The 68,604-nt window shown below is 44.9% G+C and overlaps 1 protein-coding gene and 1 long non-coding RNA gene across 4 annotated transcripts; one reads left to right on the top strand and one right to left on the bottom strand.

The window, feature by feature from the left end:
* The first annotated feature begins 9,702 nt into the window (after nt 1–9,702).
* On the top strand, nt 9,703–46,243 carry CDS1 (CDP-diacylglycerol synthase 1). Of its 2 annotated transcripts, none has more exons than XM_035325338.1 (13): nt 9,703–9,861; nt 17,270–17,397; nt 18,174–18,270; nt 20,718–20,815; nt 30,361–30,500; nt 31,907–31,965; nt 33,985–34,067; nt 35,865–35,952; nt 36,791–36,859; nt 37,637–37,789; nt 40,185–40,304; nt 42,075–42,178; nt 43,347–46,243. In XM_035325338.1, exons 1-13 carry the CDS (start codon nt 9,718–9,720, stop codon nt 43,474–43,476), a joined length of 1,413 nt encoding a protein of 470 aa, XP_035181229.1. In that variant the 5' UTR covers nt 9,703–9,717; the 3' UTR covers nt 43,477–46,243. The 2 variants fall into 2 exon arrangements, with proteins under 2 accessions (XP_035181229.1, XP_035181230.1); XM_035325339.1 differs by lacking the exon at nt 9,703–9,861 and adding an exon at nt 10,592–10,730.
* Nucleotides 37,851–45,642, bottom strand: LOC118166430. Of its 2 annotated transcripts, none has more exons than XR_004750497.1 (3): nt 43,560–43,640; nt 39,602–42,634; nt 37,851–38,067 (listed from the first exon to the last, which is right to left on the bottom strand). It is a non-coding gene; the product is annotated as an uncharacterized LOC118166430 (long non-coding RNA). The 2 variants fall into 2 exon arrangements; XR_004750496.1 differs by lacking the exon at nt 37,851–38,067 and adding an exon at nt 45,542–45,642 and having other exon boundaries at nt 40,388–42,634; nt 43,560–43,606.
* Nucleotides 46,244–68,604: the final 22,361 nt, after the last annotated feature.

The following is a 68,604-nucleotide window of genomic DNA, read 5'->3' as shown; positions in this document are numbered from 1 at the left end:
ACGGGATGGGCGCCGCCGTGCGCTCCGCCCTGACAGCCCGCAGCGGCTCGGCCGGCCCTGCTGTTCCTCCTCCTCTCTGCTCTGCTCTGCTCTCCTCTCCTCTCCTCTTCCTTTTATTTCTTTTTCATTCTTTTCTTTTCCTCTTCCTTCTTTTCGTTTTTTGTTCTTTTATTTTCCTTTCCCTTTCCCTTTTACTTTTCCTTTTCGTTTTATTTTGCCTTCTATTTTTTCCTTTTCGTTTTCTTTTTTCTTTTAATTTTATTTTTCTTTTTCATTTTCTTATCCTTTTCCCATTTTCCTTTTATTTTTTCCTTCCCCTTTTTTATTCCTTTGCCTTTTTTATTTTTTACTTTTTCTTTTCATTTTTTCATTTAATTTTCGTTATTTTTTTCCGTTTTCTTTTCGCTTTCCTTTTATTTTCCCTTTTCCTTTTCTTTTTTTCTTTTTTTCATTTTTTCCTATTATTTTGTCTTTCTTTTTCTTTTTACTTTTTCATTTTCTTTCGTTTTCCTTTTCGTTTTCGTTTCTCTTTCCGTTTTTCTTTTTACTTTTTCCTTCCTTTCCCTTTTTTCTTTTTCTTGGGCTTTCTCTGTTCTCTACGTTTTTCTTTCTCTTTCCTTTACACTTTTCATTTTCTACTTGTCTTTGTCTGTTTCCTTGTCTTTTTTTCGTTTCTTTCTGGTTTTACTTTTTCCTTCCTTTTTTTTTTTCCCTCTTCTTCTTGCCTTTACGTTTTTCTTTCTCTTTTGAAATCCTTTCCTTTGCCTTCTTCAGATTTCTCCCTGGTGTTTTCGTTTCTACCCCCGTGCCCGGCCACGGCCACTCGGAGCGGGGCCGGAGCGGCGGCCGCCTTCTGCCCGCGGCGTAGCCTCTCCTCGGCGGGGCCTCCCTCCCGCTGCCTCCAGCCCCTGGGGCCTGCTGAGAGACAGGGCAGGGGCAGGGGCGGTGAACGGAGTGGGGCAAGGCGGCGGCAGGGAGAGGGAGGCAAAGGGGAGGACGGAGGCGCCGCGGCTGGAGCAGCGGCCGTCCCGCCGGGCAGGGACCCCTCTTTCGTCTCGGCACGGCACGGCTGGGCTCGTTCATTTGCTTTTTTCCTGCAGTGCCGATCGCGGGTGCAGGTGCCTGAGGGGTGCCGTGAGGGAGCGGATCCTGCGCGGAGCCGTTGCTTTGTTTAGCGGATGAAGTACTCCGCCGGTACCGTGTGTGCCCAGCTACGAGCGAGCGGCCGGCTACTTTCTGCAAGTGATGGATGGGGATTTAGACGCCGTTTTGTTGTAGCAGCGCTGAAAAGGCGCCGAGTCGTTTGCTGTCCGCCCTAGGCTGGGGAGAGGAGCTGAGCCAGGAAATCCTAATGTTCTTCTGGGTGCTAATTCCAACTCTTAATCAAGATCTGATTACCAAAAAGGAAGGCAGAGCGTAAAAATGCTAAAAAGATTGAAAATTGTTCACTCTCGCCCATAATTCACGCTGCAAATGTGTCCGTTATGACATCCACTAGAGCAGCAGAATTGTGATGTTGTTGCAAGATTCTCTGCAGCGGACTCCTGCCAATTCTGGCGAATAACTTGGGTCCGTGGGCTAGCTCTGTGACACGGGGGTACTCTCGTTCTGTTTCTGCCTCCTCAGAAACACGCGATAGTTGAGGAACAGTAAAAACTAATTAAAAATAGTTAATAGGTCAATCACACTCGGTCTTATATTTATCTAATGCGGAACAGTTATTCTTTAGTGAAGTAGCTTTGAGGTATTATCGGAGCCAAGAAAATGAATCAGACGTTTAATGGAGATGTGGAAACGGAAATTTCTTGTAAGACTACAAAACTGTAAGCCAATAATACGCTAAAATATAATAAAATTATCATTAAAATTCCACGCACGAAACGCCACCCTCTGTCCTCTCTCAGTGGGCAACAAAACCGAGGCTAAGCCGGCCAGAAAACGTTTCGGGAGCCGGCACTTTCGGTACCGCTCAGCGGCTCGTCTGCAGCCTTGCCCCGGCGCGCCCGGCTCCGGCGGCAGCCCAAGAGAAAGGCGTCGCTGCGTGGTGACCCGGCTGCGGACTCCCGCAGTGAAATGTCCCCGGGGGCTGCTCCGGCACCCCCAGGAGACCTTCTCCTTTGCCTCTTTTGGCCTGAACGGCCCCCCGAGGGCTGGCCGTGGGAGCTGGTAGGGGGCTCAGGAGGCGATGCGTCGGCGGTGCCGCACAGCTCGGGAGGCGCCGTGCTCGGGTGCAGACCTCCTAGGAGTACCGTACGCTGCACGGATACCCCCGTTTCTTTCTTACCACGGGGGCAGCAAGCGTTTGGGCTTCCCGAAGGACAGCCCTCCCTGCCCCCCCTCCGTGCCGAGGACAGCCGGGGGGGTTGGTGGAGACGCCGGCCTCAGAGCGACACCGCTCTGCGTTACTCGCCCAGCCCGACCGTGCCGGGGTCGGTTCTGTGGGCAGCACCCTCACGCTGCCAGCCGGGGACAGATCCTGAGACCTGTGCCCTCCCCGTGGCACCGCGTCACTCCTGAGGACGCGTCGCTGTCGCTTTGCTGTTGTGGCGCCGTGCTCCCCGCATCGCGGCCGGAGCAGTGCTCCCATTTGTGCTGAAGCGCATCGAGAATAACCGAGGCAGGAATCTGCACCGGAGGCCGAGGTTTTGGTGAAACCGAGAGGAAGCGGAACCTGCTCCTTGCCATTTGCGACGAGCGTGCAAGGAGCAGCGCATCCCGGGGGATTCCTCCATGGCCGCCGCTGCCTCAGCGTTTCTTTTCTTAAACGCTGTGCAGAAATATTTTCCATATCCTGAGTCGGGCAAAATGTTTTTCTCCTTTCTGGAGCGTGGAAAATGTTTGGCGCTGCAGCAGAATAGTTACTTTTACTTTTTGTTTGTTATCGTTGGTCCAGACTGACCCCTGCTGGGAGAAAGCCAGGAAGCTAGGATGAGAAGAGGAGCCGTGTCCTCAGTCAGCAGTGTATGAAGGGTTTCTCGGCACTCTCCTGTTTGTGTGCTCCTGCCCGGTGCCACTGGGCAGCGCCGCTAGCACCTGGGTGCCCAGGCGCTGCGGGGTACACAGAAAACTCCTTCCCCTTGGCGGGCTTGCAGGTGCCGTGGCCCGTCATCGCTGTTCACTGAAAGAAGAGAGCACAGCCAGGGGCTACTGCTGGCTGTGCCTACATTGGCCCATGGCATGGTCACATCGGAGTGACCCGCTCTTCGTCCAGGTGGCACTGGGGACCCTAACGGGGATGGGGTGCACGCAGAGGGTTAGACCCAGACACTGGGGCTTGGCTGGAGCAGTGCTCTGGATTGGTGATTGTGCCTGGTCCTTGTTTATCATCTGCCCCCCTAAAAGCAAGCCAAAGTGGGAGCGAAGCCTCATTACAAAGAATGGTTTTGTAAATTTATTATGAAAAAGTTATGTATTAACAAAAAAGTAAATAAATACTGTATTGGTACCAGCCTAGGAAACCACTGCAGAAACCTGCAGGTAGCAGTCATGCAGACTCATGCATCGTGGGCTATGTTTATAAGAGCCCTGGTATTCGATCTCTGCTGTTTCTCTTTCTCCAGGTGCTGTGTTCCCAAATTAACTTTGGTCACTTTGCACTGCAGTTCATTGTGCAGAGCGTCCAGTCACACAGCAAGCATGTATGCAGGGCACAGGTAGAGGATGGAGGCACGAACACAGGCCCTGCAGGAGGCACCGGCTGTCCCCCCATGGGCCAGCCACCCCAGAGGCATGTTCCCCACCACCACTCCCCACAGGTCTGGATACAGCTCCGGAGTTCATGTGTGTGCTGCCTCCATGCAGATTACCAGGTGTGCATCAGGGTGAAAACTAATGTCTGACTGTACTTTGGATTCATGTTAACAACAAAACTATATGGAAATTTATCTGGCATTGTTTGAGCTTTTGTGCAGTTTTTTTTCACTCTGTGAGGAAAACGAGCGTACAGTAGGCTATCTCTATCGAGATAGCATCGATCTTTACATAGCCCCCATGGAAGTCAGTGGAGAGAGCTCTGCTTAGAAATTGTTGGCACAGGGTGGGCCGGTGTCAGGGAACTGGAAATCGTTACACTGATGATCTAAATTGGGATGTGGATGGGGGACGGGGGGAGAAAGCGGCGGCAGTGGCTATCATTATGTGAATATTTTTATTATTTTTAGAAAATCATATTTCAGCATTTTCCATCACATCAAAGGCTGATGGGGCTGCACTGATTAGTACATTCAAACTAAATCAAAAAGAAAATAACTCGCAGCAGCACACTCTGTAACGTTACTCTTGCATGTGTTGTTTTTTGTTGTATTTTAAGAAAAGATTGTGCTTCCTTCGTTAAGCAGCACCAGATGCTTCCAGTGGCGGGAGTTCACTCCCCGGCTCCATGGGGACGGTGGGGCTGCGGGGCTGCTGCCCCGTCCTTGTTCTCGCAGCTCCACCTAGCGAGCTGTCACCAGCCACTCTGCTCTTGGCTCGTGTGCTTCCGTCTCTGGTTTTCCAAGTTCAGAGTCCTGCGTTTTCACTGCCTTTAATGTGTGCTGCGCACGGACTGCTCTGGTAAAGCTTTTACTTCCCCCTCGGTGTTATAAATCATCTCTGGTCTGGAGGTGAGCTGTGAGAGCCGGCTCCGGCCAGCTTGTGGTCGTTAGAGGTCCCAGGGTGCTTTTTGCAACAATTACATAGTTAATTCTTCTTCCTGGCCACCCTCCAGCTCCGGCACCCCCCTGCCTCTCTTCCCACCCTGTTCGGCTCCCATCGGGCCACATCTTTACTGGAGTGCAGCAATTTTACCCCAGAAAGGCTACTGTAAAGGGGATATGTTACATCACGGGATGTTATACACAGTGCATCGTGTGGGCATCTACTACTATCTCTGTACTCTGCACACAAGGGAGGATTTAAGGGAGGATGCAGCCCCACTGGTGTAACCCTACATAAGGTGGTTCTCCTGCCCTGTGCCAGCAGGAGCTGCTGTGCCACAAGGCAAGGGGCAAGAGCTCTTGCTCCTGGCCAGGGCAGGGGCAGCAGGGGTGCAGCATCACTTCCCCAAGCCTTGCTGGAGTTGCAGGAGGCAGCTACTGCCCTCATCCCTGTGACATGGTGTACCATCCAGCCCTGCAGACCCCGGGGCACCATATCAGCCCGGACCCGTGCTGCAGAGGTGTGATGGGGAAGGCAGAGAGAACACTGGGGAGCTTGGGAGCTGCCAAGGGAGGCAGGGAGATGGATGTTCTGATTGCTATATGAGACAGATCTTAGCAGAGAAGGGTTGTTCCATGTTTTGGGTTTTCTCCTGTTCTCTCTCGCCTGTTCTCTGTAGGCGTCAGTCATGTTCTGCAGATGGCATGAGCTGCTCATGGTGCTCAGGAGAGGTCAGCAGGGAATGCTGTGGCTGGAATACCATACCCGAGGTACCTGCACAAAGGTTATCGATGCCTTCCTGTTGTGAGTTAGCTTCTGCCACTGACAGCTGTGGTTAGCTGTCATGGTGGCGTGAGGGATGCCATACAGAAAGCACCTTCTGAGTAGGTAGGTACAGCAGCTGGCTGAAAAGAGAGTCTTCTCATGCTGGCAAATGGTAGGTCTCAGGTGGTGCCTTTACTTTGCAATTGCACGGAAATAACCCTGCATCGGAGAGTTCATGAGCTGGAAAGTACCGTTCTGGACTCCTTCTCTTGTCTGGGCTCTGCAATGCAGGCTGCAGGTATGTGGGCAGCTGTCCTGCATGACACCAGAAGTGGTAGGAAGCCATTTGGCATGGCGGCCCTCCATCCACATCCAGCTCTCACTCTTCCTGCCTGAGGACCAGCTGTTTTCACCAGGGCCCCTGGGGGAGCTGGAAAAGTTTGGGGGCAGAGTCAGTGTTGCCCCAGGGCAGCCTGAACCCATCCTTTGGAGGGGGCCCACTCCTCCTCCCCCCTCAGTTCGGAGAAAGGCCTGATTGGTGCCTGCTTCCCCAGGCCGCTTTGTAGGTGGAGCACACTGCAGAAGCTGTGTTCAGGATGGAGCGCTTTCCCACAAATGCCTCCCCAGAAGGTAAGGCAAAGAGGCAGAAAGCTTGCAGCCAGTTATCCCTGTGTGCTGGTGAATTGCAGGGCATAGAAGTGAGGTCAGGAGTAGGAGTGCTGTGGTGTAATGACATGAGTCATTAGTCAGGATTTGCTGAGGGGCTTTCTAACCCAGTCCTGGCAACTTAACACAGAAGAGCCCTCAGGTCTCTGTCTTTGTAGCTTGCATTCTGTTTTCATGGCTGTTTGGGGCAAGGAGCTTCTCTCAGGCCGTACCCTCCTAGTAAACAGCTCAGGGTCCTATATAGTGTGGTTCCATTTCACAGGGTGTGGTGGTTTTACCTTGCTAGGCAGTTGAACACCACAGCCACTCTCTCACTCCCCCTCCTCAGATGACGAGGGGAAGAAGTAAAGGAAAGAACAACTCATGGGTTGAGATAAGGATGATTTAATTAAAGAGAAAAATATATATATATATATTATTAAGGAAATATTATTATTAATTAAACAATTCAACTAAAGGGAAAGGGGAAGAGGGAGGGGGAAAGGGAATAACTAAACAAAACAAGTAAAGGCTATGTGGAAGTGCAGAGGAAAGAAATTACTCTACTTCCCACAAATGAGCGATGCTTGACCATGTCCTTGAAGCAGGGCCTCAACGCACGTAGCCGGTGTTCGGGAGGAGGACAGACGTTTTCGCAATGAGAGCCCACCCCTCCCCTCTTCTTCCTTTTTCCACCTTTTATTGCTGAGTGTGACATCATATGGTATGGAATATCCCTTTGGTTGGTTTAGGTCAGCTGCCCTGGTGATGTTTCTTTCTCACTTTTTTGCCCACCCCCTAGGAGGGTTAGAGAGAGTCCTGATGCTGTGCCAGCACTTCTCAGCAGCAGACACAACACCAGTGTGATACCACTGCTGTTCTAGCTACAAGTGCAGAGCACAGCACTGTATGGGCTGCTGCAGGGAAAGTTAACATCCCAGCCAGACCCAGTATGCAGGGTCTGGAGAAAGGTGACAAAGATAGCAAAGGCGTAACTGGTTAATAATTGCTGGTGTCTTTTTATGACCATGCCAGTGGAAGATTACTGCCAGGAAACTCCCAGAAGTGCATGTGTAGGAGCACTGTTGTAAAGCAAAGAATGTGCATAGATCTGAGGACTGCCACAGCAAAATGACAGCAAACCAGGACTTTATAGGACCGCCTTTCCAGATAAGGAGTTTTTGTCATTTTTTATCATTTGCCTTAGTTGCATCCTGCCAACTGCTTGCCACTTATAATACACTCTGAGCATGCCATAAGGCTCTCTCTGTCCCTTGAGATAAGGTAGTAAGATGATATTGCTGGCAAAAGAGGGTGATATTTCACAAACTGCTGAAAAGGAATGCTGATACGCCTCCTCATACCCTGCAGCAACCTTCCCTATGAACTGAAAAGTAATAGGGTGGGCAGTACTGAAGTTCAAATAAATGAGATGGTGTAAAGCTTTGGGAAAAAAGGATGAGAAGGACAGGACAAAATCAAGTGCCAGAGGGCACAGACAAGTGTGAGCTGTGCTTGGTGCTCCACAAATCCAGCAAACAGTTACCAGTTCATGTGGAAGTGCCGTGCTAGCCAGAGGGTGGGAGAAGCTGCTGCCAAAACTGTAGAACTGCTTTTTCCTTGGTGTAAGGAAGAGGCAAAACACTGCTGGAACCAGCGCCTGGGCTGCTACCCAGCATGGGAGGAAGCACGTCTGCTGCAACCAGAAGTGGTGCCGGATGCTCACCGCATGCTGAGAGAGGCTGTGTCCCCATTGCTTGGCTACATTAAGAGAAGCTGCGTGCCTGAGCAGAGGCTGAAAAGATGAAGCTGGCCTACCAAGAGTGGTAGGCTTCTCCATCAAGAGTGAACTTTCTCCAAAGGCTTTATGCCAAACTCAGCAGCAAACAGCTCTTTCCATCCATGCTACATTTCATGGGCCAGCTCCTCTGGCAAGTATTTGTGGGCTGTGCCCCGAGTCCCTTCCCGACCAGCCCAGGACTGCCCCTGATGGCCTCCTCAGTCTCCACTTGGCTGCAGCTCCTTCACTCTGCTCCCCATCACCTCACTCCTGTCTTTCCTCTTCTCTGTTTGCAGGAGGCAGCCCTGCCAGCAGTACAGCGAGCCCAGGGCAGCGTTCCCAGCTGGTAAATTATGGTATTCCAGACAGATGTTTGCATTAAAAGACCAAATCCACATGGATCATGCAGCCTGCAGTGCACATGATGTCACACAGGAAGGGAATGTTGCAAACACGTGGCGTGTTCAGGTAACCGCAGCAAGCAAGCAAGCAAGCATTAATCTCATATGAAAACAGCAGCAGCTTGCCAGACACCCACCATGTCTGAAGAATTGTTTAGTAGCAAGAAATAGCATCCCAGGGATTATGGTATGGAGAAGAGATCAAGAATACCCATGTAATTGTGCAGTGCTCCACCATCAAACAGAAGGCCACAGCAGCCTCAGGTAAAGGTGTGAGCAGATTTTGCATGGTGGTCAATAGGTAGTGTTTCTCAGACTGTGATGCTTAATTTGGAAATATTGTGGCCAGTTTATTCCGTTCTGTTATGTTTTTTTTTGTTGTTGTTGTTTGTTTGGCATACATGTGTCCTACTTTATAAAGTTCAAGTGTGCAAGCACCAAGCAAGTAATTCAGTCACAAATACTGGGAACTATGATGCTTTTATGTTACACCTAGCGAATGTAAAGAGGTTACTAGGCATGTTAGCTAAACCCAATGTGGTGCTGTCAGTGGATTTAAATTACTCAAATATGGACAATTCTATTCAGGAGGCCTTGGCAAAGTGTTGCTGTCTGTCGACAAACATTCACACCTGCAAGACAGCATTAGAGCTCATACTGCATTAATTCAGAGGAAAGAAAAAGACTCTTGTTTTGTGTTGGTTTTGGAGGAGGTGGATTCACCTGAGAGGTTGTATAACAGCCAGATTCTGACCTGGAATTCGGCTTCCAGCACTTCCTGAACACCCCAGCGCAGGTGCAGCACTCCCACCTGCGATCCCCAGCCCCACCGTTTGGTCCTTGGTCGCATCAGGGGACTGCGTGGCAGTAGTGGCTGTGGCCTTGTGGTTCAGAGATCAAAGGCTCAGCAGAATAAGAGGCTGGTGTGTGAAACACTGCTCTCCACGTTTCTCTAGCTTAAGGGTATCTCTCTGTAATGATCTAGGAATAGGGCAAGATTGTAAACTGATTAAATGCAGCATCTTACAGTACTGTTCATAATTGCTGTGACCTGGGGGGATACCGTGCTGTTTGCCAACATCGTCTGACATGGCTGTCGATGCTGTATCAACATTTTCCATGTGTCCCGTGTTCTGTGCATAAGTAGGAATGTATCTCAAAAAGACAAAAGCTGCAAACAATTTCCATTTCCAACACTGCCAGCGATAGGGCTCCCCTGTGTGAAGCATGCAGATGCATAGATGTTAAAAGCAGGCACTCTGAGCCCAGTGACTTCTGTTCCTCAGCCTCACTGCCAGCTGGGGATGGGTTTGCTCAGGCTGCTTTTGCTGCAGCAGGAAGGGAGCTGATCTGCTCCACTTCTCTCCTGCAACAGGGGCTCGCTGATGGCGTGCAGAGGATACAACAGCCCCGTGCCAGCTTTGCTTTCTGCTGGGTGCCCAAGCACAGCTTACACACGTGTTTCAGCACAGGGCTTATGTAAGTGTTTTGATGCAGGGACTTGAGCGTTGTGCCTGCCTGCAGAGAACTCCCTTGCGCGCACAGGTCGAGCGGTGGGGAGCCGCATGCTATGGGCGAGCAGGGCAGGCGTGGCCCACGAAGGGCCTAAACATTTGGGAGACATTCACATTCCAGGTAAAGCAGGTAATTACCCCAGGGTGTTGCTGGGTGCTTCCCACCCGACCAGTCCAACCAGCTGTGAATCAGAGCACCCAAGGGCTCCAGGAATGTACACAGGGCAGCAGGAGAGGCTCTGCTCCCAGCCTGCTTTCACAACCCCAGCGCCACGGGGCTCCTGGGGCCCAAGGCTGTGCCATGGTATAGCCTGACAGCCTCGACAGTGCTCCCTGAGCCCTGCACACCAGGCACTCCATGGGTGAAAGTGTATGGCACCTGCATGGGCACCCGGCTCAGAAGCAAGTGGGACCAGGCTCTGCCTGCTCCATGCAGCACCCGCTCTGTGACCCTAATTCCCCGTCCCGTCGTGGCCTTGCCCATGGGACTGCTCACGCCCTCGCCTCACCAGTTGCTCAGGTGCTCCCTTTCTTCCTTCTCCCAAAGCGCCCTGACTCATCTCACCCTTGCGCTGACAGACTGAGTGCCTGGCCTTCTCTCTCTCGGGGTCCACCTCTTGGCGCTGCTTTCCCTCGCTATTCCAGCTTCTGCTCCGCCGGTCCTTTCCCTGCCACTCAGGGCCGAGGGGGACACCGCCATCTCCCCGGGTGCCACCCACAGGACGATCGCTGCTCGGCCGCAGGGAGGCGCGCCCCCGCTGAGAGGCCCTGCGCGTTGCTCGGTGCCGCGCCCCGCTGCGTCCCGCTCCGCCCAGCGGCGGGGCCGCGCCGGGCCGGGCGCACCTGGGTGAGGCCGCGGGACGCGACCGGTGCCGGACGGGGTCCCCGCGCCGGGCCTCCCCGCTCCCCGAGATGGCGGCCCGGCGGCGGCGGTGGCGGGCGGTCCCCGAAGAGGACGGCGAGGAGGAGAAGGAGGAAGGCAGCGACCAGGTGAGGGCGCGGCGGGGCCGTTGGGGCCGGCCCGTGCCATGGTAACGGCCGCCGGGCCGGGGGAGCGCAGGCAGCAGCCAGGTGCCGGGGCTGGTGTGTCCCTCAGGGCCCTGGCGCTGCTCGGCCACCTCGGCGGAAGCCGTGCCTCGGCCATTCCAGAGACAGCCCCCAAAAAAGGGCTCTGCTGCTGTATCGGAAGCCAGAATACTTGTTAAACACCAACGAAATCGCTCGCCAATGTGTGCATGCTGAAGGCACCGCTAGTGCTGTTGGACACGGACAGCCCCTTCCAGGACAGGAGGCTCTTGGTGCGTCGGTCGGGCACCCTCTGGGTGTCTGCTTGAGATGTTGCACAGAGCCGCGACGGCCACGGCCTCGGGGCAGCATGGCTCGTGGGCGACAGTACAGATTTATTTTCTGAATTAAGCTGTCTGTAGTGCCTTTGGCCGGCTGAAAAGATAAGCCAGCTTATTATCATTCCATAGGTCACAGTTTGGGTCTCTTTTACATAAGAGGACTGGGGTAAAGTGTACAGTAGGGGGATCTGATGGGAAGTATTTGGACATCAGGATTCACAGATGCCTCACTATACATATCCATAGATTCTTATATGTCTGTTCTGCCTCTCACGTCTTTCTGACATGTGAATAGTGAGTTTTCCTTTGGCTGTGTGCAGATCACCTGTGTTGCATGGCGATTGCATGTTTGGGCCTGAAACTCGCACCTTCCTCTACAGGTGCTCAGGATAGCTGCAATGCAGTGCATTTCCACCGGTTCCTACCTCACAGCTGAGAAACATGATCCTTTCCCACACTTAAAACAGAGAAGAAAACTTGGATGTCTCCTTCCTCATGGAAACTGCTCAGTACTTATGCAACTGTTGCTGACCTGATTCATTCAGTATTCCAGATAGGTAAAAGGGACGTTCTTGAAAGCACCTTGTTTGCCAAGGTAGAGAAGTGCTCTGTGTTTATGCAAGAGCTCCAAGAACTCTGAGTATGTTGGGAGGTTTTTATCTCTTGGACTTTTAGTTGCTGTTTTCAGTAAGCTGATACTGTTCTTGTTATGCTTACTAGGTCAAGAGATACTCATTTCCTCATGAATTTAAGTAAAGTTGTTTTTTTCCCCCTCTCCCATCAGTTCTTTTTCTTAGTAGTACACAGAAAAGATCAGTATCCACTTCTACTTCCTTACTTTCAAGCAAAAGGCAACTTCTTTGGTTTCACATGAACATGGTGTGCCCTTTGTGAAGCTTCTTCCTGATGCCCCAAGCTCCACATGACTGTGTCCTCAGCTGCTCACAACCCTGCCAAGCTGATGGCTGCAGAATTCCTGTTGGCCTGCCTTTGCCCTGTGGACCTTGGCGATTTCATGAGTTTGTTGTTGCTTTGTGTTGTGATATAGTGTGCAGGAAAGATCTCGACGTCTTTCCTATCCTGTTTGCTGCCACGTGCCTGGCATGCTTTTACTAACAATGTCAACATACCTTCATGAGTACTCTGCTGCCCAGAGACATGACTTGCTGTTAAAATACTTGGAGTTGCATGAAAATCTTGATGGCAGTGTTTGTTAGAGTGGAACATTAGAGTCTGTCACAAATAACTTCAGTTTGTTTGGCAGTGTTGGAAGAACCAGAAAAATTTACCTGTTACTTTCACAGATAACCAAAGGGCTGAATATTTCGAAAACTGTAGCTTTGTGGAAGTGGTGGTGAATGAGAACTGCTGTAGGTAGAAAAGGATGCGAAGGTTTAAGTCTGTGATTACATGTGAAAAATTCTGAAGCCTTTTTCATTTATTTATTTCTTTGTTTATTTATTTGGGGGGGAGGGGGGTACATTTTTTAACAGCTTGGAAAACAAGGTTTTGTCATTCAGGATCTTCTGATACTTTGATAGCCCGACTTCAGAGGAAGGTATCAAGGTACATCTCATTAAATATGCTCCAAGGTGCTCTCGCTGAACTATTGACTTCAATGTAACACGTGGGGTAGAGACTGCAGAAAGGTCAGTGCTGGAAAAGAAAACTGAAGTAACTCTTATACTGGTAAAATGCCAATAACTGAATTATTTTGTTTTAACATTTTTTTCCCCCCACGTAAGTTGTTGGAAAATGTCTGTCTTGATTTCCTCTTAACATAGGTGATGCTGTATTGTCTGAGGAAAGCATATTAGCAGTCTACCTGTGTGTTTGTTACTGTATCCTGGAAAAAATCCAGTGCTAACAGAATATTGCAAGTGCCTTAGTAAGAAGAACAATTTTTGTGCATGGTTTGCTCAGCACGTGATAATTGCAGTGAAGAATGTTTGCTATGGAATGGCAATTAAAATATATTCTTGTAGAGGATGATAGGCTGACAGATCCGGCTTTTTTATGCATGACACATGGCTGTATTTTTGTAGGTGCTGGAAAGCAAGCAGAAATCCATGTGGAAGCTTAACTCCTGGTCAGACCTCCTGCTGGGGAGGCACAGTCTCCTGACTGTTTGAGGCCCTCCTTTTTAAGGCCAACTATTTGTAATATTGTTTAGACAAATTAGCTTAAGGATGGAAGGCTTGCCTTTTTTTAGGAACATGACATCAAAACAAACCCCTACAACTAAACACACTTTAATTTTACGTGCTGAGCTTGTGGTAGCAACCAAGGAACTGTCAGGTTTGCCGTCTTCCCTGTACTCATCAGGCCTGCATCATCTCAGCCTTGTTGGACTTGTCCTTTTTGAGCTGATCAGATAGGTTCTTTGGAAGGAGCGTGAGCCTTCAAATGAAGAGAAGTGTAAGGTGTCTTAGTCATTAACAGAGTGCCACTTGGGCTGGTTTTGCTTAACCCTGGCAAAATGTGCAAATGGGTACCCACAACATGAAAACCATAGCTTTTCAGCCTGTCATCCCTCACACATAGAGGCTGTTACAGTGTGTTCTGCTTGGCCTAATCCCAGACCTAGTGAATGGAAGGAAGGAGTGCTGGGTTTTATACCAAGCTCCAAAACTGCATCTACAAGGTCAAACTGAAATTGCAAGACTGACGTAGATATTTTTTTCTTCTTCTTCTTTTTTTCCTTTGTGAGGGCTTTTGTAGTGATCAAGTTGGCATTTACTGCTGCAGTGATTGTTGTTATTCCTGGCTATAAACTGGAATGTTTATAATTGATCATATAACTAAGAAAACAAATAAGAAGAGCTTGTTCACCAGTGATGGGGTTATTACAGGACTTTTTATGCTAGAGATGACAATTAGTTAGCTTTTAGTCCACAGCTTCCTCTTTGGCCTCTGACTTGGCAAATTAAAAACCTTATTCAGGAAATGTTTGTGGCTATTATAGCATTAAATGGAAAATCAAGTGCTCAAGGTCATTGTTGAGGTAAGGTGCAGAGGTAAGTTTAAGATACAGTTCATGGTTTATCCCCACTAGTTGTTTTAGCAAATGAAAGCTAAAAAAAGGGCAAACAGATGCAGCCATATAAAACTTGAAGTCTGCATCAGCCCAAGTCCTTGTAGCAGCAGCAAACTATTGCAAAATACATCTCAGGTGAACACAGGAAGACTCCTTCTTTAAGGGGTTCATGTGCTCCGAGAAGTGCCACAAACGAGGTGCTAGAATTGGGAAGTCTAAAAAATTGGTTTTCATTAGGAGCATAAGTGAAAATTGTATTACATGTTAGAGGAACAGAACTAAGCATATATATTTTGACTGTTTAAACAGCAATGGAGTATGGGACCATGTGCAGCAATACTGAAAGCCCAACATGCATCAAAAGACTTGGGGTTTTCCTTAGTTCTACATGCTTAATGGAGAGAACACCTCTGCTATGCACAAGCAAGGATTAACATTAAAGACTCTAAGTCGTGGTCTTAGGGCCAGGATTACTGCCCATTATCTGCAGTCAAGTATTGTCCTCTAGTTCTGTACAAATAGCTTTTTGTACTCAGGTGTAGATTGTAGTAGTTGGAATGTGACTTTGCAAAAGGCCTGTGGCTTTTTTTTTCTTTCTTTCTTTTTTTTTCTTTTTCTCATTATAATGTCTGTAGTTGATTTCCTAAGGAATAGTACTACAGCACTGGAAGAAAATGTCTGAATACTAAGGCTGCAAGCACATGAATCCCTGTTTGGTTACTTGCATTTTCGACAGCCTCCCTGAGGCCTGGGCCACACTTGCAGTACAGTGATGCCCATTAATTACAGGCCAAGTCCAGTGCTGGGCTTGCAGGGTAGGCCAGGGCCAGGCCTGCAGCACCCTGGCCAGCTCCTGCCACCACCCAGCAATGGGCCAGGCCCCTGAGCCCTCTAGGCCCCTGACCCAAACCTCTCCTGGTTCAACCTGCTGCTGGGCAAACTTTGGGGCACGGCCTTGGTCGTGGACACTGGGGCTTGGCAGGCCTTGTCTTTTTGGTGTAGGTCACTCCCAGAGGTCATCAGCTGTTGAGGCTGTGATTACATTCAAGCCCAGCTTCCCAAAGGCCATCAGATTAAGAGGAAAGGCTGAAGGCTATAAAAAGAGTAACCCTGTGATGGCTTGGACTGTAGGCCTTATTAGTTTTGTGGTGTTTTAATGCAGGGTTGGAGGTATGTCTGCTCTCTTCCAAAATGCCAAAAATATTCAAAACTTGGGAAGAAAATAATAGTATTAAGGACAAGTTGGAAACAAGCTGATCTGTTTGTGGAAATAGGTTGAAAATAAACAAGCAAAGAAAACAGCCCACAGGGATCTGAGATGAGGAGGCTGGAAAGAGAGGAAGTGTTAGAAACTGCAGTACAGCACTAGTGGAAAAGGTTTTGAGTACAGGCCATAGAATCACAGAATATCCCGAGTTGGAAAGGACCCATCAGGATAATTGAATCCAACCTCTGGCTCCATCCAGGTCTACCCAAAAATTCAGACCGTATGACTAAGCGCACAGTCCAAACACTTCTTGAACTCCAACAGGCTTGGTGCCGTGACTACATCCCTGGGGAGACATCCCACAGTGATGTCAGCCAGCTCTCTAAGCACCCTGGGATGAATCCCATCCGGACCCATAGACTTGTATGGATCCAGATGGAGCAGCAAATCCCCCACACATTCAGGGTTGGTTTGGGAGTTTATCATTCCCACCATCATGGTCCTCCAGCTTAGGGCACCCAGGGTCCTGAAGCGCATCATCAGCACTGAAGACGGAGGCAAAGAAGGCATTAAACATCTCTGCTTTGCCTAAGACCTTGTCTGTGAGATGACCTTCCCCATCAAGTAGCAGACCTGTGTTTTCTCTGGTCCTCCTTTTTCTATTCACATATTTAAAAGATCACTTTTTATTGTCTCCCACAGACCTGGCCAGCTTCAACTCTAGTTGGGCTTTGGCTGCACAATTTTTCTCCCTACAAACACGAACAGCATCCCTGTATTCCTTCCACGTTTTCTGACCCTACTTCCAGCAGCTGTACACTTTCTTTTTCTGCCTAAGCTGCAGAAGAAGATCCATAGTCAGCCAAGTTACTTCATGGTCCCCAGAGCTGTTAGGAGCTGATGAAGCTGGGTCTATAGGATGGGCTGGAGGCTGTTTTGGGATGGTGAGGCAAGCCCAGGGGGCCATGAGGAAGCCCAGCCCTTGCCAAAGCCAGATGCAGAGTCAGAGACAGCTCTGCTGCTCCCTGCTGTGCTACAGCTGAGCAGCCTTCCAACTGCTTAGAGTTAAACATTTGGTCACATAAGGATGAAGTAAATTAGCACGTTTAGTGTTAGCTTCTACTGAGGGGAGAAAAAAAAAATGTTGCCAGTTCACTCTCATTGTTGGTGAGAATTTGTACACTAGACTGCCTATTTTGCTCTTTACTATGCTGAAAGTTCTGTCTAGGTGTGTTCCTGAGTGGTCATGAGTGAATGGTGAAGAAACAATGCCATTCTGGGGTCATACCAAGAGATTATTCTGAATAATGCTGTGTCCATAGCATATCTGGTTACTTTATAGTTTGTTCTTGGATCATGTATTTTCAATCTGGAGGGATCAAGTACCTCACATAGATATATATGAGACTGTGACAGCAACTGCTTCTTGCTCTGGAATGGGACTTTTTTCGTCAGGTACTCCATTTAGTTTCTTTGTGCAACACAACCAGAAGGGCCTTGACCTTCTTCCATAGAAGATGAGTTGAAATGAAGGTGAGAGAGTATGTTAGAGAGTTGGGGATTTTTGTTAAACCCATGTTTTATGTCACTTGTAGTATTTCTGAGAACATAGATCCCTATGCTTAAGTATGTGGGTAGAAAGAGTGCTGAGGGTGTGAAGTGCCCTTGAACAGGGCAGGTCATGTTACAGCATCTAAATATTGGCCTTAGAAGACATGTCAATACAGTATTTATGTGTCATATTTGCATGTCAATACAGTGTTACTGCAGTATTTACAGTTTGAGTACTACATCGTAGTTGTCTTGACTTGAGGAACTGATAATTCCTGCATCACCTTATAAGACATAAGCTTGTGACTGAATACTATTTTATGAAATAACTAATATTTTTGCATGTTGAGTTTGTTTAGTTTGTTTTGCCTTTTTTTTTTTGTCATAGGAAGCAGATTTGATTGAAAGACTTGATGATTTGGATCTCAGAAACGATTTAGATGTTCCGGATGTTCCTCCATCAGTAGACAGCACTCCAGAAATCCTCAGAAGGGCTTTGTCAGGCTTGTCTGCCAGGTATAGTAAAACAAACAAGCTCTCATATTTGAGAGCTGCTGACTAAAATTATTACCAATTGTATGGAGGTTTTAATTTTTGTTTGATCTACATGAAAATTAAAGGCTAAATTTTTATTTGATATCATGATTGATGTTTATGCTTCAGCCCGTTTAGTGTAATTTTTTTTTTTTTGCGTAGGACCTGAAGATTGCCCACATGAGCATTTCTAAATGAATTGCCACAGTGTTTAGCTACAGTTTAGATAAACATTTGTGGTGGTTCAGTCTATGTATCAACAGATAACAAGATCAACAGATATTCCTTTACCTGGCAAAACAGCAGCTTTGCTAACACAGGCAGTCAGCAATCCCCTGGTTTATTCTGCCAGTCCTCAGAGACTTCTACGCTTTTTTTCCTGGCAGCCTTTCTTTCATGGGGAAGCCTTTACGTGGCTGGTTCCCCGTGGCCTCCTGCTGTGAAACGCTCCCTGGGGATCATGATGTATTTTCACAGCACCTTTAAGGATGGGCTGATGCATTAGATGGCAAATGAGGGCATTTTGTGGGGAGGAGAGGGATGGGGGAAGAGGAAAGATGGCTCACTTGGCTTTCTTTATTGTGTCCCCTTGTGAGGTGGCTGGCTGCTTGTTTCAGTGTTTCTTGCTATGTGTCTTACTAAGCAAGATGCCTGGTCTTCCTGCTGGTTCCCATCTACTTGAGTCTTTTGTTAGGAAATGAAGTGGCCATTATATTCAATTCTAACTGGTTGCTTTTTATTCTCTTTGTTCTTGACAGATGGAAGAACTGGTGGATTCGTGGGATTCTAACTCTAGCTATGATTTCTTTTTTTTTTCTGATAATATACATGGGATCTTTCATGCTAATGCTTCTGGTAAGTTTGTTTTAAAATCTGCTATTGTGCAAGAGTTACTTCATCTCCTTGTCATGCATAAGTAATAGGTGGAAGTCAAGTGCAGACATTACAGAAAGAGCATTTTGTCTCTTAATTCGGTAAACACAGGTATTCTTGAAAAATTGGAAGAATTCTCAATTAGACCTTGTGGATGAAGGCCTTCTCAGCTACTTAAATTAGGTAGGAATTAAACAAGTAGAACAGTTCTTTACATTGAAGCTTATGAGATAACGTCATCCATTTGCTTGGCTCGTTCCCACTACCTTCTCATACCCTCTTTAAGACTTATTATAGACTTATAAATACACAGAAGGAGAGTTCCATTTTTCAGGCTGAGTAAAGCAGGCTGCTCTTGTCTGCTGGCAGTGCCTGGCTCTAAAAGACTTTGCTCATTCATGCTCTGTTAATTCCCTGCTTCTCTCCAGGGCTCTCTAGGGTTTATCCATAGAATGGAGATAGGTGCCTGTCCAAGGTGCAGAGATAAAATGTTTTTTTAGGTCATGAATTGAACAAATACCATCATAACATTCATACACACTGAATACTACCTCTTTCCATCATTTTTATGGCTGGTATTCTTAGTGAGTAATGGTTTAACTATTTTTTCCAGTCATGACAAGCAACAAGCAGGGATGTGGCTTCTAAAACACTGAAATTAATGCTCGTGAGTAGCTGCTTTGATTTTTCACTAAATTTGCAAAATAGTCTAAATCTTATTTTTCTTTTTTTTTTTTTTTTTTTCCATGCCTTCTCTGAAACACTCTTGGACGGTAATGTCTTGAGATACTGGAGTGCTTGTTCACCAGTATTATGGCCTGTATTCGAGTCCCTGTCTGAATGAGTCTAGTTTGTTTTTCCTGTTGTCAGGCGAATGACACAACAAGCTTGTAATTCACAGTTTCATTGGTGGATGATGTTTTTGAGTGTATGAAGAAACAACAAAACAAAGCTTCATTACAGTGTAGGTCATTATGGAGGCATTTTTTTCACATCCTTTTCTAGTATAACACTTCTAGAATGAGAACTGAAGCACAAAGGAACTAATCAATTTGCAGTTCAATTTGGTGTATTCATAGTATGCTCCAAGATTGCAGTCATGGGCAAAGCTGCCGGGAGATGAACCAAAAACCTATTATAGAATTAATATAGAACTCTTCCTTTTGACTATAAAACAAAACTCAGGATGATTCTCTAATATAGTAAACTGTTTCTCAATTTGACATTTGTTACCATGTAAAAAGGAATGGAGAAATAAAACAGTTCTGCTCGTGAATGATTTTATTTCACTGGAATCACATAACTTAAATTGTCACAACTTTTGTTGTGCCAAAACCAAATCTTAATACTGGGATGGAAAATGTTTGGAGACTTGTAGGAAGAGAAGTCCAGCTAAGATGGGAAGAGAAGCCATAAGACTTCTCTCAGAGGTTGGGAACATAGTTTACATTTGTCTGGAGGTAACAAGCCCAAGTTTCCATGCCTTCATCCCCAAATGTCCTTTTCCACTTTAAGGCACAATCCTTTACTGTTGCTGTTGTGTGTAGCATTTGTGTTTATAATGTAGACAAAGCAGAAGAGAGAGCATGAGATGAACAAACGTCAAAGTTAACTCGCTAAGGTGGTGTAATACCCTATAGACTGCGGTTACGTGTTGAGCAAGGTGAAATGTGTTCGTGAGCACATGTGCTAAGAGAAATCCTGCAAAGCCTGGTGTGATGACGTGCATAGTTGGTGTAGGTAGGTTCATCCTCCAACCTCTGCACAGGATTACTGCTGACCCATGTTTGGAAATACGTGGTATCGGGGTAAGGTGATCTCCTTGGTGACTACAGCTTAGGTGAACTGGTCGAGACCTTCAGAGCCCAACAGCTCACAGGACACACTTACAGACTTGCACAGACAAGCACAGCACTGGTGAGATGACAAACAACATGGAGTCTGAGCAGGGTGTGACATTTGGACCTGCGCTAGGTGAGCAGTGCCTCTTCTCGTCAGTGCTAATTAGCAGCACATGCTTACCCTTAATGAGGCTCTTGCAAATGGAAGACCTGGCTGTCCAAGTTGTGTTGCAGAGTCCTTTTTTTTTTTCCACTGGACTTTGAAAATTTTGCTTAAATTGAAAAATAAAATGTAACCAAAAGTAGTAGAAGAGCCTACTCTTTACAGGAAACGATTTTTACTTGCTGCTGCCAAAGTGCTTTGGTGAGGAAGTCAGGAGCTTTCCCTTATTTCTGGAGGGATTTCTTGCAGCTAGCCCAGTGTGCCTTTTCTCAACAACTGTACTTTTCTGTGTTCTTGCTGCCTCCTTTGTGCATGGAATTTGAATTCAGAATATTTTTTTCCCCTTAACGCAGGTTGCAGTACTCCTCACAGCCTTCAAGAAACAACTACTGTGTATGTACATAGCTTTTTTCTTTTCATTTTAGGTCTTGAGCATCCAAGTGAAGTGTTTCCATGAGATCATTACTATAGGTTACAGAGTCTATCACTCCTATGATTTACCATGGTTTAGATCCCTCAGCTGGTGAGTAGCAAACAAGACCATCAATAAGTAGAGATTTGAAATTTAAGTTTTTCCGTTCTTTCTATCCTGTCGTGGTACAAGGATAACTTTTTAGATTGTATGCACATGGAAAACTTGACATCTGTTTCTACTACAGGATTCTTTAACTGTGTGCTTGTATGTATACTTGAAGTCAGAACTGAGCATCTGAAAGCTACATAAAAATGTGCATAGCCAAATAATCACCTGATCGGTATTATCTGAACAGCTTTGACTTTTTTTTTTTTTTTTTTTGCATTTACCTTTGTGTAAGAAAATAACCAAATAGGTACTTTGAAGTGCTCCTTTTCACACATGTAACTAAAATCATCATGTACAAGTTGTAAATCCTCACTCATTTTGCATTTAATCGCAATCACAGGAGTGAATAAATAAAGAGGTGTCGAGGGGTCTTTTGATAGCCAGAAGATATAATTAATGTTACTGGCAAATCCCAGATAGTTGTGACAATGCCCTGCTTATGCAGGGCTCTGTAGGGCTAGGGAAATTATCTCTACTTCTCAGTTCTGGGAGGAGAGATGAAGGCTTTTGATCAGAGGGAGCATTATGGGAAGATATTGGGCACATGGTGTCTCTAAGGTGCTTGAGGACATGATTGTTCAGACCTGACCTATTTTTTTTTTTTCGTTTGTTCAATTAATTGAAGTGATCCAAGGTACTCTCTGCCTCTTGTCACAGTGCTTCTTCCCTTTCAGAAGCAATTTTACTGTGAAATATCAATTTGTTCTGTCAGTTCTCTGTACAAGCTAGTTGATTCCCTTTGCTTAGTCCTGGATTATCAGCAGGACTCGTCTATTGTCTATATTATTCTGTGGCTTCTGGATGTACTGCTGCAGCAGAATCAGGTATGATGACTGCGGTCCTGCCAAAATTCTTAGAGGATGTGCACTGTACCGCTTTGGCATTTAACCACAGTCACCAGCATACATGGAGCTCAAAATCAACTTCTCTGTTGCCATGCTAGCTAAATCCAAGTTCTGTTCAGTTTAACATTTTGCTGCTGAGACTACATATTAGGCCATTTCAATGAGGTAAGAGAATCTCGTTATTAATTGTAACTTCAACTGTCAGGCATAGAGATGTGAAGCCTTGCAGTTAGATTGAACATCAATGTGGGGGAGAAAATGAGTACTGATTTCCATAAACACATGCAGAGATCCAGCACATCTTGAATCACAAGTTTTTAGTTTCTCTGGCTGACTTCAATAAAAAGCTGAAGAGTGCGATGCCTGACAGGGTGCATCTCATATGGTTTTGGATTTCCTATTTATCAGGGTTTTTTTTGGAATGCTGCCTTCACGTTTGAGGATCCTCTCATGGCTTACCTCTAGCAAGCTAAGTAACTGGAGTCATATTAAAACTTGTTTTAAAGAATTATTTGCATGCTAGCTGTCATGATTGAAAAGAACCTTTCTTCTTTTGAAAAATCTTTCAAAAAGAGTTATCTGAAGGTGACATTTCACCTCTGTCAAACTGGGGGTTTGGATATACTCCCTCCAGTTAGCTTTGAAAAAGTTCTAGAATAGCTGCATTAGTAGTTTGTCAATAGAATTTAACCCCATAAGATTATTGTTTGGTGAAGAAAGCCAAAAGGTGAAGGGCTGTTGTGGTTTAACCCGGCTGGCAGCTAAACACCACACAGCCGATCGCTCACCCTCCCCCCTCCCTCTCTGGGATGGGGGAGAGAAACGGGAAAGTGAAGCCTGTGAGTCGAGATAAAGACAGTTTATTAAGATAGAAAATAATAATGATAATAATAATAATATGTACAAACAAGTGATGCACAATGCAATTGCTCACCACCCACTGACCGATGCCCAGCCCAACCCCGAGCAGCCGGCCCCCCCACCCCGGATAGCCACCCCTATATATTGTTCAGCATGACGTCAGATGGTATGGAATACCCCTTTGGCCAGTTTGGGTCAGCTGTCCTGGGTCTGTCCCCTCCCAGCTCTTGCTGCACCCCCAGCCTGCCCGCTGGTAGGACAGAGTGAGAAGCTGAAAAGTCCTTGGCTTAGTATAAGCAGTGCTCTGCAGCAATTAAAACATCAGCATGTTATCAGCACTCTTCTCATCCTAATCCAAAACATAGCACCCTACCAGCTACTAGGAGGGAAAATAACTGTCCTAACTGAAACCAGGACATATATCCACCCCTTATTCCATACCATTTATGTCATGCTCAGGTTACACTTTTTCCAATACGTTCTAGTTAATCACTGTTTTCATCTATGGTAATGATGACACACAGTGTTAATAATAATTAACATAATACAACTCAACTCATGGGCTATTCTCACCCAGTATTAAATCCCCTTGAGGTACACACCGGACCTCCCCATTCTTTTGCATTACCCACCAAGAGCATCCAGGTCCTTGAGCAAAAGCAATCCCACGAATGGGTTTGCCTTTTCCTGAGGCAGGAGTAGCCCAGACTGTTTTACCTAGCATATTTCTTACATGCACTACAGGAACTTTATCCCCTTCTACTGTACGTAGCAGGTTTGATTGGGCAGGTCCAGCTCGGTTGGCAGATCCCCTAGTATTGACTAACCAGGTGGCCTTTGCCAAATGTGCATCCCAATTTCTGAATGTCCCAGCACCCATTGCTTTCAGTGTAGCCTTTAACAGTCCATTGTATCGCTCAACTTTACCGGAGGCTGGTGCGTGATAGGGGATGTGATATACCCACTCAATACCATGTTCTTTGGCCCAAGTATCTATAAGGTTGTTTTGGAAATGAGTCCCATTGTCTGACTCAATTCTTTCTGGGGTGCCATGTCGCCATAGCACTTGCTTTTCAAGGCCCAGGATAGTGTTTTGGGCAGTGGCATGGGGCACAGGATATGTTTCCAGCCATCCGGTGGTTGCTTCCACCATTGTAAGTACGTGGCGCTTACCATTGCGGGTTGGAGGGAGTGTGATGTAATCAATCTGCCAGGCCTCTCCATATTTATATTTCAGCCATCGTCCCCCGTACCAAAGAGGCTTTGACCGTTTGGCTTGCTTGATTGCAGCACATGTTTCACAATCATGAATAACCTGTGCTATAGTGTCCATGGTCAGGTCCACCCCTCGATCACGAGCCCATCTGTATGTTGCATCTCTGCCTTGATGGCCTGAGGTTTCATGGGCCCATCGGGCTATAAATAGTTCACCGTTATGTTGCCAGTCCAGGTCCACCTGAGCCACTTCAATCTTGGCAGCCTGATCCACCTGCTGGTTGTTTTGATGTTCTTCAGTAGCCCGATTCTTGGGCACATGAGCATCTACATGGTGTACCTTTACAACCAGGTTCTCTACCCGGGCAGCAATATCTTGCCATAATGCAGCAGCCCAAATGGGTTTGCCCCTGTGCTGCCAGTTGTTCTGTTTCCATTGCTGTAACCACCCCCAAAGGGCATTTGCTACCATCCATGAATCAGTGTATAGGTAGAGAACTGGCCACTTTTCTCGTTCAGCAATATCTAAAGCCAGCTGGATGGCTTTCACTTCTGCAAATTGACTCGATTCACCTTCTCCCTCAGCAGCTTCTGCAACTCGTCATGTAGGACTCCATACAGCAGCTTTCCATCTCCGATGCTTTCCCACAATGCGACAGGACCCATCAGTGAATAGGGCATATCTCTTCTCATTTTCTGGTAGCTTGTTGTACAGTGGGGCTTCTTCAGCACGGACCACCTCCTCCTCTGATGACATCCCAAAGTATTTGCCTTCTGGCCAGTCCATAATCACTTCCAAGATGCCCGGACGACTGGGGTTTCCTATTCGAGCCCGCTGAGTAATCAGTGCAACCCACTTGCTCCATGTAGTGTCAGTTGCATGATGTGTAGAAGGGACCCTTCCGTTGAACATCCAGCCCAGTACTGGCAGTCGGGGTGCCAGGAGGAGCTGTGCTTCAGTACCGACCACTTCTGAAGCAGATCGAACTCCTTCATATGCCGCCAATATCTCCTTTTCGGTTGGAGTGTAGCGGGCCTCAGATCCTCTGTATCCCCGACTCCAAAAGCCTAGGGGTCGACCTCGAGTTTCCCCAGGTTCTTTCTGCCAGAGGCTCCAGGTGGGGCCATTCTCCCCGGCTGTGGTGTAGAGCACATTCTTTACATCTGGTCCCGTTCGGACTGGCCCAAGGGCTACTGCATGAACTATTTCCTGCTTAATTTGTTCAAAAGCTTGTCGTTGCTCAGGGCCCCATTCAAAATCATTCTTCTTACGGGTTACTTGGTAGAGCGGGTTTACAATCAGACTGTAATTTGGAATGTGCATTCTCCAAAACCCCACGACACCTAGGAAAGTTTGTGTTTCCTTTTTGCTAGTTGGTGGAGACATAGCTGTTATTTTGTTGATCACATCCATTGGGATTTGACGACGTCCATCTTGCCATTTTATTCCTAAAAACTGGATCTCTCGTGCAGGTCCTTTAACTTTATTTTGTTTTATGGCAAAACCGGCCTTCAGAAGGATTTGGATTATTTTCTTCCCTTTCTCAAAAACTTCCTTTGCTGTGTCACCCCACACAATGATGTCATCGATGTACTGCAGGTGTTCAGGAGCTTCCCCCTGCTCCAGCGCAGACTGGATCAGTCCATGGCAAATTGTAGGGCTATGTTTCCACCCCTGGGGCAGCCGATTCCAAGTATATTGGACTCCCCTCCAAGTAAAAGCAAACTGTGGCCTGCACTCTGCTGCTAGAGGGATGGAGAAAAATGCATTAGCGATATCAATTGTGGTGTACCACTTGGCTGCCTTTGATTCCAGTTCGTACTGGAGTTCTAGCATGTCCGGCACTGCAGCACTCAGTGGTGGTGTGACCTCATTCAGGCCACGATAGTCCACGGTTAGTCTCCACTCCCCATGAGACTTTCGCACTGGCCATATGGGACTATTAAAAGGTGAATGAGTCTTGCTGATCACTCCTTGGCTCTCCAGTTGACGAATTAGCTCATGGATGGGAATCAGGGAGTCTCGGTCGGTGCGCTATTGCCGCCGGTGCACAGTTGTAGTAGCAATTGGCACTTGCTGTTCTTCGACCCTCAGCAACCCCACAACAAAAGGGTCCTCTGAGAGACCAGGCAAGGTAGACAATTGTTCAATGCCCTCTGTCTCTAAGGCAGCTATGCCAAAAGCCCACCGGAACCCTTTTGGGTCCTTGAAATATCCTCTTCTAAGATAGTCTATGCCAAGGATGCATGGAGCATCCGGGCCAGTCACAATACGGTGTTTTTGCCACTCATTCCCAGTTAGACTCAGTTCAGCTTCCAATACAGTTAATTGCTGGGATCCCCCCGTCACTCCATAAATACTGATGGGCTCTGGCCCTGTATAGCTTGATGGCATTAGAGTACATTGTGCACGGGTGTCTACTAAAGCCTTATACTTCTGTGCGTCTGATGTGCCAGGCCATCGAATCCACACAGTCCAATAAACTCGATTGTCCCTTTCCTCCCCCTGGCTGGAGGCAGGGCCCCTCTAATCCTCATCAGAATCTTCATTCCTGTGTTTAAAGGACTGCCTGCTGGAAGTTGGAGCAGCAAATTTTTCAGAGACCCCCTTTTTCCCAATTGTTTTCTTTTGCAACTCACGTACCCGTGCCTCTAGGGTCGCGGTGGATTTTCCATCCCATTTTCTCATGTCTTCTCCATGGTCACATAGGTAAAACCACAGGATGGCACGAGGTGTGTATCCACCATATCGTCTTCCTTGCACGGATGAGCGCTTACCCCTAATAGCAGAGACATTGGTTTGTACAGGAGGGGAGGAAAATAAACTCTCTTTAAGTTGCTGGACCTCTTCAGAGAGTTTCTCCAAAGTATTCTCTTTTAGTTGGTGAACCCTGGTTCGTTCAGGTGGGGAGGAAAATAATCTCTCTTCAAGGTGGTGGACCTTTTCAGAAAGTTTCTCCAAAGTATTCTCTTTTAGTTGATGGACGCTTTCAGAAAGTTTCTCCACAGCCGAGACGCAGGCCTGTAGGGAAGAGGAGAGGCTTTCTTCGTACTGCCGGAGTTGTTTAGCCACATCACCCACTGTGGGTTCCTCATCCTCTTTCCAGGCCATTATTGCCAATGAGCTGGCATATGATGATGGTGTACTCCGTACAAACTTCCGCCACATGGGTCGAGTACACCTGACTTCATCTGGATCTGTGAGTACTTGTCCATTGTCTGGGTCCTCATAAATCACCTCCCGTACGGCTAATTCCCTCAGGTACTGGATTCCCTTCTCCATAGTGGTCCACTTGCCTGGCAGACATACAAGTTCTTCCTTGTAGGGAAACCTTTCCCTTACAGCATACAGGAGACGCCTCCAGAGGCTGTGAGATCGTGCTCCATCTGCAATTGCTTTGTCAATGCCTGCATCTCTAGCAAGGGATCCCAGCCGCCTGGCTTCCTTGCCCTCTAATTCCACACAATTGGCTCCGGTATCCCAGCACCGGAGCAGCCAGGTGACAAGCTGCTCACCTATGCAGCGACCAAAATCTTTTCGCACATCTCGTAGCTCACGCTGGTATAGGTTTCGGGTAACTACTGTTGATTTTTCAACATCCCCATCTTCATCCTCCTGCACCTCTGATGGCCCAGCCTCGTCTTCTCCATACCTACACCTAGCAGAAGACTCTCTGCGTTCTAAACGACCTGAGTCTCTATACCATTTTTTCACCTTGTCTACAGGGGCAACTTGTACTGCTACAGCTCTTCTCTCTGGCTCAGCCACAGGGTCTGCCACAGGGGTGGGAACACCCCCTGCAGGGGCAACTTGCACTGCTACAGATCGTTTCTCTGGCCCAGCCACAGGAGCTGGAGCGGCTGCAGGAGCTGGAGCTGGAGCGGCTGCAGGGGCTGGAGCAGCTGCAGGGGCTGGAGCGGCTGCAGGGGCTGGAGCTGGAGCGGCTGTAGGAGCTGGGGATGGAACAGCTACAGGGGCAGGAGCTGGAGCGGCTGCAGGAGCTGGAGCTGCAGGAGCTGGAGCGGCTGCAGGAGCAGGAGCTGGGGCGGCTGCAGGGGCAGGAGCTGGGGCGGCTGCAGGAGCAGGAGCTGCAGGAGCTGGAGCGGCTGCAGGAGCAGGAGCTGGGGCAGCTGCAGGAGCAGGAGCTGCAGGAGCTGGAGCGGCTGCAGGAGCAGGAGCTGGGGCGGCTGCAGGAGCAGGAGCTGGAGCGGCTGCAGGAGCTGGAGCTGCAGGAGCTAGAGCGGCTGCAGGAGCTGGAGCTGGGGCGGCTGCAGGAGCAAGAGCTGGGGTGGCTGCAGGGGCAGGAGCTGGGGCGGCTGCAGGAGCAGGAGCTGGAGCAGGAGCTGGAGCGGCTGCAGGAGCAGGAGCTGGGGCAGCTGCAGGAGCAGGAGCTGCAGGAGCTGGAGCGGCTGCAGGAGCAGGAGCTGGGGCGGCTGCAGGAGCAGGAGCTGCAGGAGCTGGAGCGGCTGCAGGAGCTGGAGCTGCAGGAGCTGGGGCGGCTGCAGGAGCAAGAGCTGGGGCGGCTGCAGGAGCAAGAGCTGGGGTGGCTGCAGGAGCAGGAGCTGGGGCGGCTGCAGGAGCAGGAGCTGGAGCAGGAGCTGGGGCGGCTGCAGGAGCAGGAGCTGGAGCGGCTGCAGGGTCTGTCACTCGGTTCATAGTAGCATCAATTGCAGCTCGATAGGCATAGGCCAGGCCCCAACATGCTACAGTGAGTTGTGTCACTTTGGAACTGCCAGAGTCATGACACTCTTTTTGCAAGCATTCTACCAGTTTTTTAGGATTTTGCAGTTGTTCAGGGGTGAATCTACAAAACATCGGAGGTGCCCACTGCTCTAGCCACCTGCCCATATCCTCCCACACTCCCTGCCACTCACAATTATCCCGCCTCAGGACAGATCTCTGCATGAGATTCCTAAGTAGTTGTTTAACCTTGAACAAAACCTGAAGCGCATTCAAGAGACATAACAACAAGAACATGCTGGTCTGAGTATCCCAAGGACATTCAACATCTTGGAGAGCTATCGTAACTAGCTCGGGGGATAAGAGGGTGCTGAAGGAGAAAGGGAGAATGAACAAGTAAGGAAAAATATCTTTCCCTGTCCCCTTCGCAGACTGGCTCCCTGATGAAAAAAGGCAGGAGGTGTAATTGTTAATAGTTTCCGAGAGATAGTTTCCAAAGTACAGAGTCGATGACAGTGCTGAGTACAAATACCAAGTTAGAGTCATGGCCAGATACTTCATCATATCGTAAGCTATTGTTACACAGCACAGTACCATAACAATCTTAAACCAGGGCCCGGAAAGGATAAACAGCACGACAGGGATCACATACAGCAAGTAATGTGCTATAAAACTCAGTTTGGAATACAGGCACAGCAGACTTGATATTAAAGCAATCAACATTCTGATTGGATCTGTCATTATCTCAACCCTTCGTGCCCCACGTTGGGCGCCAAAAGAGCTGTTGTGGTTTAACCCAGCTGGCAGCTAAACACCACACAGCCGTTCGCTCACCCTCCCCCCTCCCTCTCTGGGATGGGGGAGAGAAACGGGAAAGTGAAGCCTGTGAGTTGAGATAAAGACAGTTTATTAAGATAGATAATAATAATGATAATAATAATAATATGTACAAACAAGTGATGCACAATGCAATTGCTCACCACCCGCTGACCGATGCCCAGCCCAACCCCGAGCAGCCGGCCCCCCCACCCCGGATAGCCACCCCTATATATTGTTCAGCATGACGTCAGATGGTATGGAATACCCCTTTGGCCAGTTTGGGTCAGCTGTCCTGGGTCTGTCCCCTCCCAGCTCTTGCTGCACCCCCAGCCTGCCCGCTGGTAGGACAGAGTGAGAAGCTGAAAAGTCCTTGGCTTAGTATAAGCAGTGCTCTGCAGCAATTAAAACATCAGCATGTTATCAGCACTCTTCTCATCCTAATCCAAAACATAGCACCCTACCAGCTACTAGGAGGGAAAATAACTGTCCTAACTGAAACCAGGACAAGGGCACAGCAGGGTGGAGCAGAAGATCCAGCTATAACGCTTTAAGGTGAGAATCTTCAGGCCAGATGACAAATGTCAAGTTGGATTCTGATCCCCAAGTTCACTGCAGATGGAAACTGTCCCATGAACTCAGAAGTTTTGTTCCTCAAGTAATACCCCTCTTGCTTTCTCTGTGGCAGAAATAATTTTTATAACACAGAAAAATAATATACCCAATTGCTTTTCCAATTATAGGTGATGCAAGATACTTGTTATGTACTTTGAGAATATCTCAAAAGGACTTGCCCAAGTATGGAGCACAAGTAGTTCTGCATGAAAGGATTTCTGCAACATCTGTTTTTCTAGTGTGGTTGCTGTAGAAGAAATAAACAACCAAAATTTGCTTGCTAAAAGTGAAAGACTGGAATTGTACTTGCATTTTGCTTCCATTGTGAACCTTTTACATTATGGGTTTTCTTTTTGTGTGTCGGGGGTGAGGAATTTTTTTTTTTTTTTTTTAATGAATGACACAACCCTGTATTACCTTGTTAAATAACAGCTGCCTCTTGTCTGTTTCAGGTACTTTTTGCTGTGTGTCAACTACTTTTTTTACGGGGAAACTGTGGCTGATTACTTCGGTACATTTGTTCAGAGAAGAGAACAGCTTCAGTTCCTAATTCGTTACCACAGGTTTATATCTTTTGCACTCTATCTGGCAGGTGAGTGAAAGAAATGGCAGAAATGGAAGAACAGTGTGCTGCATTTGTTTCTGTGCTTGTTTGTTTTGCTTTGTTTTTAAGAAAAAAAGCTTCTTAGCTTTATATACTCTGTTACTCTTTTTCTGGTGCTGATGGAGGAAATTTACACTTTCATCATCAAAATATAAGTATAAATTTTGCATTCACCTAGAAGAAGGTAGTAGTCTAAAAAAGAGTTCATGATTGTTGGAAGGTTGAGCTAATAGTACTTGTTAAGAGTCAACATGAATTAATTTTGATGACAGAAGAATTTGGGTTCATTACCTGAAGGTATCATGAGTATTTTGTCAGTTTGTGGAAACGGCTTATATGTGTCATTACTGTGATGGGTTAATGCTTTATTGTGTAAGTGTTCTGCCAGGGCTACAGCAATAAGGTGTGCGATTATATTGTGAAGTGCTTATTCAAAAGGCCTCTGACTTAATTTTGTCTGTGAGATACTCTTTTGCTTGCCTCATGGATAAATTTTCCTCCCAGTCCAGGGAAAGAGTTCTTCAACAGCCTCCTCAAGTAAATGCAGTCCATGCTGTTTTCAGGAACACAGTATTAATGTTACTTTAGCTTTAAAAGTAATCAGCTGAAGACTCAGGTTGACCTAAGAGATGGGGAGACTGCCACGCTACAAGTATTTGTAAAATAGATGAAGAAACTTGATCTTCATAAAGTACTTTGTCTACTGCTACTGTTTTGTAAACTAGACAAAAATCCTACTCCATAATTAGATCACAAACTAGCAACCAGCCTTGCAAGACAAGACCTGACCTTCTCCAGCCAGCTTCTCCCCAAGGAGCCTAACACAGCTAATGCTCATGGCTGCTGAAGGGCAAGGAGGGAGAGAGCAGGCAGCAGCCACGCACCCAGTGGGAGGCCAAGGGTTCTTTGGGTGGCCACCAGCCTCGTTCTTGCAGAGCGCTGTCGTAGAGAAGGCCGGGACCCCGCATGCTCCCTGAGCTGAGGGACGATACGTCTCCCTGGAATCTCTCTCCAGCACCCATGCCTCAAGGTTCTGTTGCCTGCAGCTGTGTGCCTCTCTGGGGTAGAGGGGTGAGCTGGTGTTCACCTTCAGGTTATTTCCTGTTTGTCATTCAAATCAAGCTTTGGGGACCTTTTAAAGGCGATGGTCTTGTCCTCTAAACTTGATGTCCATGATGTGACCTTATAAGTAATGAAATGGGTGCTTCCTACTGATGTCAATTTAAATCTTCTGCTCTAATGAGAAGAATTCTCTATCTGTGGTTACCAAACAGAAGTAGGTGCTCCAGACAGGCAGGTTGGAGACTGCTTCAAGGGAAGAGAATTATTGATGTATCATGGTTCAGTGTAATTACACATTGAGTAGTACAAACTACACTTGCTTTGTTTTACAGGCTTCTGCATGTTTGTTCTGAGCTTAGTGAAGAAACACTACCGTCTGCAGTTTTACATGGTGTGTATTACTCACTTTGCCCTGGTCAGTTGTGTACATATATCACTAGAAAGGGTCATGTCCTTATGTTCATAAAATACCTTGGAAGGTGGGGGTGTGAAACCAAGTGATGTTGGGCTGTTGGGTGTTTCTACCTTTACCTTGGGGCTTCTTATCATCTCACAAAGCAGTGTCTCACTGCATACAAGCTGCGATTTGCGACGCCCTGTACATGCTGTGATACATGCTGTGACACTGCTCCTGTAGTGGAAGGCGGGCAAGGGAGAGGCTCACGCTGAGTGCGTGCACCTTCCATGCAGGTTGGAATCCAGACACATTCGGCATGGGGTGGGACGTGGTTCTGGTGCTTCAAGCACCTCTTTGTAGAGGCCCCGTTGCAGTGCTAGGAAGGAAACCTGACCTGAATGCCTGCACAGGAGATGGATTCTGTGACACTTAACAGAGGTTCTGGGCCTGTGCTGTGCCCCAATAGATCATTCTTGTCCTGTAAGAAACCAGTGTTTCTGACTCCCAAATTTCATTAAAAATAGGAATGATCAGAAGCAACAGTAAAACAGTAATGCAGTATGACTTGTCTTTAAAGAACTTGAGTGGTCAGGGTGTTGTGCAACCTTAAAGATTACTTAAAGGTCAGTGGCTGCAATTAACCCCTTTGTTTCTACATGGCCTTAGGTGACACTTTACTACTGTGGGTCCCTCATTTTGGACTAGGACTTAGCTGAGCACTATAGCATTAAAAAACAACAAAAGTTATATTCAAAAAGGATTTACCCTATTTGTGGGAGAAGTTGCTTCACTGGGGGGAGATGCAGCTTTTTTGGGGGAGGTGGTTTTGCTTTTGTAATCAGCAAAGCACGTATCTTTGAATTGGCACAAGGTAATTATTTTTATTTTCCCCAATATCCCTTTCTTCCTTCCCCTCTTGCCTTCCACCATCCCCTCCCCCCACCCCCCCCATTAAAGGAAGGGCAAACAAATGTAGTCAGTCATTTAACATTGTGATTGTCCAGAAAGCATTAAGGTATGACTACAGAAGAATTTCAGTAGAACAGAGGGAACCTTTTTTTGAGGGGGGAACAGGGGACAGACAGTTTGGACTGAAGAGGAGTAGCCATTTGGTTTGAGTTGGTTTTCCAATACCACTATATGATTAATACATGTTTTGCTCTAGAGATGCTTTAGTTAACCAGCTGGTAATATTTTCAGGAAGCTTGAGTCAGTTCTTGCACCTGCTTTCAGATTCTTCAGGTTTCTTAACTGCAAGTAGATGCTGGCAGCCATAGGAAAACACATGTGATAAGGAAATTTAAAGAAGTAGGACATCCTGAGTATTAACTAGCACAGCCATTGTGTTCTTGAGTTCAGTGTTGCCTGGAAAAATGACCAGGTCTTGATCTGTGGGTTTTTGGAAAGCAAAATGTAATGTAGCAGCTTTAATGGCAGACTGTTTGGAAACCACTTTACTGCATACTGCTGCTACAGAATAAACTCTATGTAAACAGAGAAGTATTGGTGCAATTGACAGTTGAAATGGTCATGCCCATAAAAATTAACATTTAGTTTTCACTAATCCTGAGAAATTCCATCTTTCCTAAGAGGACCGGTGTTCTGTCATGATATCCACATCTGTGTAACATGACTCTTTCATGAGTTCTTCATTGCCATTTTATTGTTACAGTTCTAACTTGTCTTTTATGTATGTATACGCAGAATATCACATTGCTTATGTTTCTTTGCTGCTTTCATGCTGAAGGTATATGTCCCACTAAATTGGATGTTAAACTGCATGTTAAAAAAATCCGGGTAAAGGAAAACAATGGGGAAACCTTTTAAAGTTTCGGTTCTTGCTTCTGAAAGCCAGCTAACTTGTGATGTACTGTATGCATGCATCTCTTGCCTTACCGCTAGAGCTGGTCTACCTGTGAGCTCCTCAGGGCTCCTCTAGCTGACGTGCCAGTATTGATGGAGGTGTACTGATCAGTGTTTTCACTAACTGTTGTGTTGTTGCATTGTTAACAGTTCGCATGGACTCATGTCACTTTGCTGATCACTGTAACTCAATCTCATCTAGTCATCCAAAATCTCTTTGAAGGCATGATCTGGTAAGGGAAAAGTAACGAAATAATTTGTAACTCTATTGCGTTGAAAGGTTGGCTCTGTTACATAGCAGATCTACTTAGGGAATAACCAGGAGAGCAGTTGAAGCTGCACCAAGTAAGGAGCATTCATGCTTACTTGGAGGGGGAGTTGGAGGTGGTGGGAGTAGTGACATAAAGGGTACAGGGCAGTGGGCAGAAACCCCTTAAGCTTGATAGGCAGCCACAAGTATGGTAGTTTCAAACAACCGCTTCATTTATGTGCAAGGATCAGGGTTAATCCCAAGTATGGTCAACTACCTCCCATGACATTTGGTGAAGACAGGAACATGCAGCAGTTCCTTTTCAGCTGCTTGGGAGCTTCAGGTTCCACAGTCCTACGGAAAGAGGACCATTTAATTTGGAAGATCACATCTGGTTTCAGGAGTCCAGCTTGAGACCTCATTTCCAGAAGGTTTCAAGGACATAAAATCCTCAGAGGTTAAAAACAACACACTGGGGATTTTTCAAAGTAACTTGAAATGTATTCTCTTCTGTTTTTAGTGAGCAAGCAGAATAGTTCCAGCAATAGAAGTGGCAGGTATCAGTGGTCTTAAACCATGTGTCTTGTCCATATGAAGTTCAGGTGAAATGATAGCAAAGACTACCCTTTCTTGCTAACTAATGGTAGTCTCCAAGAGCAAGATGTATATTGAGAAAGAAGGAAGTGTTTTTCTTAATTTTGTATGTACAGGTAAAGTCAGTTGACCTAAAAAAAAAAATAAAAATCCTCCAGAATGTAAATCTTGACTGTTGTTTGGTTGTCCTAATACCTCACTTCCCACTCCATATTAAATTCTGATGATGCAGTTAAACTTGATGACTTTAAAACTTCTCCCTTAAAGAGATGTCATGTTTTTGCACCCCACACCTCTTTAGGGAGAGTGGAAATTGCAAGACAGAAAGAAGAACATGGAAGGTAGTGTGTACTTCAAAGGACATAATACTGCATGTGTTCCTTGTTCTTTCCTCAATGAGCAAGATGATTACAGAAAAGACATGCTCACAATTAAAAAAAAAAAAAAAGAAAAGAAAGAAAAAAGCCTTTGACAGAGTTTCTATGAACAAATTCTTTTCATGGTGAACTTGTACGTATGTAAAACACTGAACCTAGTTTTTGAGCTAGCTGTCTATTTCTTATTAGCATTTCTGCTACTATTGCACCAGAAAATTTGGCAGATGGTCACAGAATCTGACTCCCATCTTATTAATACATTTCTGCTTTGAAAAGGGAAAAAGAGGTTAACACGTTTTAGTAGCAAATTCAGATGATGTTTACATGCAGAGACCACTTAAATAGCTAACACAGACTGCTGCAAACTGACAAGAGCAAGAAAAGGAAAATATTTTTTCTTTTTTTTAAATGTAGGTATCATTGAACTTCATAAGGGATTTGCTTGCTTTGATGTTAACAGTAACATTAACATGTTTATTTCTGTTGATTTCTTTTTAAGTGGTACTAGTCTTCAAGTCTGATAGAAAAAGCCAACCTGTTGACATTTTAAGCTCATGTGCTAAAATGAAATTATAAATTGAACTACTGTGGATCTCTACCAGTCTGTATTGGCTGAATACGAACATCAGTATAGCTCAATATGTTGCTTATGGGGGAACTAGGTGAACATATTATGAAACATAATTGTTTCTAAATATTATATAAAAATTCCCAAACAAAAATGCTGCTGTGTCAATTAAAAGTTGTTTCTGTTCAGGCACCTTCTACCACCCTCTCCCTTCTGAAACTTTCTGTGCATCTTTCTCTAGGTTTCTGGTGCCCATTTCAAGTGTGATCTGCAATGATATTGCCGCTTACATCTTTGGATTCTTCTTTGGCAGAACTCCATTAATTAAGGTATATACTTGACTCAGTAATAGGTTCTTACAGATCACTGTATTTTTGATACTTGTTCAAACTTATGTTTATAGAGGTCAGTAGTTTCAGCTGTACTGCATGTTAGACATTTGCTAGAAAACATCATTTATCTGGTTTCTAGGGACTTTTAAGTGCAAAGTGGGATTACTGTGAATGTAATATCAATGTAGTATGAGAAAGTTGCGGTTTGTTACATCCTTAACTGTTGCTGCTTTCTTTTTGGATTGCAAGTGCAGGTTAAATTGCATACTTCTTCAAAAACTGTTGCTTGAAATAAAGCTTTACTTAATGTATACCTGTTCTTCATCTGGTCTCACTGATGTAGCATTGAGAAGGGCTCAAGCAGTAATCTTCCAATTTTGGTAGTATTTGCAAGACCCTACAGAAATATACAAATTTTTATTTCATGTCTGTTCAATGTTAACTTTGGTGTATTTGGTTGGATCTGATAATAAACTGCTCCCAAATAGGAAGCCTGGTGGAATTTGATGAAAGCAGCTTGCTATGCTGGTCTATCTATGCTTGCATTTAGATGCCGTGGTTTTTTGCCCATCTTAAGTAGGGAGCAAGCATCTCCCGAGGACTGTCCAACCTTGGCACATTCCCTGCCTGCCCCAGGACAGCTCCTGGCCCTGCTTTTCTATCTACAGTGCTCAGAGATTGCCATTCAGTGTTTGACACTTGCACATGCTCACAAGTAGGAGCTTATTGCAAACAAGGTCCAGGTGTTTTTTTTTTTTTTTGTTTTGTTTTGTTTTGTTTTGTTTTTAAAAAAAAGAAGTTCAATGATGCAGCTCGCTCTCTTTCTTGTGCCTAGCTGTCTCCCAAAAAGACCTGGGAAGGGTTCATTGGAGGTGGCATCTCCACAGTTGTTTTTGGATTTATTGTAAGTAACAACACAACTTTTCTTGCATAGGTTCATGTAAAATAGCTCAGTAAATAGAATCATTCAGGTTGGAGAAGATCTTCAAAATCATCCAACCTCACCTACCGGATCCCATCACTAAGCCTTGTTCCCTAGTACCATGTCCATACAGCTCTGAAATATCCCCAGAGATGGGGACCCCACTGCTTCCTTGGGCAGCCCATTCCAGGGCTTGACCACCCTCTCTGTGAAGAAATTCTTCCTAATGTCCAAATTAAACCTCCCCAGTGCAACTTGAGGCTGTTGCCTTGCATCCTAACACATAATGTCACTTCTCCTGACAGAATGCCCATGGGTTTAGACGGGTTCTTTTATGCCAATAGTATGCATAGAAGAAAGCAGCAACATAAAATAATTGCTTTTATATGTAACTTATCAACAAGATCAGTAGAACTTGTAGGTGCACAACTCTGTAGTACAAGTAGTTCAAGATTGAATGGAGAAGTGAACTCTAAAGAAATAATGAGTAATTAACACTTGGGGATATTACAGTGCAGAAATATGCACTAGATATGAGCCTGAGAGATAGGAAAAGAAAAACAAGATAGGAAATGGTTGCTAAGGGCATTGAAGGTCAGCATCTGCCTCCCTTGTTGAGGCATTCTCCAACCTAAAAAGAGGGCTGATTTTACTCCACTGGGGGTCTCTCTATTACAGAGAATAAAGTCTTCAATTACATTATGATTTTCGATTGTATCAACTAATGCATACCTGACAAGTTTTTCTTCTGCTTTCCAGTTTTCCTATTTCTTGGCTCAGCATCAATACTTTGTCTGCCCAGTGGAATATAAGAGTGAAACCAATAGGTTTGTGACAGAGTGTGAACCTTCGGAGCTCTTCCAGATGAAGAAGTATTCAGTGCCGCTATTGCTTCGGGCTGTGTTGGGATGGGTAAGAAAAAGAAATCAAGGTTTTAATTAAAACTGGAATTATAATTCCCAGCTTGAAACCTTTTATAGAAAGGTACATGAACGTGGGTAGTTCTTGAGAGATAAGAACTGAATTAACACTATGAGCTTCTCTTGCTCGCTTGGGGAGGAGGTCATCAGGGAAAGGCATTGCTGAAGCCACACGAGGAAACATCTCTGTGTCCTCATTGCTGGTATTTGTGCAGGAAGTGGACGATGCTGTTCACTGTACTGTGTGTCACTCAGGTAAGCTGTTAGAATCTTGTGGAAAATTGGCAAATACTTGCATTAGTAGAATTTGATTCCATTTGCAGTAAGTGTGCAGCTGCAGTTAGGATAGGACTTGTGCTTGTAATGGAGTTGCCAAGCCTTTTCTGTGCATGCAGTCTGCATGTTCTGGCAAGAGATACATTGAATCTTAACCTGACAGGATCTGAACCATCACTCCTCCTGCTGGGGAAAGCACTGCTGCCTGAGTCACAGGCGTGGGGGGAACTCTCACAGGTACAGACCTGATAGAAATGCATGTGGACTGTTTTTCATACCTGCATATATAAAAAATTGTCACCTATACAAATAAATGATTCATTATATAGTTATTTCTATGTACGCACACAGCCACCCCCTCACCCACCCACAGATAAATATCCCCACATGGAGGGGCGCACACTTCTATACAGACACATGCATCTATACACCCACAGAACCCCACACGCAGCTCCACCCATCCAGACATATATACATCTACTACACACAACCAGACACCTATCCATGTGCATAAACATGTGCATATACATACACACACATCCCCCAGACATAAATACACTCACATCACATACATATACTTACGCAAATACAGACACAGATGCACACCCATGCACACATACACCCACATGCACACACTTAGCAGCACATATATACATCTATACAGACACATGTGCGTGCCCACACATGTGCACAGATGCACACCCCCATGCACATTTATCTTTCCTTGAAGGCAAAGACGAGGTGACTGCGATGAACACAGAACAGGAATGGCTGGCACATGCCTTCTGCATCACTCCCCTGCTCTGCTGCCTCAGCACAGAGAATGAGTAGACAGTGCTGTGAAAGACACTGCGTTTTGCTTACTTTTACACGGGTAGAACATGTAGTGAGAAAAGTTCACATGTAACAAAAAGGCAGAAGTGGGAAATTGCTGCTGTTTGCAAAAACTGAGGACTGCAAATAATTAATGGCTGCAGGTGGTACTTTAAAAAAGGCAAGACTGCATCTGAAAGGAGCTCTGGTATTTTCATGCTGAATGAGTATACCATTGCTTCAGGAACTGTGGCGTTGATGGCAAATGTGTTTGTTTGTTTGTTTTTCCATAAAGTCAGTGTGTAGTCTGGGTTGAGAGAAGTCTCATTTTGTCCAGTTTCATTATACATTTTGGTAAGGGAGGAGAAGGGAAAAGTCAGCTCTGTGATAGTCTGGTAGGGAGATGCCAATTAACCCCTAAAGCAGACGGTGCTTGCACATGCAATTTGCGAGTAGTATTGCTAATCTCTAAGAGGCCTTTTGAGAACAGAATTGGTTTTAGCAATACTTACAGGAAGTCAAAATCATTCCAAGAAGGTAGTCAGTGTTGCTCATAATGCAGATTGGAACCATAAGGTTCAGGGATTTTCAGCTCCAGGCGGTGTATATCGAGAATTGCCAGGTGAGGTGTGCTCAAGGTTGCAAGCCTGTACCATTGACTTGAAAGGGCCCAAAACAAAATTGCAAAATAAAGTATAATAAAGTAAATGCTTACCTTGATTATCATCTTTGGCAATGAGTACCTGTTCTCCTTCCTGATAATTAAGTCTCTTATCCCTAAAAACTGTAATAGATCAAAAGAAATTTCAATTCTGTGGATGGAATGAGGGGGACAATAGATAGTTAATTGTAAAACAAAAACACTAACAGAGGTTAAACTTTTATCTCCCATTATTGCCCTATGTACGCACAGTGCCAGTATTGCAGACTTGAGCAAAATTCCTGTCTGTCTCGTGAGAGCACTTGAAAGGAGCAACTGTGACAGTGAATTGCATGACAGTGACCAGTGCCTGGGGACCACTGAGTCACCTGGTCTTCAGAAATATTGTTGGATTAGTGGAAAGCTCCTTTCTTTATAGGAAATGGAGCTGGAAAAGCAGCATTGGGAAGACTAGGCTGGGGAAAATAATATTCCTTATGATTAACTAAGGGCTTGGCTGAAAAGTATTATTTTGTATTAGGAACGGGTGAAGCTTTGTGGACATTTGCTCTGTACCAGCCCAATTGTCAAATACTTGAGCTGAAACATGCCTAGAATTAAACATAATGAAATATCTTGCTTATTATTTTTCACGTAGGAAACGGTGAATATGTACCCATTCCAGATGCACAGCATTGCCCTGTCAACATTTGCATCCCTAATTGGGCCATTTGGAGGATTCTTCGCCAGTGGATTTAAAAGAGCTTTCAAAATCAAGGTGCGTCATAACTTCTGTAATCTGGCTGTGTTTTGGTTGTCTCTTTGAATGAGAGAGCTTGTTCTGTTGGTTGTTTTTGTTTCTTTGCTTTTTTCATTTATTTAGTGCAGTACCTAGTCTTTCTAGGAAGATCTTTGAGCTGTTTTTTCAGTAGCAGCACTTTGTTTTATCAGATATAGGTATATTGTTCCCTTTTTTATTTTATTTTTGCATTTGGGTTGATAATTACTCTTCTCAGTCATGCTTCTAAAGTGATTGGGATGAACAAGATGTGAGATAATTACACTTGACACGTGTTGCAACCTGTAGATACCTAACAATTGCTGACAGCAGTTTGCCGTTCAAATTATGGCTGGCTGTATTTTACCAGCAGAGTCTGTGCTGTACACAGATGCTGACATGTCAGGCTCACCTGGGCATGAGTGTCAGGCTGCTTTTGCCAATGCAGCACTGCCTTGTATAAGAACATGTACTGGCAAATGATGTGATGTGCTAACCTCTGTTTACTGCAAGGTATGCACTGTTGCTTGTGGCAATAGTGTCTCTGGCTGGCATTAAGTGCAGCTGGAGTATGGGAGGAGGGCAGCCCCAAATTTTCTCCTGACCTTTATGTCTTGGTAGGACTGCTGTAATTCTTAACTTGTTGCTTGTTGCTCTTGTTCCCTGTGTCCACTGGTTTTGGCATGTGCTTTGCACAGAAGCATATAAATAAACCTCTGTTTGTGCTGAACTCCCATACATGTGTTTGTACTTGATCCTCTTCCTTACACTGGTCCAAGCAGCTTGTCCAGCAGTTCGCTGGCTACAGCCTTGCGCTGTCATGACTGTTAGCTACAGCAGCAAGGGAACATTGGTGTGAAGAAGGGCTTTTTTGGGGGGGGAAATGGTACTTCTGAAAAGCAGCAGTTTCAGTACAACACACTGCAGCCAAAGGGCCACCACAGGGACAGGGATATTGTGTGGTTGTTATTAAAGGCAGTGCATGCATGCAGTCCGTGCCTGCTGGAGCGGTACAAGCATAGGGTTTGTATCTATTGCTGGCAGCCAGCTCATCTGACAAAGGTCCAGAAGTGAGCGTGAATGACATCAAGGGTGTGTGAGGGCACTTGACTAATAATAAAGCTGTTGTACAGACAAGGTTGGGTAACACAAAGCTGGCGTATTGACCATTGTTTGCATCTTAAGTATTATTATTATTTTCTAAACAAGTGATTTATTAATGACAAGGCTTTGTGATGCTGTTCAATGTATTTATATTGCTTGTGCACATCATGGCTTTTAATTAACGTTACCAAGAAGCCAGTGACAAAACTAGCAGGTGAATGGGCTGCACAACTTGTGAAGCCAGTGGGAGACAGTGGAAAGAGTTCTCAAGTTACCACTTGGCTGGAAGCAAGTAGATACTCCCTGGAAGTAAGTGCTTCAGTACCAGCTGCCAGTAGACAATGCAAGAAAAGCCTTAAAGAGGAAAATCAGATCCTGAAGAGGCAAGAAACAACAACCACTAGCTTGAGATGGTTTCCTCAAAATGGAATCAAGTACATGGAGACTTGAATGCTACATCTTGCTTCCTTTTTTTTTTTTTTTTTTTTGTCTCATCCCTTGACAAACCTTTGCAGCTAAAAACTTCTTTAGCAAGGAGGCTCAATGCAGTAAAACCATAGCTTAATGACGGCCTTAAAACACTGCTGTGAAGTGATGCTTGATGAGTGTGCTTCATCTGAATCGGTTAACATGATATTTTTTCTCCCTGTCCTTCACAACCAAAAGGATTTTGCAGACACAATCCCTGGGCACGGTGGCATAATGGATCGCTTTGATTGTCAGTACTTGATGGCCACTTTTGTTCATGTCTACATCACCAGTTTCATAAGGTATTGGATTTTTGAAAATCAAAATGCATACTGTTGGATAGGAGCAGTACCGCTGTGTTGCAGTCTGAGTTGCATTCTGCACCATTATAATAGCAGAGTTTGTTCCTAAATCTGTTCTATGCAATGACTTCAAATACAGAACCATTAAGAATGCACATTTGTGCGCACATGTAAGATTAGTGTAATGTTCAAGGTATGCCCAGGGTGTTAACAGTAACCCGTGTAACCCAAAACCAACAAGTTTTTGTGTTGCAGCTTTGTACAAGTTCTGCTGGAATTTACTGATAGGAAGGTATCGGGGTGGGGTTCTGACAGGAGGGTTGTTTGCTGTAGCATCTGCTTACTGTTTTTTGCTTCCTGAAGAGCCTCTCTATTGAGGATGCAGTTTTTCCCACAAACTTCAGTATTTCTCAGTGGCTGGACTTGAGGTTTTCTGTTGGAGAGGCTATCTTTTTACTATGGGTAATAAGAGTAGATGACTTATTAAAAACATTGTTCATCATCTCACACCAGCTTTCAAGAAGAAATTGTGGGAATTACAATTGTATTGTAATCTTTTTAGTTCCCAGGAAAAGGGTAATCAAGTTAAGGGACTGGAGGTAGCCAAACACATATGTGCCCTTAGTTTTGTAAATGCATTTGAGGAAACAATCATGAGATAACTAAGTTACAGATTCTTTGTCTCATGTTTGGTCCATTGTAGAAATACCCTGTAAATAAATGGCTGAAAATGGGGCTGATGGGTTCCTGTCATTTAGAGGAGTATAGTTTAATTGGTGGGTTTCTTTCCTGACTTGGACCATTTTCCTTTTAGTTGGTAGGATACAGCTTATCTAGCAATGGATATTAAACTAAAAAAGACCTTTTGATGAAGAATGTGAGTACAGTAAGAAAAAATAAATCAGTCATTCTTTGTCATAAACCTTCTTAATATCCCCTATTGACAGAACATACAAGCAATGCTTTTCTTTTTTGTTCGTATTCGGCTGAGTGCTTTCCCAGTGATGCTTGGCCATGCATCCTGAGGGGATGGTTAGAGCAGAAAAAATCCATAGTTTAGTATCCCCCTAAAAAAGAGAAGGCATTGCTTGTGCAGCAGGGGGAAAATGGAAGGCTGTCTAAAAGCTTCTTTAGAGCTGCTCTCATCAGAAAAACTTTTCATTGACAGAGGTCCAAATCCCAGCAAACTACTGAAGCAGCTGTTGGTCCTTCAGCCAGAGCAACAACTAAATGTGTATAAAACCCTGAAATCTCATCTTGTTGAAAAAGGGATCCTGCAGCCATCTTTGAGAGGATAGTCTGTCAAAATGAAGCACAATATGAAAACTCTGTTTAGAAGCTGTCTGCAGAAAAACACTATGAATGTGCACAAAGATAGTACCCGAAGGAAGAATACTTCACGGTCTGAAAGAGGTGAATGCTTCTTTCCTGAAAGGAACATGAATGCTGTGACTTTCTAGGAGGAAACAGAAGATCTGTTACTCCTAAAATAATTAAACGGCTTGCAAAGTAACAGTACATATGTTATGTATTTTATTTCCTGCAGTGGATGGTAGCAGGCCTTCCTCAGCACCCAGCCTGACAAGATTTGTATTTTAAAAAGCTAGCCTTCCTTTTAAAATTGTCCTGGATGAGAACAGGAAGACCACACTCAAAATAAGCTATATATCCAGCAAATTTTATTGTAAATTTTAAATTCACTGGTTGTTTTTGATGACTTCTTTAATATTGCATGCTTTAGCAATACTTTTTTAGTGTTAAGTGGTTGCTGAAGTGAAAACATAGGTGAGGCTGGCAGTTGATCCTTTATCTAGACAGGTGCTGAAGTCACAATTGGCCAGAAAATACACCTTTTTGCCTTTTCAAAACAGTCCTTGCAGACTGCACTATGAGGCTTCCTGTATTTACTAAGTCACTACAAAGGTTAAACTTAACTGTGTTTTTAACTAATCAGCTTTTTTACAAAACTATTTCTTCCTTTCAAAAGGGAAGTATCTTTACTGAAGTACAGCTGAGCTGATTGGGCTGCAGAACTGCTTTTTTTTTTTTTTTTTTTTTTTTTTTTTTTCCAATTAATGTTATGGATTATAAACGAGTGTATAAATCCAGGACTAACAATTACCTAACAATGGAATTCTTTAACTGTGTAAACAGAGTGAGATGAATTTGGAGTTTAAGATCTTGGTTTCCAGAGGATGGTCTGTGCCTGAAGACATAATTTCAAGCCTTATTCCTTGTGCCTCTTTACTACTCTGTAAAATGGGGATTTTTTCTCCCTTTTAAAAGCACTTTGAAGTCCTGTTTTATTAATATGTTACTGAGTGAAGACACAAACTTTTATCTCATGGATGTGCATGGTGCAAGACAGGATGATGCATGGTTATTCTTTTGCATGTTACTATTTACCAAGAATCATCAAGCAAGCCTGCGCAACACCATAGGAATTTGAATGGAGAATTTTTAAAGGAAGCAGTTATTCTGTAGACTTGATGGGACAGATGAGGAAAGCTGATACTCTGCATTTCTCAGTCCTAGTTGTTTCCTAACTTATTTTATCACATGATAAGTCTTAATGCAATTTTTTTTTTTTTTTTTTGAGACAATGAAAATGATTCCTTTATAAACAAAAAGCACAAGTGCCAATTTGGTTTTGGTATACTGTAATTTGACTCAATATCATTTTTCAACCAACTGTAAATAAGTTTCTAATGCAGTGAACATACTAATGCTACATGTGTCTGTATGTGTGTATATGTATATATAGCATTAATAGATGTGTGTATATATACATATATATATATATATTAAAGGTGAAAATTTAATTGGTTGGTGGTACCTGAGGATAAAATCATGGAGAAAATAACTAGGATTCATGATAGGCTCTATCTGTAATTTTGAGACTGGTTCTGTTGAATATAATGCATATGAATGCATCGCACGCTCTATTTTGCACTTAGGCCACAGTACCATCTGTACAGCATGTGTGTGGAGAAAGACTCCTGCACATGGCTGTGAAATGGAAATCTGGCTGTAGAGTAATACCTGCTGATGTCAGGTGTATGACAGAAGTAAATTTTTTACGGCACTTCCTACGGCTGACCTGGAGGCAGTAGGACTATGTTGAAGGAACACTCTGAAACAGGTCAGCTCTTAAAAATGTTGTAAGCTGCTTGTCCGTCAGTGACCAAGTCACTTGGGCTGTTAATTGGAAGGGACTGCATTTTGTCCCTTCCACCAGAAGGGAAGCATAGCTGGAGGTTAAAAGATGGCATAGACAGGAAGGATAACATGTGGAAAGGTGCTTGAAGAAGAAGGGAGAGGTAAAGCATGTGTGCATCAGTGAGGATGACCCAAGTAGCATACCTTGAAAATAAACTTGTCGATGAGGCTTTGGTTGTGCACGGCGCTCTCGGAATTGCTTATGAAAAAAACACAGCTTTATTGGAGCCGGTATATCTTTATCCTGTGTTTAAATAGTAATTTTTTTTTTAAAAAAAAGAGAGAGAGAATATAGGTATTTGTTGCTTCTAAAACTTGAACTTTCTAGTGTAATTTTATAGCATGTGTAATAAGGAAGTTAAGCTGATTTGAGCATTTATTACAACAGACCATTTGAAATCTGTTATCTTTTTGCACAGTAGAAGGTACAACATAGCAATTCTGCTGTTCAATATTAAAATGAAGAAGGGATGACTTCTGAACTCATGCATCGCTTTTTGTAGAAAGAATAATAGCATTCTGCTGGCTTAGGCTTTGTAAATACAACTCAGCAGGAACTGTCACTGTGAAGTGACAACTACATTTGTTTGCTACAAAACATGTTTATCCCAGGTGTTACTTTTGCTAGTCCAAGCACTACAACATGATCAACAGGATGGTTTAACTTTTGCACCACTGATTCTTTTCACTTGTACTTCTGTTACTAGTTGCTGTAATTACCTATTGAGTAAAAAAATGTATATTTGTAAATACTGTAAATGTTTTGAGCATATAATGTCTGTTTTAGTTTGTTGAATCTTTCATTGAAGCAGGCATTGTAAAAATAAAACTGAAATATAAATCCTCTCATGTTGTATTGTTTCATTGGTTTCTATGCAGAGTGGGTAGCAATCTCTTAACAAAAATGTATTCTTCCTTGAAGTTGCATTCTCAATAATGAAGGCAGCAAATAATTTCCTATTTATTTGTCTTCAAGACTTGGGGCTGTCCTAGGCAGTTACTGCAGGCACTTTATATGATGCACCTCTTGCCCAAGAACATGTCAACTTGCCATCTCTTCCCACAGGTACTCAGTTTAAGGCAGCATCCTTTCAGGGACGCTGTGGCACATAAGGCATGCTCCTGCCTGGCTACTGCGGTGAGCTGTACCTGACAAAAGGGGAACGTGATGCTGTCACTGCCCTCTAGGCTCACTTTCCTCAATGTAGGAAACATTGCTGTCTTTGGTCTCTGAAGGTGACTAGTGAGATGCTGGAAGAGGCTGCCACAGGCAACGAGGACAGATATTGGCTCCCTTGGTCCCCCTCCCTGCAGTTCCCAAGCACTAGTAAAGGCCACTGCCTCAGCTGGAGAGAAGACACAGCAGGGATGGGCCACATGCTGCTCAATGGGCAAGCTATGCTGGCCCGAGCACAGTGTGTGACATCTTCCAGTTTGTGCTCCAGTACCACATCACTGGGCAAGGCTGCTCTGGGCAGCCACCATGCCTTACTGGCTCTGCTCCCAGCTCCTGAAAATAAATGGGAGAGAAAGGAGGATGCAGCAGCAGGAGGACTACGGATCATGTCCAGGAAGGACTCGGACAGCTCTGTCCACTCCGCAACATTCTGCTTTGGCAAACACAGTGTTGCAGTTTCTTGGGTGGCAGCGTTTGTGAAACCGTCCTGTTTCAAATCCCCCTTCTCATGTGTTACTCCTTGTGTGGCTGGCACATGCTGCTGAGCTTGCACAGTGTGTGAGGATGAGGGGATGGCAGCTGGTGGCTGTCGTTCTCCTCTTGTCCTGTTGCTGCCTTTTTCAGTCCTGGATCCAAGGCCTTTCACCTGCAGACTCGTCATGTGTCCATGAGTGCCTTCTCCCACATGGAGGGGACAACAGGGGCTTCAGTTCAGAGGGGCACAGCAATTTCCATCCACAGTCTGAGCTTGATCCAGCCCCTCTTTGGCTTTAGTCTGTCCTGCCTCCACTGCAGGTGGTCCCCTGGAAGCATCCCTCACTCCCCCCCCCCCCATCTGAATGTTGTTAATGTTGTTCTTGTCTGTTACTTGCACAGAAAAAAATGAAATTTTAACAGAAATCTTTCAAGAAAGTGTGTCTGCTCACAGAACAAAGCTGACTTGGCTCACAGTGATGGCCAAGCTGGTTAGTACAGGTTTTTGAATCATATAATACTCTGAGTTAGAAGGACTATCCATGTCCTGGAAGAGAGAAATTGAAATCAGTTCTGCCTGAGGCACTAGGTGTGTTCCACCAAAACAGTACTCAGTGCTGATCTTCTCCTCGAGAGGACAAGGTCCAAGATGCTGAATGGACACTTGAAATTGTGCTACATGGAGAAAGATGAGAGGAGCTGCTTGCAGGGACAGCAGCACGGCAAAGCAGCCTGACAGAACAGGTAATCCTTTTTTGTGCATTTCTAGCAGAAGGAATAATTTTTGTTTGTTTGTTTGTTTTTTGTTTGTTTTTTGTTTGTTTTCATTTTGACCTGTGTTGTCCTAACACAACAATAAGCCTCACTGCACACAGTCTCTTTATCCAGATTAAACAAGAACATGCAAAAAGCTAAGGTACAATTGCTTTTTCTCAGTTACAAAATGGACATTCAATTTCATGTTTTAGCCATTTCAAACTGTACAAACTTAGATATAGTCCTGTAGACAACAGGATTCCAGAAGCAGGCTGCAATGTTAGTGACACCCACAGAGGTGTGCTGCTGAACACCACAGGAACTGCGATCTGTTCGCTGCCCAGATTGCACCCTGCATTTTGAATACTGGTGCTTGTTAGGCAAAGTTCTGCAATACATTTGCTCTCTAAAGGAACAGGTGAGAAAATCTCCTAATATTAGAGTTTATTTAGGACTTCGACAAGAACAGACATAGCCCTCGCAAGGGAATATGAAAAGGCAACATATTCTCATAGGGAAATAAAGCTGTGAAACACCAGTTTAAGTACCAGCAATTTGCTTACACATAATGTTCTGCAGTCATCTGAAGGGAGAAAAAATAACAACAACCCTTGTATCTTGGTTTTATCTTGCCAACTTGCAGCTCTTTGCTGTGCTGTTCTCATAGCACCAAGACCCAAGCAGCCCAGAACTCCTGCAGGAGCCTGCCCCCCCTCACTCCTGCTGCGAGACCCACAGGATGCCTCTGCCAGCACAGGCAAATCTGCCCCTGCACCCTTCTCCTCCACCCTGGCTCTCAAAGCAGGCAAGGCAGCCTGAGGCTGGGTACCCAGCCCCTCAGGGATAAGAGCAGGGGGCCCAGACCCCACTGTCAAGGTCCACAGCTGCCACCAACATCTCTCACATTTGTCCACTTGCTTGCTTTTCCTCTCCTAAGGCACACAAGGGAAAGATGTGGGTCTGCAGCAGCTGTTTGCTGACTTGAATGCTCACTGCTTCCAGGGAAAGCGGCCAGGCCACCACTCAGAAGTGACCCTGTTTTGAACTAATCCCACCTGCAGCTCTTGGAATAAGAGGGCACATTTTTCATTTCTGCTGTTAGGACTCTGCTCTTTGATCACAGGAAATTAAATACTTGTGATATCTGGCAAGTGTTGAGCACACCTTTAAAGAAAACACAGTGAGAGCTCTAATTGCCCAACCATGGCTTTTATTAACCACCTAACTATGGCTAATCACTGGGGCTTGTTTGTATTTGAAGGGTGTGTGTGACTTCATGCACTTTAACCTCATTTCTGGTGTGACAAACTGTCATACCCAGCAAATATACAATAGCGCAACATACTGAGAAGCAATTGCCATCAGACTCTGTACAATGCTGTGTCCATCTTCACTGAAACATGTTTCAGAGCCTGAGTATAAAGTCAGAAGGAAATTCTGTAAAAAAAAATTGTAGGCGAGGTCCTCTCTTACTGCCAGTGACTAAGATGAAGGCAAGGCTCTGCTCAGTTGTCTCATATTTGTTTTGAAGATGAAAATCAAGATGAAATGCAGCATATCTGCATTTACTCAGTGTCTAACTGCACTACCTTTTCTTTATGCAGCATCGTTCAGGCTATCATACCCCTGCACAGCTTGAACTAGAAGCTTTAGTTTACCTCGCCTACCAAGTTGCAATCTGAGTTATACCCGAGACACATAGACAATTTGTTATATCCACATGGCTGAGGATGAGCTGAAAGCTATGGAATGCTAGAAGAGCACTCAGTTTTCCTCACATACCTGCTCTGGTCATACGCTTTTGCTGCTGTCTGGCTATAATCACTATTGGGCACACAACACTCAGCTGAATCCTTGGTCAGCATAAGTACAGCCATCTTTATCGCTTCCCCTATCTAACTGTTCCTCATTTTTAGGCTCAATTCACAAGGCTCAAACAGCCACAGCAGGGCAGATTAAATAAATGTCACTTCCAAGCAACTCTGCCTTGTGGACCTATCTGCACAACTTTGTGGCCACCACTCTGTCTGCAATATATGTACAGCTCTTTCATTAACTGTTGCTTATTTGTTTGTGTTTTAACAAAACAAACCATCCCATTGAAAGTTTTTTTTTTCTTTTTCTGTAAGCATTTTAAGCAGTATCTATGCAGAGCAGCTGGACCCAGAATCATGTTTGGGCTCTGTACAGCATTCTCAGCAGGACCACATGTGCCAATAGCAATCCCTTGTTATTTGTAAGGCAATGTGCTGCTGGGTAGCCCACTGAGCTGCTCCCAGACCTCACCTGTGTAATGCCCCAGGAGATCAACTGCAGATCTTGCTTCAGTCTTCCAAGGCAAGATGTTTCCAGTGAGGAAAATATCTGTGGTCAGGTGCATTTACCAGGGACCACACAGTTGAGTGTGCTTGTTTACAATGTGATGATGAAGATAAGCAGATCACCAACCATGCAAATGCAACATGCACAGTAGAGGGGAGCAACCTGAAATGATGGAAAAGTTATTTAGGACAGGGAGCCACACGAAAGCAGGGTGTAGGTGGCCTATAACTGTGTCTCTTGCTCTTTTCCTGAGGTACAGCAGGATTGCAAGTTAGCTGGGGGTAGTATTTGTAGTGGTACTGTTTTTTGCTTTTTTTTTTCTTGTTTGTTTAAGAAAATGACAGCTGTAGCAGAATGTCTGGTTTCTAGCTGCAGGAGTAGAATATGAGGGTGCACAAAATAATTCTTCTGCTTTACTCAACTTGTTCGGGGTATCCAGTCTGCTTTGAAGCACAATACTACAAGAGACATGCAGCATGTGTTCTTTACAGGGAATAAGAATGATGTGAGGAAGATTTAAAGCTGAAGTCTAGAGAAGCTTTTCAGAGAGTCTGATAAGGTCATAAGAGCCTGCCTGGGGAAGATAGGGCTTGATGGTGGGAACTGATGTACGGATTTTGTAAAGGGCTATTACAAAGAGGAGGATATGAGATGAACAGAGTTGTAATTAGTTAGGATAGGAATGCCATGTCAGTTCAACAGTAAGTCACAGCTTGAGCATACCCTCAGCTAGCCTAGAACATGAAAGCAGATGCAGAGTGGCAGCTGGCAGGCAGTATGAGAGAGGAGCCTTGTGCTCCCACCAGCTCCCTTGCAAATGGCACAGCAGGAGGGACCTGCCTCTTGTGTGGCACACCTCACCACCCAGCCAGCAGCCTCCTTGTCACAGGTATGGCACAAGTTGTGCTGCTAGCAGAAGACGTAATGCAAACAGAGTAGCCAAAAAGATGCTTTATTGCACTGAGGCAATCTGAAGTGTCAGTAGCCAAAAACAAGAAGCTGTTCGGTGTCAGGGTATAGCATGGAAAATCCATGTAGAGGACTGAGAACTCCAAGGACTGGGACTCTGTGCCCCGAGGGGGGCTTAGCAAGATGGTGAAGCTGCCTGCTGATCTGTGCTGAAGACAGTTACAGCCTCTTCCCTTAGGCTGTCTTAGATTATGATAGTCCCAATGTATGTGAGGGGTAGGGGGGCTTAAAAATAGAAAGGTGTTAAGATTGAACCAGTCTGCAACAGAACTTCATGTTATCATTTTCTTTCTCTGAGTTTGGGCTCTCATTTTCTTTGGGGCTTCAGGAAAAACGCAAGAAAACCATGCAGATTTCTAGAACCCCTTACTCGGTGACACAAAGTAATCCAGTAAAAGCCACTCTGTGGTTTTGAGCATTATGATCTTCTTCCCTGATCTGAAAAGAGGTGACGCTGATAACCTGTGCATTAGCAGGTATCACAAGACTGACATTTCTGTCACTACTTCACTCCCTCTTCCTCACCCCCTTCTCCCTGGTATGTGCCTGAGACATTGACTGCCAGCACAAGGACCCTAGGCCAATGTCTGCTATCAGTGCTGTGCATGACCTGCTCGCTGTGTGTCATGCTTTTGAGCCAAAGAACTGGGCAGAACAAGTTTAACACAGATGTTCTTATTTTTATTTTTTTAATTATTTTTGTACTTGCTCACAAGTACAAGAAAAGAAAGAGGCAAAAAGAATGGCAACAAGGGATGGCCTGAGAGGAATCACCCATTTAGCTACCCCTGTCCTCCAAAAACATCATCCTGTGGTGTGAACTCTGTGGTAAATCCTGCAAAAATCACATTTTTGTCTGGTGCTCAGACATGACTGCTAACGCTTCCCTTATTTCTTTGTCATGCCTGCATACAACCCTAGTGATACAGGGCACCTGCCTTGTTTCTTGTAAACAACTTGTCAGTGTCAAGGCTATCATACTAAACTCATCTAATGCAGTGAATATAATCCCACCCCCCCTTATGGTTTTTAAACAGAGACAGAAAGAGAACAGACAAAAAATAGCTTGTAGTCCTATGCTGCTGCTTATGAGCTTTTTTCAGCAGAGACTTGCATATAGCTGTCCAACACAACTGCATGTTGATGCAGATGGAATTGCCTATAGCCACCAAATTAAAAATGGTAAGTCTCTAGGATAAAGCTTTAAATGCTTTTTTATTTACAGCCTGTAGCAACTTGCATACCGCAAAAGTTCAGAGTAAAGCCTTTGTCATAATCAGACAAGGTCCATTTGTGTACCTCATGTCTGCTTTTGAATTAGCATAGACATCTGACATGCTTTTAACACAAGGATGATTTATTCACAATGGCACAATAACACTAACTTCAGACAAATTTTTCTGGTTTGTGCTTGTTTGGTTTGGTTGGGTTTTGTGGCTGGAGCACCTGTATACCTCTAGTATGTGGAAGAGGTCCCAACTGCCTGAAAATTTGAATTCTCCTAAGCTAAAAATTTTGAAAGCTTCCTTGTAAGAGAGATTTAACTGAGAGCAATCTTGTCCATTCTTTACCACTCCTGCCCCTTCTCCCTTTGGAAGGTCCAATTACAACTAAAAAAAGGAATATTGGCCAAGAATTTTTTTTTTTTTTTTTTTTTTTTTCCATGAGCAAAACCAGAGGGAAGCTGCAGTGATTTTGTTTTCCTCCATTGCCAGATGAAGCTATCTGGAATGTGCAGATGTTGAAAGCCTAAGGAAAGCAAGTCTTAAGAGGCAGGAAGCCAGTGTAATTGAGCTGTATTTCTTTAACCATGTAGTCCTTAACACAGGCAGGATAAGTCCATTACAGTTCAATGGTGTGGTAGGCTTCACTGGAAGCAGCATCAAGTTGTGATTTGCTCTTGTTCTTTGGTGTCAGATGATGAATGTCACATCAGTACACCAAAAGAGAAATAGTTTGAACATAATTAACTTGTGCTAACACTGAAACTCCTGGGAAAAGGATGCTATTAAATGTTCAGAGATTTTTAACTTGCATTTATCAGGGATATGATAATACTGTTTGAATTAAGGCTTCTTAATTAAATTTGACCTAGGTGACAGTACAGTTGGGTTATTAATACTGTTCACTTAAACTGTGGTTCTAATATACTTTGAGTGGAGACTGCCTAAACTATTGATTTTCTAAGGGTTATTACAGCCACTTATTTTTATAAATGTTGTGCAACTTTTCTATTGCTTGATCCTGATTCTCACATTCCTGTTCCAGTAATTCTTTTCTCTTTTTTAGAAAAATGCCTTTTAAATCTGGTGTATTGGTATCTTTCCTGTCTATCTAACAATTAGTATAAGGATTATTTTATACTCGTATGCCTTTTACCTATAGTTTGTGAGGATAGCTTTTTTTCTTTTTTTCTTTTTTAAATTAAATTTAAAAACACATACTGATGCAAAAATCCCTGTTTCTAAGCTTCTCAGCAGGGTAAAGAAAACTGACAATGACACTTTAATCTGGATCATGAGACAGTAACAGCTGAATACAAATAATCACAGAACTGTAGGGGTTGGAAGGGACCTTGAAAGATCATCGGCTCCAATCCCCCCTGCCAAAGCAGGTTCCCTAGAGCAGGTTGCCCAGGTAGATGTCCAGAGGGGCCTTGAATTTCTCCAGAGAAGGAGACTCTACAATCTCCCTGGGCAGCCTGTTCCAGTGCTCCGTCACCCTCACCATGAAGAAGTTCTTTCGCAGGTTGGTGTGAAATTTCCTGTGCTCCATTTTGTGACCATTACCCCTTGTCCTGTCCCCACAAACCACTGAAAAGAGGTTGGCCAAATCCCTCTGTCTCCCACACCTCAGGTGTATATAAACATTGATGAGATCCCCTCTCAGTCTTCTCTTCTCAAGGCTGAACAGACCCAGGTCTCTCGGTCTTTCTTCATAGGGAAGATGCTCCAGGCCCCGTATCATCTTTGTGGCCCCCTGCTGAACTCTTTCCAGAAGATCCCTGTCTTTTTTGTACCGGGGAGCCCAGAACTGGACACAGTACTCCAGGTGAGGCCTGACCGGGGCAGAACGGGGGGTAGGATCACTTCCCTTGACCTGCTGGCCACACTCCTTTTAATGCACGCCAGGATCCCACTGGCCCTCTTGGCCACTAGGGCACACTGCTGGCTCATGGTCAACCTGTTGTCTACCAGGACCCCCAGGTCCTTCTCCTCAGAGCTCATCTCCAGCAGGTCATCCCCCAGCCTGTACTGATACGTGCGGTTGTTCCTTCCCAGGTGCAGGACTCTACACTTGCTCTTATTAAACCTCATTTGGTTTCTTCCTGCCCATCTCTCCAGCTGGTCCAGGTCTCGCTGAATAGCAGCACAGCCTTCTGGCGTGTCAGCCACTCCTCCCAGCTTTGTGTCATCAGCATACTTGCTGAGAGCAGACACTATTCCCTCATCAAGGTCGTCGATGAAGATGTTGAACAAGATTGGACCCAGGACTGACCCCTGGGGAACACCGCTAGTCACAGGTCTCCAGCCGGACTCTGCACTCCCAATCACCACCCTCTGAGCTAGGCCAGTCAGCCAGTTCTCAACCCACCTTACTGTCCACTCCTCTATCCCACACTTTCTCAGCTTCGCTAGCAGGATGTCATGGGAGACAGTATCAAAAGCCTTGTAAAGTCAAGGTAGATGACATCCAATGCTCTCCCCCCCATCTATCTGTGGGAAAGGAATTTGCAGGTGGCTTTGTGCCATTTCCCATGCCCCTGAATTAGAGATAATGAGGAAACAAGCTAGACCAATGATAAGTTGTTGGCGTGCGTTGTAGTTAGTTGCCTATATATACTCTGTTAGAACTTGCAATAAATGGAGGACGATTATATTCGCATCGAGGTTGCATTGTTACTCCAGGACCATCTCCCTTTCCGACATCTACCCAGCTGGTGATGCTATCATAGAAGGCAACGAGGTTGGTTGACCTCACCATGAAGAACCAAGAAGATGGTTTTATCTTACAATTTCTTTCTGGATGTTATTTTCTGGAGGTGGTGCTCAGGGGTTGGAGCTGCTCTGAAGCAGCCCAGGGCCCAGGGGATCGTTTTGCAGAGTGCATGCACCTGGTAGCCCCCAAGAGACATGTGCACCTGATCCAACACCCTCAGGCCTGCCCTGCAGCAGCCTTTCCTGGCACCAGGGCTGTTCTCTTCCAAGGGGACGGGGCTAAGGACAGTTGCTTGCAAGGAGGGAGGCCCCCCAGAGCCACCAGAGGACTGCAACCTCCCTGCATGTGTAATTGGAGGCTACAGAAGGCCAGATGGAAAGGGGAAAAACCCATGTGCACTTGTCTGAGCTTCTCAGAAGCCTATTCAGGAAAAGCTGCTTTTCCTATATTACAGCCAGTGGAAGAAAAAAAGCTAAGTCCCAGAAGGAAAGCAGCAAGCTGGACACCAAGCTTGGCCCTAGTCTGATGTGCTGTCTTAAAAGATTAAGCCCTGATCTTGAAGCAACTCTGTGGTGTCTTGGTGGCATATAAGGTCCACAGAGTCTGTTCTCAGAAAAATGCTCAAGTATTAGGGGATGAAACAACACCCAAGTCCTTCTGAAGAAGCCAGCTAAGACTCTGTTCAAGACATGAGAGTACAATACTTAAATTAGCTAGATTCACAACCCAAAAAAAAGGAAACAAGGGAAAGATGATACATTGCCAGAATTAGCTGTTTACCACGCCAAGTACATTTCAAATGTATGACTTGTCTAGGTGCAACAACTTGAAATTCAAGTAATCTATTCAGTTCTCACATGCTTTTCACAAGAGCATGTTAATATTCTGCAATTTTGGGCAGAACTACTTTCTCAACTGGCTATTTTTGCTGTAGATCAAGCTAAAAATAGCTGTTGGTGTATTTAGGGAAGGTCCATGAGAGATGGAACAGCAAATGAACGTGGTTGTGCAAAACAGCCAACTTGGAGATCTGTTACACTGATTTGTACTGCCCCTTGTATATCAGTTGGCTGTGCTAGGCCCAAGAAACAAACCCACAATGTTGCCGCAGGTGTTTGACCTATTCAAGCACAGCAATGACACTCTTCAGGCCACTTCAATTTTTTCTAAACTTATAAAACATTTCCCCTTCCAAAAAGCCATGTGTTCCTTACCACACCAAGCTCTTCCCATCCAATCCTTCCCTGTGCAACCTACCACACCTACCTCAAAAAACGCCCTTTTCCAGACTCTCAGATACGTCTATTGTTCCAAATCACTGTTCCTGTGCAGAAAAGTCAGTGAGATAGACAGGTGGCAGTGGTGGCTGTGGCAGGGCACTCTGAACCCTGTGGCACCTGTATGAGCCTGGGTCTCTCCAGCGGGTGGCTGGGGAGAGGCTCTCCCCATGCGGTGCATTAGATGGCTGCTCTTGCCAGGTTGACAGGGCAGGCTGCTCTGAAGACACCTGGAGGGTTACCAGGCAAAGTCAGAGAAGCGAAATGGTCTGGGAGAAGGCAGAAAAGCGGTCTCTGACTATAAAGCTGCAACCAAGTAGGTTTGTGCAATCTAAGCAAGATGAGCCACTTAACATCATGGCTGGTACGGATAAGGTGCTGAGGTGCTGCCTGGGTTGATGGCAATGTTTCAATGTGCTGAGGGTACAGTGTGGCCATACCAGCATCATCCTGGAGCCTGTGAAAAAGCCATGCTCTGAAGGCTGCTTTCTGTGTGGCTGCTAGTGGCAACAGGACATCTGGGAACAATGTGAAAACTGCAGGTGGTGGAAATGTGGTACGTGTGAATAATGTGAATTGCTCTGTAAGCCTCTGCAAACAGAGATGAAAACTCCTAAATGGTAGAGATCATCCCTGCGTGTCTCAGGAAGGAGTTGAGCATTACAGTGCAAGCCAGTGCTTAAACTCATGCAAAAAAATATCAACATTATTTCTGGAGAGATTGAGTCACCTTCCAATTTTCGGTAAATCTGATCAGGGGTTTGTGCAACAGAGAAAAGGAAATGGAATGGCATTGGCAGGTCACACAACACAATTCCATACATCAGGTACAACTATACCATGAGGTCCTGTTGACACTGGAATCTTGCCTTGAATTTAGAAACTGTTTGACTGCTAGAAAATTGACAGTGGCATATGATTAAGCAATCATATTCCTCAGTATTTCAAGGTATGCGAGCCAACATGAGCTGAGTTCTGTTATGTCTTTCCCTCTATTTTTTGACAGTCACAGAGGGAAAGACAAAACCTGTAAATTACAAGTATACTGATTTTGGGGGGGAATTAAGCTTCCAGTTTAAAGTTGCATTGTTCATGTCCCCCATGTTAGTCTAATACTACCATTCTACCATGACTTCGGTCCTTAGTAGAAATTCTGCTGTGAGTTGAGTATGTACTTTAGTTTTGCTTTGTGCTTGTTTTTCTAGTAGAATCTGGTTGAAGGTACTGGACCAATGCTTAAACCTGTAATCAGGTATGTCTGAGAAGGAGCTGTGATACCCAGGTGAGAGGAAATTAGAAGATAAGCATCTGTAACTAGCTAGTTTGGACAGTGGAGTTGAAGACCAACACATTACCCTGTGGACCTTATTGCTGAGTGAAAATGATTCTTGAAAATGCTGGGTAATTATTGCAACAGCTGTATCTGCACATGTTACTTCTTACCTCTTCTGCTTTGATGAGAAGAGCTGAGCAGGTCAGACCTCTTTGCCCAAAAAGCTTTTTAGTGGGGAATAATTTCCTTGCAGAACCTTTTTTTAGCTGACATGGTGATAGCACAGCAGAAGCATTGTCCTTACAGGTCCACATCAGTAACCTTTGAAGCAATTGGATATGATGTTCATTACTTTCCTTAAAGATGACACTCCTTTACCTCCTTTACTTCCAGTGTCTCCTTGAAACTGTAACCTCTTTGACGTGTTCTGAATTCTTCCATTAGGCACCTAAGAGAGATTTGTTTTTAAGCTCTCTTAGCCACTTTGCTTCCCAGTTACCAAAACACAGATCTTAGAGAAATTGCTCTTAGCTTGGTTTTGACGGTCAGCAATTTTTCCTGTTGATGACTTGACAAGAGTACGTTGCTATGCCTTTCTAATTGGTGCCTGAAAACAGAAATCAAGTAAGTTGCGGGGCTTGTGGTTTCCTATTTGGAGAGAACAAGAGGAAATGATGAAGAGAGAAAGATCATTTGTTGAGAGTCAAGATTTACCCTTCAAATGAGGCAATACCAGCAGGAGGAGCTTGTGGGAAGAAACTGTTTTTCAGGTTTCATTTGATCTTTTGAGAGAAAAAGGTCAGTTCATTGCAGTGACATGGAACATCTAATAAAACTCAAGACTATTTTCCTGTCAGAGGTCCCTCAAATTCTGAAGAGTATTACAGATGATTTCTTTATACTGATAATATACAAAATTATATGGTCTTTCGAGGAAGAAAGGATTGCATGATGGAAGAGGAGGAGAAAGGCAAACAGATGTGGTGATTGACATGGGAACCACTGTGTGTTTTTTGATCATTTGATTAAAAAAAAAATGCATGGAAAATGTTGTCTTTCCAGACGAGTCTTATTTTCAGAAATGTTATGAATTTACAATAAAAAAGCCATGTGTTAGCTAGAGAATAAAATCCAGAGTGCATGTACATCTGGCCAGGCAGCAAACCCCACTCACTCATCAGAGTTGCATGGCTGTTTTGATCAGCCAAGTGAATCAAGCCTTAGTTTTTTCTCTGCTTCTGAGTAGAGTATTGTAAACTTTGTGACTGAGATCATGTGTTTATTTTCAAATCCCTACATTTTACATAGGACAGTTGTGATCAGGTGTTTAGAGAAGAACTAATTGTTTTAGGTGATATTTTTGTATAGAAAATATAAAGAATAAGCATTAGAAAGCTGAGCCCCCAGCACTGATCTGGGGACAGTTAAGCATGCCACTAAGACATGTAATTGTGTGTGGTTTCTTCAAGAAGTGCTGGGTAAATATTGATTTCACTTACCAATAAACTTTTTAGCAAAAGTGACTTATGGAAACTGACTCCACAATAAGATTGTAAAGTAGGTATGTTTATTCAGCGCTGGGCAGCACGGGGGGTAGTCCCACCAAAGTCGTGCGCAACAACTCGCTCGCGTGCATTCTCTTTTATCCCCTAAAATATTACATATGCATGAAGTTTCACAACACACCTATACATATTCATTTCCTAGCTCCGCCTAGCCCCGCTTCGTATGCTAATTATCTTATCAGTCCTTCTGTGCTTGCGTAGTATTCTCTGGTGGTCGTCTGGGTGGTCGTCAGGATGAAGTAAGACGTCTTCCTCAGAGCTGAACTTTTAACCTCGTCTCCCTGCGCATGCTCCCTGAGCCCTTGGTCACAATCTGAGCCATAAGGTTGGTTTGGTCCAGTTCTTGGGGTCCAAGGGGCTCCTGTTATCTTGAGGCCTTGCATGTTTATCTTATCCTTTGTAAACACTCCTCCTTATCTTTGAGCCCTTGCTCACAGTCCAAACAATAAGGTTACATTGATCTGGTTCTTGGAGCCCCAGGGGCTCATCAGGAGGCCTAGGCTCAGCACAGGCCCAGTACATCACAAATGTAGCACATATTAAACAATGAGTGTTGTCTATATATTTATTCTTAATCAGTCACTCTCTAATTTCTAATCCCATGTTTCACTCTGATGCACAGCAGTAAAAGATGTACATAAGGCATTTGTGATATAAAAGAGCATCATGCAATCTCTTGGTGTGAAAATGAACATCTAGCTGAAAACTCTGTGTATGTTCTTGGGCCCAAGGGACATTGTCTCTGATTATTCTTGCTAAAATCTCCTGCTTTAAAGACTACATTAATACTTAATGATATTTCTCTTTTGGGCAGACCATCATACAGTATACTTTTCAACCTCTCTGTTATGACATTTGGTGTATGCCTTCACAAGAAAGTCTTTGCTGCACAGAATGGTAACGTCTTTTAATAACCAAAAGAAAACCTGAGGTCTGTAGGACCAACACAGCAGCATTTATAGGATTGCAAGTGATGCATACTATGAAGACAAACTTCATTTTTCCCCGTGGCACCAGATGGCAGCACTTTCCTTCACCCAGTGTGATCTCATCCTCTCAGATTCTCTCTCCTTCTGGGATCATCAAGCTTTGAGGCTGTGGAAGCCACAAAGACCTCCACGGAACCAGACATTGTCTGTAATTACCTGCTTTCATTGCAGCTATGGGGTCACATCGATGTGGCCTGAAAACAATACAGACCTTTTGGCTGTGCAGGCCTGACAGTCAATAGGAATCAGTAGCATACATGCACTTTAAAAACAACATACAGTAAATCTGTTTCCAAGCTCTACATTTTGCATATCCTCAGAATATTAAAGAGCATTCATTTTGATTTCCTTTTAGCTACCAGCTCTTTCCCATACACATGCATGTACATAATTCTTATGTTCTTTTCCATCAATACTGTATTCTTCAAATTTTTCAATGTTTTCATTGTACACCATTTATGCATCACTAGGCTTGTAAATTCTGTAGCAACAAACACCCCCCCCCGGGCCCCCCCCCCGGTAAACTGAGGCAGGAGTTGAGGAGGAATTGCTGTAGTTGAGAACTTAACTTTGCAACCTATGCTTGCTTCTACAGTTACAGACACGGAGTGAAGTTTTGTGGGCTGGGAATTCTTTAGTCACACATGTCCTTGGTTCTCCTTTTTCCCTTCATCCCCATGTTTTTCCTTATAAATTAATGCTGCCTTTACAGTGTGTTTTTGTCAGAGAAGAAAAATCATTAAAGGTCAACTGTAACAAGTTGTATTCATAAGTCACACTAAGAACTATGAACCTGCAGCACCATGGTACAAATGTGTATTCACTTAAGCTGTATGACTCTAAGCCTTCAACAGACAATAGAAAAGAAAGGCTATTTATCCAAAAAGGGGATGGATTGTAGAGCCCCAGAGGTTAAGGGAGGAGTAGCCCTGTTTTTTTCATTAGTTTGCTGTCGCTCCTTGGGGTTGCTGGTGTACCCGCTGTGGTTAGTAAGTCTGCTAGTGCTTTACAAATGCTATGAGCTCAACAGCAGACTATTTGTAGATTGTTTAATTTATGGACTTCTGACAAGCAGCCAATCATTTTTCTAAAGAACATATGCAACAAGGGATTTTTTACTTTTACTCATTTCAGCCAAATTCAATATGAGTGTCATAGGACAGGGCCTGGATGGTAGACCATCTGCAACTCCACCCTTTCTCTTCTTAGTTAATACCAAAATTATCTATAAACAGGAAGAAGGGAAGGAGGAAGGGAGGGAGGAGCATTTCTCAAAGCTAGTCATGAGAACCCTGTATGATGAACACATTAAGCCGCATAATCTGGAAATCAGTCCTAGTTTCTTCTTATTTCTTCTTATTTTAATTCTAACAAAAGGGCAAAATTCCCTCAATATTCATGTACTTTGTCATGCCAATTTCTTTCCAGTTCTGGATTTGCCTGTCCATTGGTTTCAGCTAATATATGCCAACAAGACAGATTTAACTTAGCTGCCCAAGATGTACAAAATAAATGCAATACAACTACATTGGAATCTCACTTGAAAGCTGAGCAGAATTTCATCACTTAAAGACAACTGTACACGTATGATCTCCAATAAAGAGGAAAATGACCTTCTAATAAAGGAGGAATAATAAATACCTCTCTACAGTTTATAATGATTAATGGAAACCCTTGCACACAGTTGCTTTGCAAATTGGAAAAATAAATACTTTTTGTCTAATTATACCACTGTAATTACTGTAGGTGTAATTACATCTTCTCAGAGAAAGGAAAGCAGTTAGCCAAGATGAGTTTTGTGAGAGGAGAGGAGATACTGAGAAGGTTTACAAAATAATAATAATAAAAAAGTCTGATATCACTCAGTATGGATTGTTACAGCTTGCCGTTATTTATTTTGGAACTGTGACAATTGACCAAAACATAAGGACTATAAATAGAAATGCAAGTAGCATTAAGTACATGAGAAGAAAAAAGCAATATAATTTGGCACGCAGCAAATCTTTTATCTGGCATACAGCTGTCTTTGCAACTCCCATTGCTCTCTTGGAGTATTTTTTGTGACTTGCTGCTAAAGTACCTCTGCTGATAGAGACTTAGGAACAGCACCATCTTTGTGAGCTTTTTTTCTTACTCAGTGGAGCTGGCTAAGATAGATGGTGTTAATCCTTTACATATGAAAGATGCAAGTATCCTCCTACACATACATTAGAGAGATTTGTTTGTTTTGTGATGGGAAGGTCCTACATATTGTTCACAGGCTCTGCCTTGCATAGTAAGTGAAATTACTGTTGAAACAAGCTGATTAAATATGTGATTTCCCCTTGCTGCAGTCCAGAATGAAGATATACCCAAGGGGAGAAAATTGTCTGGCAGTATGCATTAGCTTAAAGATTAGCTTAAAGATTTTCAAGGCACACTAATGAAGGAGATTTTTTTTTAAGGCTTGTAAGGAAACATCCATATTGTTTCCATGCACTGAGATACTGTCCTTGGAAGTATTGTAGTAGTAACACTGCCAACTTTCAGCTTGGCCTTCCCTCAAAGCCAGGGGAATTGGGTTGGTCTGACATTTCATATAACTAGACATAGGGACACTTTTCCTTGTGTGTGTATATGATGCATGCCATATATGGGGAGCATCCTCAAAATGCATGCCCTGCAAACAAAACCTTAGTGTTAGATTTTGATCCTCATTTTCCATTCCTATTCTGTAACATTTCTCATATGGCATTAGCCAACCCTATTTTTCAAGGAAAGCAGTGACAGTTACTAATTGTATAGAATGTGGGAAAAGGAGGCTGAAGAGAACAGTTGCATAGAGAGGAAAGTGGTTGAGGAAGAGGTTAAAAAGATGTTCCCCAAAAGTGGGGAGAAGAAGGCATTCAGTTAGCAGGGACAAAACATGATATACATGGTATAACCCCCTCACCTCCCCTTTTTTTCTCAGGAACTGAACAATAACAAGTGTCTAAGAGTTTCTGCCACTAGGACTGTTACTGATATACTATGCTTAATTTCTCTCTCTGTGTTTATTGTTGGTTAGCTTGAGCCAAACCCATATAGGCATTGCAAAGAACCAGTGGTTTCTGTTCCAACCCAAATCATTAGCCCAGGCAGGTATCCTGAGTTGATCTAAATTTTAGCTCCTGTCAATCCAATGAATTTAGGGATGTCCAAATAGGCCTTTACCAAGTAAAGGCAGAATTGTACAGGCAAGGAGGTTATTAATTTCTCATTGCTTACTTTGTTTTTCAGTTTGGGAAGTGGTTTTCGTTTGATTCCTTTGTTTAGGATAATACTTTTATCTTCAGTGAGTGCAGGTTTTGTCTCCTTAGGAGCTGAATTACAGCTTGCCTCATCTCAAACATCCTTGAGTCTTAAACTTAGACCTCCTCTATGTAGACAGAAATGGGATGATTTCCACTGGACAGCAGTGAGTGAAAATGTTAAGTGGAATCGTATTTTTTATGTTACTTGTTAGAAAAGGAAGATGGGGTAAATAGTGCTTACTCAATCAGTCCTCAGGTATAACAGAGTACCCAGGTCCACTTAAGTCATGATAACAGAGGTAAGAGGCATTTCTCCTGGTTCCTTGTGATTGTTTACCCATAAACCACAGAGGTCTGTCATGGTTGGCATGTTATTTCTTGCTGCTTTTAACCCTGGAGCCAGATTCACCAAGCTGCTACTTAATCCCTTCTATGCAGGCTCCAAGATGAGGCCATTAAGATGATCAGAAGGCTGGAGCACCTCTCCTATGAAGAAAGGTTGTGGGAACTGGGCTTATTTAGCTTGGAGAAGGCTCTGGGGAGACCTCATTGTGGCCTTACAGTACTTGAAGGGAGTGTATAAACAGGAGAGGGAACACCTGTTTACACATGTTGATAGTGATAGGACAAGGGGGAATGGTTTTAAACTAAGATGCGGAGATTTAGGTTAGAAATTAGGAGAAGGTTTTTCACTCAGTGGTGAGGCACTGGAACTAGTTGCCCCGAGAGGTTGTGGATGCCCCATCCCTGGAGGCATTCAAGGCCAGGCTGGATGCAGCCTGCTCTAGTGGTTGGCAACCCTGCCCAGAGCAGGGGGGTTGAAACTAGATGATCTTTGAGGTCCTTTTCAACCCAGGCGATTCTATGATTTTGTAAATGAAAAAGTAAACTGCTAGGAGGTGAATGGCTGTTAATATCTGACATCGTGAAGGAAGTGAGGAGTTACTCGAGCAAGTCAGAATGCTAAGCGGTCACACGTGTGGACGTTTTTACCTTTCCCCATGAGGTATCTGAGTGGATGCAGGATCCCACATGACCCTGTAGTTGGTGTGTCTAGTTAAACTTTAAATGGACAATTTGTCTAGCTGGCACAAAGGAGTCCTTCAGCTCTAGGGATTTAACCAAACTTCTGGCTTAATTAGGAAAAGATTAACTATGTCTATGTTTAAACATCTGAATCATATGGATAAAATATTTCCTCTGTTGCACTGCTCAAATGTACAATCCCTTTTTTGTACCACAGCAGGGACACTCAGTGGACCTTCACTCAGTGCACGTACAAAGACTAAGAGAAAGCGCCTCAGCCACAAATAAACGTGGACTTCTTTTGTCTTTTTACCTGTTTACTTCTTTTCAGGTGACATGCAGGCTCCTCGCTTGAGGCAGGCGCCTCTCCTGTATACGTCAGGCTGCTAGGCGCCGGTAACGGGCAGAGGAGGGCGGGGGTAGCCCTGAGGAGAAGGGGACGAAGAAAGGCACAAGGGCCGGCCTAGGGAAGAGGGGGCGGCGGGCTGCTCCGTGAGGCGCCGCTCCCTCCTCCCGCCATTACCGAACCCCTCAGCTGGGCCGGCCGGGCCGGGCCAAACCCAACCACGGGAGCAGCGGCGGCGGCCGCAGCCAGCCAGGAGGAGGAGGAGCGGAGGGCGGAACGGAGGAGGCAGCGCTGGCAGCCGGGTGGGGAGGGGGCACTCGGTATCGCGGAGGAGGAGAAGGACTAAGATGGCCACCAGCTGCCACGGGGAGCGGCCCCGCTCCCTCCGCCCCGCCTCGCTCGGCCCGGCCCGGCCTTGATGGGGCCGCGACGACCCCGGCCCCAGTACTCTGCAGCGGTGCCTCCCGCCGGAGCCCGCCTGGGCCTCAGCTGGGGAGCCGCCCTCCGGGCCCGTCCCGCGGCCCCCCGCGCCGCGTCGTGAGCGAGAGCAACTGCAGAGACGAGAGGAGGGGCCGCCCGCTGCTCCCTCCCCGCCCCGGAGGGCAGGGCCGGCCCCCCCCCCGGAGCCCCCCGCCGCCGCCCGGTGAGTGTCCGCCGCTCCCCGGGCCCCGCCGCTTTGTTGCGCCGCCACCGGCCCCTCCGAGGGTCCTCCGTCGCCTGCCGGCTGGTTCGGCCCGGCCGCAGGCCGTGGCGGCCGCCCGCTCCCCAGAGATGCCGGGGCGCAGGTGGCCTCGGCCCACGATTGTTGCCGCTGCGCGGGCTGTGCCCCCTGCTCCCAGCCCCCGGCCCCTTTTCATTTCATTTTTATTGTCGTGTTCCCTGCTCGCTGGGCTGAGGGAGGCGCGCGGGGGTCTCTGGCGGGGCCCCGGCCTCCGGGGCCCTGAAAGGAGCTCGGCGGCGGCGTCGGGCCGCTCCGGCGGCCTTTGTTGTGCCGGGGGGCGGCGGGCCTTCACCCTCGTTTTATTTTAATTTATTTATCTGGAGGCCGTCTCCGACACCTGCGCCCCGCGGTGCTATAGTCGGAACCCCCAGCGGCCGGCTGTGGGTACCGGGGGGCTGTGAGTGGCTGAGGGGCCGTCCGCCCCCGAGGGTGGCGTTTGTTCACCCGTCAGGGAGATCTGCATAGCTGGCGAGGTTTGCCTGGAGCCCGCTCGGTAGCTTTGGGTGCCGAGTTCCCGAATGGTGTTCACCTTGAAAGATTAGGACCGTGGTTTCCTGCTGTGGTTGTGGGTGACAGCGTAGAGAGAGGCAGATGTAGATAAGAAACAGCGCAGAGAGCTAAACGTGTTTTTTTGACCTGTAGTTTCATGAGTGGCCCAAGTGCAATGTTCTGGTTAATGGTCAGTGATTCTGCTGGGGACCAGTTTTTTTTTTTTTTTTTTTTTTTTTTTTTTTTTTTTCTGATTGAGTTTTGGTTATTTGTCAGTGTAAGATTCTGACAAGGTCTCTGCATACCAGAAGACTAATTTTTACATGGAAAATGGTAGGTTTCCTCTTAGGAGAAGTCAATTTTGCACTTTGCATTAAATAGGAACGATTGGCTAACTTGTAAACTCTGCCAGAGCTGTCACCCCGTGCCTGTGCATGTCCCTGTGCCTATTACAAGTGTGCAACAGACCTCCCTAATGACAGTTTCCAAAAAGTGGTAGTTGGGGAGGGTTCATCACCTCAGCTGCCCCTGAGCAGCTGTACAGCTATGTGAGGTTTCTGCATTCACAGCCTCCTATGAATCTAGGCTGTTTCTGCAGAAAGCTAACATGATGGCATCTGTGTCACTTTTTGGTGACATGCCAGATAAAGCAAGCAGTGGTACCTTGAGGTTGACTATGTGCAGATGCTGTACAGTTTGTGTGAACTGGTGTTTCTGTGGTATTTCTCATATCCTATGTAATTCTGGTAGACTCGTAGCACTAGAAAATATGAAACGGGTTTATTGCTACCTGAATTGGCCAATTGCCATAAGACAAGTAACTCCTTGCTTTTGTTTTTAGGCTACAGACAGGTATGTTTATAAAGATAAATACTTTGTGGAATTCCTGGCTTTTGTACTAGAAATGTGCAGCTGTGTTAATACAGAGTTTTGCTCAGTGTTCCTGATAAAGAATTGCTGGTAATCTAATTTTGGGTGCAGATTTGAATCAGGAGTGGGAATTTCTGCACTCCTGTGGCTCTGTTTAGTTCCATTAGAGCCAGCTCTGCAATACTGAATAATGTTGATAGTAAAATATTTGGGGTAGAAGAATGCCGGAAATACCTAAGGTGCTAGAGCAGACAGTGAATCTGTCAGTGAATGGTGTTCCATAGTTTGGTATGTCTTGGCCAGAAGCTGGACCTGTTTGTTTGCTTGTCCCATTTGCCACTTTTAGCTGATAAGCTTGGAGTAAAAGTGTTGTGTGGTTTGGGTTATATGGCTACTGTTACATTGCAGTTCTTAGCAAGCTGATGACATACTCAACTCAGATTGAAGCAAGGTCAGCATAGTGGTGCTGTGATACTTAATATCTTCAGAACGCATTTAAAAATGTATTACAGCATTTCTATCTCAAGGTTTAAGTGAGAGTTCATCTTTATAGTAGACTATTTACTCTTTTGCAGGTTTGCACATCAAGATCAGACACTATAGTATTGTGTTGTATCATTACTGTGGAAAGGAAGCACTCTCATCTCTTGCTTTGAGAACAGCAGTGAGAAGGTACTAATAAAAAAGTCTTAATATATTCAGCCTGGAAATAACAAATGTAATTTAGGAAGCTGCGTTATGTTGTTTCAACTTGCTGCCTGTATCAGCTGAGACTTGTACCCTAACGTCCTTCTGGGTAGGTATGAAAGCCTGGCTGTTTAGCTCTGGGTTACGGGTGCGCAACTGTCAGAAATAGCATACATGGCAAACCTGTCTTCGGGATGCGTGGATACATGTTGTTATTAGAAGACTTTAGCAACTTATTTCAGATCTGCAAGCCTTTAACTATTTCCTAGTTTTCTTCAAGGGTAAAAATTCAGGGATGCTTACTGTGTAGAGAACATGATGAGTGTGGGTTAGATGTTCTGCTTACTGTTTGAAATATTCAGGACTGTCACGAGACTTCAGTAATTTTGACTCCAGCTGTGTTTCACCTCCCAAACATTGATGTTAAGTGTTTTGTAGGGTTGGGTCACAGGGTTTTACCTGGATTTCTGAAGGTACGCTGAGCAGAATTACGCAAAGAAAAACCAGTAGTGTGTTACTTGTTGTAAAATTCCTGCAGGGCTAATGTGCAGATGCTGATTAGCAGTTTTGTTCCTGTTTGTAAGTGATTTGAAGTTCCTATTGCAAAATACTGGAAATATTGGCTCAGCAGTGGCCTCTGACTTACAGGACTTCCTGCTCTAAGGAAGTCTTAGATCATTTGTCCAAAATAAACATATTTTCGAGGGGAGGAGGGGGGAGGACTGTTTACTGTGAGAAACTGTCTATCTTGTTCTTAATGTACCTCCCAGTGCTCACCTTTCTGACAATTAGAACTGTGGAAGCCTCTTTTTACAATGTTACCATAACAAAATTTGCATTTTGAAATGGTAAATTGAACTTGTTATTGGTCCATAGTACAGCTTCCATGTATGTGTATGGGGAAGAAAATTGATTTCTGTACAGTTTTATAATAAAGCTTTTAATTTCACTAGCTTGCTCATTTTTTTTCTTATTTTTGTCTTTTTTTGGGGGGGGGGGGGGGTTGTTACTAACGGCAGTAGTAAAGCATTTGAAATGTCCGGATTGTGACAAAT

This window comes from Oxyura jamaicensis, chromosome 4, assembly GCF_011077185.1.
Source record: "Oxyura jamaicensis isolate SHBP4307 breed ruddy duck chromosome 4, BPBGC_Ojam_1.0, whole genome shotgun sequence".
Taxonomy (NCBI): Eukaryota; Metazoa; Chordata; class Aves; order Anseriformes; family Anatidae; genus Oxyura; species Oxyura jamaicensis.
This window is presented reverse-complemented; position numbering and strand designations above follow the sequence as displayed.

Bases quoted from the DNA above. Each gene is read 5' to 3' on its own strand.
- CDS1 (XM_035325338.1), top strand. From the start codon at position 9,718: ATGCAGGGACTTGAGCGTTGTGCCTGCCTGCAGAGAACTCCCTTGCGC. The intron at 9,862-17,269 runs GTAAAGCAGGTA...TTTTTGTCATAG, and splicing joins GGGAGACATTCACATTCCAG to GAAGCAGATTTGATTGAAAG. The intron at 18,271-20,717 runs GTAAGTTTGTTT...TTTTCATTTTAG, and splicing joins CTTTCATGCTAATGCTTCTG to GTCTTGAGCATCCAAGTGAA.